We start from the raw sequence: 71667 nt of genomic DNA, 5'->3' as shown, positions 1-71667 counted from the left end.
CACATCATGGGAAAAAAGAGACTCAATTTGGAGACATAAAGGTTTGAGTTATTACATGAACAACAAGAACATGGAGATGAGAAATAAAATCTTAAAACATCTCCCTCCACCCTTCCCTCTTCCCAGGTCTCTCCCTCCCTCCTCCTCAGTGGTGTAGGGGATGGGGGATGGTGGTTACATCCACTTCATTATAGATGGACTTTGCTGCTGCTTCTTCTCAGAGGGAGGCCTCCTCACATTTCCCACTGCTACACTGTGGGGTCCCTCTGCACAGGAGACAGTCCCTCATGAACTTCTCCAGCACGGGTCCTTCCCATGGGCTACAGCTCCTTATGAACTGCTCCAGCATAGGGCCTCCCATGGGGGCAGCTCCTCACACCCTGCCTCAACATGGGTCATCCATGGGGAGAACAGTCCTTCAGGAATAGACTGCTCCAGCCTGAGTCTCTCACAGGATCACAAGTCCTGAAAGCAAACCTGCTCTGGTGTGGGCTCCTCTCTCCCCACAGGCTCCCAGGTTCCGCCAGGAACTTGCTCCAACGTGCACTTCCCACAGAATCACAGCCTCCTTCAGGCATCCACCCACTCTGGCTGCGAGTGGATCTCTGTTCCCCAGTGGCCTCCATGGACTGCAGGGGCACAGATATGTCACCATGGTGCTCACCACAGGTCACAGGGGAGTCTTTCTTTCAGGGCCTAAGTTCCCTCCTTCCCCTTCTTCTCCACTGACCTTGGTGTATCCAGAGATGTTTTCACATACTCACTCCCTGTTGCTGCTGCAGTTTAGTAACTGTGCAGCAACTTCTCCTTCTCAAATACAGTATTCACAGAGCTGTCACCTCAGTCAGCTGACTGGGTCAGCTGTGTGGTCCATCTTAGAATTGACTGGCATTAGCCCTATTAGCTACACGGGCAGCTTCTGGCAGATATCTGTTTAAGGAAGCCACCCCTGTAGCACCCACCTCTACTAAAAACCTGGGCAAAACCACTACACTCATGGAGCCCGCAATTGAGACATATTCATGTGAGGAGAACAAGAGAGGTGGATCCCTGACCTGCTATTCCTGTACACCCAGAGAGATAATGAGTTTGTCTCAATTCTGGCATTGGAGTTCCACAAATTCTTGTTTCCTCTAAGTGCTTCTTTATATACTATATTGAATATATACTGAAATATACTAAAGAACTATTAAATCTGAAATATTATTATAAGTTATGCAAAATGTATATGGTATAATTTATCCTTTTTAAGATAACAACTAACTGCCAAATAGCACCTGTTTCTAGGTAGATAGCAGGCATTAACACTAGTGACTCCATTGGTAGTATTCTTACCTCTGAGATGGTGTTAAATAAAAAGCTAGCAAAATGTCAGGATGAATTGTTGGAAGCATTGTCTTTAAGATGCAGTATTAAACCTATATCTGAAGTATTTACAGTCCTTAGAGATCTCCACTGCACTGTGAACAAGGTTATCCCCTGAGTCCTGGCTAAATCACATTTTTGTAATTGTATTCTGTCAACCTAAATTTGCACTGGATTTTTGCTTAGATACTCTGCACTCCTTTGTCTCTTGTCTTAAACTACTATACAGTATTTGTGCTTACTTCTAGAAGCCCACACTTTGATAAGCGTTTGGAGAGGAAAACACAAGGTCATGCCACAGCTTCAATGGGAAAAGTGCTTTTATTTCACTCAAATCTGAGAAGAGTGTTACAACTACATTCCTGGCTTCAAGCAGAGATTACATGCTGCTAATTTGAAGGGGAACAGGCTAAACATTGCAGTACTTACACAAAGCATTAGAAAAAAGTGCCAGTGGTAACTTTAGTATTGCCAGCTTCCAATAAAGGTAGCTCTTGACCCTGAATCTTTTAAAGAATGGCACATTTAGGGATTTATTTAAGCTGAATTTGAATTTTTAGGTACTTGAGTACTATTCTCAAGCTTCTGCTTGTTACTGGAGCAGAACCAGTAACTTGTTAGTGAAAGTTTGTGATTTCAGGTTGACACTTGTCATTCAAATAGCCAGGAGAACTAATAACAGAGACTTCTGCATTCAGGACATACTACTTTCCCATTCCCTTTATCTTTTACAAGTTCAGCACAAGTTCTAGTAAGTTCTGAAAAAATACATGCTACACTCAAATGTATACCACCATCCAGATCCCACAAATGCCTCAACAATGCAAAGCAGTAGATGGTGCACACATGAAAAGGGAATTTTTACACTCACAACCGATAGTTTTTCCCTTTTATGTGGAAAAGCTCTTTCTAGAGGTATGACTTCTTTTTTAATTATTATTTTAATACTTACATTTGTGTGGAAAACTGCAGACAGACAGTATCACCTTCTTTGTGGAAAGACTTGTCTATCCATCATTTGGAACAGCAAGACAGATGTTGATTCACTGTGCTTCACGGGGCTTTTTGTTTTGGCACTGGAATCCAGTAAATAATTCTAGAAGATTACCATGAATTTTCTTCGAAGAAGACAGACCTACTATTTCTATTTCAAATGAAATAAAAGCTCTCTTACTTAAGTATCTCTTACTTAAGAAATAAGAGATAAAAACAACCTTCAGAAATTTTTATCATATGAAATTCACATAAAAAGCTAAAACAGTAGCACACTAAAGGATTTCTCAGAGATTGTCCACAAAATATAGATATTCTGAGCAACTTCATGTTTTTACAAGCTTTTCCTGCAGAATCATCCCTTATTCTGAATCAGTCTCATTATTTGAAAGTTATTTCAGATAAGAAGAGCTCAAATAAGCACATCCACAAGTGGAGTTACTCATCAATAGCTACAGAAATTAAATTTACATCTACTTTAATCAGAATTAACTTTCAACTGTGAACAAGCTCCTTATTATATTGTTGGAAACAGAGGCTGAATTACAATGATCTAATTAGAATACAGCTGTACAGATTTACAAAGAAAGACAATTTAAAGTATGATTTTTAAAAGAATCTTATTAAAGCTTTAATTCAAAAGCCACTGATGTAAGGAAACAGAAACATAGGCCACAGAAGCAGCATTCCAAAGTAGCTACACACACATACCCCACCCATGTGAAGTATGTATTATGGAGAAAAAAGTAATTACACATGCATATCGCAAGTGGACCATAATTCCTGAAGAGGACATTTAGTAGAATAAATATGCTCACATATTAAGCCAATCAAAAACCATTTTGTAAATATTTTAAAATAAATGCATACACATATACGTAATCCCTGCTTAGACTCATCTGCCACTACCATTAGCAGCCTACTAAGCAGTAGGAGGGAAGTAGAACAGTATCTACAATGAGCCTCCAAACAAGTCTGATTAATTTTTTTTCTGTTTTGTGATTTCCATTGAAGAGAAGCAACAGTAGTTATAAACACTCAGAAAGGGACACAGAGATCAGATTAGCAAGAAGTGATTCCTGCTACCATTGCAATTCCAGACACTGCATTCAACTCACTTGGATTGTCAGCCAGGCTTCTTCACTCTTTGGGTATTTTCAAACAACAACTGTTGCTTCTTTAAAGATTTTCCTTTTGTAGAATTAATGGTAACAGTAGCTTAGAAATAAATGTATTTTACAGATTGACTGTTATTGTACCTAGCTAATTTACTTGTATGATCAAAGCCACACTGAAGTCACTAGAGTTCCGTATCAAGACCTTGGAATCCATAGCAGGGCTACAGCCTGAATCTTAAAATGCCCGATGAGATTTTTTAAATGCTGTTGATCACACTTTCTGAAGACAGCAAGTTAATTCAGTCCAAACTGATTCCTGTAGTATGCAGAAATGGCAGAAGATGATTTTAACAAATTGATACATGAAATCAGCATCAGGAAAATGAATTAAAATTGTGGCAAAAATTGTATAGAGAAACAATGAGAAAAATGGGGAGGGGGAAAGAGGATTTTTGAGGAGAATGTAATCAGTTGGTTTTCATTTATTTATCATTCTGTGTGTGTGTATGCATGTGTGTTTGCACTTTATTCTTCAGCTCCTGCATTCAAAATCTTCAGTTGCAGACAGAAGGATATTGCACATGTCAACTTACAACATGAAAGATGAAGGTGTAATAGAAAAATAGTATACAAATTTGAACTAATTGAAATGAACTTTCACCAATCTGCAAAGAAAGATAACACTGTTTTTACATTTACAGATGTTTTGGTTGGAAAAGTTGTGTTTTAGCTGATATGTCAATACATATTTACTGTAGCCTGAAACTAAAGTATATTTAACGTATTTGTAGTCCACCCATTTATTCTGTTCTTCACTTTTACTGCCAGCTTTGTGCACAAACAAATTACTCCATTAGAAATGTATGTATAAAGAGAATTGAAAACAGCAATTGAAAAATATGCAAAGAACAAATAGCTTCATTAAGAAGTGAAAAATCTTCTGAAGCACACTGGTATCTATGTTGAAGGAAATAATATAATTTTGATACAAACAGTAGGAAGAAAAATGGAGTTTTGTATAAACATAGGAAGATATAGTAGTGGTGAGATTCCTGAGCTTTAAGCCAATGACCACCTCCCAAAGCACCAAGCACAGGATTCACACTGATATTCACACCAACTCCAGACTCAAAAGGCTTTCAGGGCTGGGCCCTCTGCCTCAGCTCTGTCATGAATTTTACTGACTGTGGTGGAAGTTTTCTTTGTTAACAAACCACACTATTTCCACTGGAGAGGATCTTAAACGCACTTTTAGGAGAGCCAGCTGGAAAGCTGTGATGTCTAAATTTCCTGACAGAGGATTCACATGACAGCCATTTGACAGTAGACCTTTGGACTCCTCATTTTTATTTAAATAACTTATTCAAGAGGGCCTTACTAAATGAAACCTGTGGCTTATTTCACCTGAGTTTTGCACATACATCATCTCAGTCAGACGCACAATAACAACAGATAATTAGGCAACACATTCTAGTCATTTTGAAAGGGAGAAGGGTGGACATGGGCCATGGATTTTTAGTCCTCAGGACACGAGCAGTCAGTCAAGCTTAAATGCTTGCAAAAAAAAAATCAAATCTACCTCTATATGGGAGTTGGCCAGGGTTCCTAATTGATCCCTCTAGCAAAGAGGCACAAGAGACATGCTTGATGTTCAAGTGATGCTACTCTTAATTATGCAACAGGAAATGAATGAGACTTGTTTCAAGCGAGTGCTAAAATCAGCTCAAGTTATTAGCTTCCAGCAAATATATTAAACCATCTACTGGGCTCAAGAAGGGAATTCCTTACTGTAGATAAATGTCAATGTTGCCATTCGTAAAAGAGCCATTTGAACTGAATACATTGCTAAGCACACAGTTCTCTGTGAAACTAGAATTAGCAGCTGGGAACTACAACCTTCTTACAGTACAATTTTCTTGCACAGGTAAAACCCAGTAGAATACTGTGGAGGGGGAAAAAAAAAAAAAAAAAAAAAGGTTAGTTAGAAAAGGAAAAAGGAACAGTATTTAAAGCTTTCAATTTTTTTACTTTACCTTTTAAGACACCAGTGCAAAGGTCTTAAATAACAAGGCTTAATTTGACATGAATACTCTACAAGATCACTTCCTCTTCATCTCATTCTTCATCTCTTAATCCCATGATTTAGTTTACACTATAATTTAAACACCGAGGACAATTAGCTTACTTTCTACGAGCTTTATAGCTAACAAGATATAAGACAAGTCTGTTTGGCCTGTTTGGATTGCAGCATGTCTTTTATTTGCTTTTTTACTATGTCTCATCTGTTTAAGTAGTGAATTCTTCAGGTGAGACATGTTGCCTCTCAGTTCCTTAAAGAAAGATTCAAACCAGTGGCACTTCAGGAAACTGAACTACATAATTCACCATTCCTGACATATAAATGGTCATCTCTATTTTTCATTTGCAGCACACAAAGAAGGTAGCTGCAAAACAGACATAGATCAAATACAGAGAGTTCTTAGTAAATGCATTAACGGCTGTCTTTTTGCCTTTAGGCTACATCAACCAAACTGCAGGCATTTCACTTAATATCATTACCATTTGTTGTTGTTTTGGAAAGTTTGTAGATACTGCTTGCTCTGTAGGGTTTGCATTACAAAACTAAATGCCAAACATAACTAGAGAAAAGTTTTCTCTACATTCAAGTATTTGTCAGCATAGCCACTAAACTGATAGAGTGTATTTTTAATTACATCACTATTTTTGTTGTGACACAACAGTCAATCCACATGTAACATACACTGACACTGCACTCAGAAAACCCTTAGTCTTCTAAATAATCTTGAATTATTTTTAAAAGACTGAAAAGCAAAGTGTAAAACGTAGACAAGTTTTGAAACTGTAATACCTTCTCCTTAAAAAATAAGACTAAAGAGAAACCACATCAAGAGATGCAGAGCACACACTAGATAGAAAAAAAAATGAGATGAAGCCAGGATTTGCAACATGACTTTCAAGGCTGCAAATTACTTCCCTCGCTGATCGTAAGAATCAGCCCCATAACCCTACGCCAGGAAGTCTAGCGTATGTCCCGTATAGCATTACACCAACAAAACAATGAAAGGCAGTCAAAGAAAAGATAGACAAGGAAAAAAAGCCTCTTCTCCACAGGACAGCACAGTTTACTGCTTTTTAATTACAACAGTTTAAAACCAACTCATTCCACTTAGCATGAGGTTTCTACTCTGTAATTGAAAACATCAATTTATTTTTAGCTGGTAAGTAATAACCATGTTATCTCTAGCTAAATACTACTTAGATAAAAAAGAACAAGAAAGACACATGTGCTAAATAAACAATACATCTTGCAGTAAATTGATAATAACATGTTGCTTTAGAAACACCTCCATATACTCTAGATAGTGTTTATGCTGTTGATATAGGCCACACCTCTCTTGTCAGATATTTTGTTCACCTGTTGTAGATACAGGAATTCAGGTTGCATAATTACAGCTGGTATTTTGTTTCACTAGTCAATACAGAACAAATAAAATATTCCACATCTGTGTGCAATTATTTTTCTTACTTTTGAAATGGTAGGAATCTGAATTTCCTCTCCACAGCATAAAGTAACCCAACCCTTGGTTAATTAATTAGCTAAGTTTCTCTTTACAGTTGTAAATTGCACCACAGTGAAGTGACTTGCATCTTGAATGTGATTAACGATGTCAGTGAACTAACTGATTTTCCTTAAGACACTGAAAAAGATGTAACTCTGACAACTATGATTTTTAAGTTATCAACATTTATGTATTTCAGAGCTATAAGGAAAAGAAGGGAAAGATGAGGAAGTTTCCCTAGTCACAGTTCACATCAAAGAATTGCACAGTGGACTGCATTCTTCGACAGCCAGTACTGTCCAGAATATCAGCAGATACTGTATCTTTTCTCCCATCTAAGTCAATGGAATTTATATCTGTATTTTTGTTAAGCATACATAATTGAAAGGCAGCTTTCAAAAGTGACTGCTAATGCTGTTTCCACTCTCAGAGGATATGTCAGTGTTCAACTGCCTTTGCCTCTGTTCTTTCTCCACAAAAGTAGGGGTGACAGCAATTTATATGTATATTCTAGCAACACTTATCTCCATGAAAAACTAGAATCACGCTGTTTGAAGATGATGCTTTGCTAAATATCCTCAGAAGAAAGTTGCTATTGCTCAGTTGTATAGTGCCAAAACCAGGTATCAAGGATATGTTTCTTCAGCTAGTTTAAGGAGGCCACATAGCAAAAAAGAAGAAGGTCTGCAGACAATCTTGGCTGGCTTAGTTGGAACATTTACCAGCTCTCCCAGACAGGCTGTGTTCCTCAGAGATTTTGTTTCAGAACCAGCAAGAATGAGGTCTCTGGACCTTAGGCACAAGGCCAGTTATGCACAGGCTGAGACCACACTCATACAAGTTCGTCACATCACCTTGCCCAAATCTTTCCATCAGCAGGCTCATCCTTATCTATGCTCTCACTCAGAGACTGTGGCAGAAGATCCTCTATAGTGGCACAACAGCCTCTTGTGCAGGCTCTGATTTCTAGTTGCCATGGCAAGGGTCCTGTTTCAAGTTCTGCCAATGACCAAGTGCTAAGCTGTGCCCCAGACTCTGTCCAACGCTACTCAGAGGTTTTCTTGCAGCCGTAACACAACAAGGTTATGTGCCTGGCCTGCCCATGTCAGCCTCAAGACACAGAGCAAAGACGACAGACATGGTCAGGTCTCCCTGCTTTGCTATTTCCTGCAATAGTCAATGGTATGCAGGCCATTCCCACCAGTACTGCTGAGGGGCTTGAAGAAATCTGTCTGACAGCATAATATATAGGTAACTGTCAAGTGAACAACGAAGTCTGAGGATAACAATGAGGAATTAATACTGCCCAAATTCTTACAGAGTCATAGAATAATTTAGGTTGGAAAAGATTTAAAGATCATCACATTCAAGCGTTATCTAGCAGAGTGTCAGTTTCACAACTTTCAGAAATGCTTCACTAATTATTGTGTTTTACATTAATTGTGAGGGCTGCAGGATTAGTCCTTGAAGTACAGAGCCATAGACAAATACCACAAGAAGCACTTTGCTAACACTCAAATGCTGGTTTACTAGCTCAGCAAAGTAGTATTATGATGATCAGTCAACTTGGCAAAGCCACAAACTGGACCCACATCATGAAATTATTGATGAAATTACCATTTAATTATTGAAACAACCGGCTCATACTAGTGGCTGGCTAGTTTCACCTGTGTGTATGCTCTAGGAACTTTAAAAGAGCTATCAGCCACGGGTGATGTTATTCATAAGATCTGTTCGCTCATTTCTGTGTGCACTCAATACACTCATACTAGCATTCACGCTGCTCTGCATCCTCTGCTATTCAACCTGCCAAAGCCCCATGATGTTCGGCCTTTACTTCCATAAAGAAACGGGGCATGTTTTTTTTCTGATACTGCAGCTTGACAGTTCCTCGAGAACAGTTTTTTACCGTGCTTACTGTCCTCCAAAATACTGTGGCATCCTGCAAAGCAAACCCTGCCCCTGAGACCGTATGATACTGTCACAGCTTCTGTTTACACGCCATTTCTGGGAGGCTCAACTTTATTTTCTACATTTTCAACATAGAAACGAGTTGCATTCTGGCTGCCACCGGCGCGCAGCGACACTGGCAGCGGATTTCTCCCTCGTTCCACCCAAGGGCCCAGAGCCGCCAGCTCTCCGCCAGAGTGCGGCGCGCCTGCCGCCTCTTCCAGCAGCAAGAAGGCTCCGGTGCCCTCCTGCCCAGCCCCGCCACTTCCCCGCAGCTCCACAACCCCCGAGCTTCCCTCTCCGGCTCCGCCTTTCTCTTCTCCCGTCTTCGCCGGCCGGGCCGGACTGGGCCTGGGAGGCCGGGTCGGGCCGTGGCGCCACAGCCGGAGCCGGAGCGGGCCGTGCCCACGTCCGTGCTCACGTCCGTGTCCGTGCTCATGTCCGTGTCCGGGCGGCCGGCGCCCCCCGTCACGCGGCAGGTAGGCAGAGCACTTGGCGGCGAGCCGCGGCCGGAGCTGGAGGCGGAGGAGCTGCGAGCGGCGGCCCGCTGCCTGGTGCTGGATGCGGACGGCAGGAGCCTCTCCTTCAGGGCCCTGTACGGGGAGCGAAAAGCCATCGTGGTCTTCGTGCGGGTGAGAAGGGAGCGGCTGCCCGGGAGGGTTGGCCCGCCGGCCTGCATCCCAGACGGGCTTCTTGCGGCAACGCCGGCTTGGCCCCGGGTGGGGGGCGTTGGCCGAGGTGGTGTTACACGAGCTGTTCTGAAGCAGAGGAAAGAAAATACAAAGCAGATCAGTTTTGATTGTCAGACCCTCCGCTGTTTGGTAAAATGCCACCGAAAAGGAAATAATGCAACTGAAAGGAAATAATTCTTCACCCGTGCGCTCGTATATTTCCTAGCTGGCAAGGCAGCTCTCACACTCCTAAAATATACAGGGATAAAAATAATAGCAAGGCCCCAAGGCCAGTGTCCTTGTTCAGGCTTGGATTAGACCGGGATCCTAATCCAAATTTGGCATCTGTTGAGAACCTTAGTCTTTTGCATTCCTAGTGCCAGTTCACCTCCAAAATGGTTTGTGCTCAAAGTCAGAATCTGGTGCTTCATTATACTATGCAATTATGTCTGTTTCTGACATATCCAACTGGCTATGTTGCAGAATTTTTTATGTTACACCTGTAAGGAGTATGTAGAAGACCTGGCAAAAGTCCCCAAGGAATTTTTACAAGTGAGTACTCTGCCCTTAATATGTACATGGGGTTGTTGTGGTCAGGCAGATTTGTTGCAGGCTTGTGTGAGGCCTAACCCTTCTAGGAATCAAAAAAAGACTCAGAAGAAAGTTACCACTTTCTTTGTTTGCCACAGTAGTCATAGCATATCTGCCTAGGACAGACAAGAAAGGATTTATTGCACCACATCCTCTTTCACAGCAGCATTATTTCTCCCTGCCCTGTTAGGTTGCTGTTGTTTTGTTCTGCTGTGTTCTGAACAGTTAGACAACATCTGACAGGCATTTCTTTTGGTATTAGTAGTGCTCTGGGCAGCTGTCTTCTCCTAATCACTAACTACTGCCCTTTCCATTATGCCAGTAGGGCTGACAAATGGTTGTGCATGGAACAAGATCAGAAAATTGATCTGGATGAAAAAATAGTCTCTTTCTCTATGGTTGTTTGCAAACTGCATCAGTTGTGTGACCTGTTCTCCAGGCAGCTGCACAAATAGGAATGACGTAGTGACAGAAAGGAGAAATGGAGTGGGCAGGGGTTGCTATGGACGAGTATTTGTTAGGTGGTAGGAGATACCAGAGAAAGACAATGATCCCCTGCTAAATGTGGAAGGTCAATCTGTCTCTTCTACGCTACTGACCAAAAATTTGCCATATTTTATTCCCAACAGCAGCATAGCTGATGACAAGAGCTTCAGCTCCCTGCTGACAGTAAGCCTTACCTAGACTGCGAACTTGGGGATGAAAAACGGCAATTTCTTTGGCAGCTCCCGTTCCCAGGACAGATTTTTCTAAATTGCTCAATCACTGTTACTCAGATAACAATTTCTTAATGTGTCTGCTTAAATAAACGTACACAGAGAATCAAAGCCATCCATGCTTTTCTTAGTGTGAGTATCCTGTTTTCAGGAGGGCTTCTTTTCATGACAAACAAAATGATTCTGTATCAGAAAGGCAAGTATTACACTCACTCTCATATTAAAAGAATCTTTTATTAATTGATTTACTGGTATCTAAATGAATTTAAGTTTTGACCTCTGTTTTAGACTCAGGACTAATGTTGCACCTGCAAAAGGCAGCAGTATGTGCAGATGCAAGTTATATATCTTAGTTATCTATCAAGTTATGCTTCTGTTAATCACACATTCTTGTCTGTGCACCAATATTTGCATGCTGCTTCTTAAGATGCAGGTGCAACTGCATGGAAATTTTCGATTTCCAAAATCATAGCAGGTCATAATCAATTGAAAAGATGATGCTACTAATGCTACAGAAAAAGGTTACAAAACCGTAACTTTAAAGTCACCTTTAAAGGTAGTTTTTCACTTAATAAATTAAGGTAGCTGGGTGATGACAAAACTGCAGGCTCCAAACATGTAAGTTATGTCATTTTCAAATAATTTTAACTCCATGCACTGTGATCACTGACTCAGGACACCAGATTCTGCTAGCAGTTTGAAGCTTTGAAGAAACAGAATTCCGCTTTACCATTTCAATACCCATGTTCTGTTCTAGGAGGCAAACGTGAGGCTTATAGTTATTGGACAGTCATCTTATCATCACATCAAGGTAAATAGTCATAAAATACGTTATATCCTCTGTTGTGTTTTAATAGACTGCATTGAGGGATTTCCACACTGAGTGAAAAGATGGTCATTTACAACCACAGAACAAGAGGACAGTATTCTTTTTCATAAAGCAAGGCTAATAGTAATATATGAGTAAGGCAAACTACTAAAACTTTCAGTTTAAAAACCACTGGACGTTGTAACATCTCTTATTGACTTCACTGGAAGCTTTGTTTTAGTAAAACCTTTGAGGCTAAAAATTTTTGGCCTTTCATTTAACTTGATGAATCCCTAGGTTTCCAATCCGGGGGAGTGGCGAGTGGCTGAGTGTCAGTATTTTTTCCACTGTCGGTAGATTATAATGAATTACTGTCTTAACCACAAAAATATTTTTATGCATGTATTTTGCAGCCCTTTTGCAGTTTAACTGGGTATACACATGAAATGTATGTTGATCCACAAAGGCAAATTTATAAAGCACTTGGCATGAAAACAGGTGAAGGTAATAATGTATCAGGTAAGAATAATTTTCTCATCTTGTTTGGACTTACACAGAACTAAAGAAGAATGTACTGATAAAACAGTGTGATCACAACATAAATAGGAACGGAGTTGCCTTCCAGACTGTCTCTTGTAGGCTGTATTTTGTCAAAATAATGGTAATCAGGGAACTCTGTTCATAGTAGCTGATCAGTTTTGTTGTTCTTATATACTTTTGTATTTCCGGATAACAAGTATTTTGCCATTTTGTTTAGCACGGAGCCCTCACGTGAAATCAAATGTGCTCCTGGGAAGCATTAAGAGTATGTGGAGAGCTATGACTGGCCCAGCTTTTGATTTTCAAGGAGACCCCGCTCAGCAGGGAGGAGCTTTAATTTTAGGCCCAGGTGAGCTTCTTGCATCATGTGTGAAACTGAAGTCTTCACATTCAGGTGTGTCTTCTTTAATGCTACCATCTTGTCTATGTCCCTGTGGATCCCAAGGAAACAGCCTTGTGTTTAACTGTGTGATTTTGCTGTCTGAAGGAGCCTGCGTAGTCCCACCTCCCACATAGCTGACACAGAGCTGATCACAGCCCTGCAGAAGCCAAAAAGAGTGCTGATGGAACAACTGGCTTGAAATTTGGAGGGTTTTTTTTGACATTGAGGTGCTCACCAACTTTCTGCTTTCACATTTGATTCCAGGCATTTAATGAGGTTTTAGTAGGGGAATAAAGCATGAAGGGGAGACAACATGACGAAGTCATCTAATCAGATCCTTAGGAAAAATCATGCAACAGCAGATTTAATTCAGTTATTCCTTAATGTTCCTTGCTTCCGTAACTTAATTTAAAAAAATAATCTCTATAATTGTGTAAAGTACAGTATATTGTTCAATGTATTGAGCTAGTACACATTTGCACAAGAACTAACAGGAAATCAGAATGCTTCTTTGATTTATTCATGTTTTTGAATAAGTATTTTATTCAACTATTTATATGTAACTCTCATTCTGTTCCAGGCCATGAAGTTCATTTTTTCCACCTTGACAAAAATAGGCTGGACCATGTTCCCATTAACACAGTTTTGCAGCTGGCAGGAGTTAAAACAGTGAATTTTACAAACCAACCCCAGGTTATTGACATATGACACTGACACAATACAGAATTTTTTTGTTTGTTTGTGCTCCACAAGAAAAATTCTTCAGTGAATTCCCACCAGCATCTTTGTGGGACGTCTGAAGTCTAATACAGAAAATCAGAGCACAGAATAAACTACCTAGCACTGAAGATGGACACAGAGAAGTGCTAGAAGACAAAAAAAACTAAACCACAACTGAGGCTTATTGCAAAAAATCCTATAGCTTACTATTTCCTCATCAAACAATCTTGATAATATATTTTTAAAAATTCTGTTCAAGATGCACCAAACTAAAACATCTGGTTTTGCTGAGGTAGAACTTGGGATCCTTGCCCTCAGCACATCACACTGGCTTTTAATCCAGTACTTCTTAGCGATATTTTAAAGCTTCCCAGCACCGTATGACAATCTTGTATTAAAGTATATGTTGAAAAAATCTGCATTTTGAACACTGAGACTTAAGCTTATGCCTACTTTTTCACCTGACACAGACAAGCATTATGAAATACATTTTATAGTCTTAAATAAATATTTTAAATACATCCTCCATTGTCTGCAGTTCTTCTGTGTCATACAGAAAGATGGATCTGTAAGTCCAGGGAGAGATGTGTCTTAACCAGATTTCTGATCAGAGTGTCAGTTTTGGGGTAGGCCATATTACTCATTTTCCTGTGAAGACAGAATATTCTCTGTTGTAGGTATGTGCTTTCTGTCAGAGCAAGGTTGTCTGAAAAAACATCCTTAGTTCTGTCCCAGACAACTGAGCTAAGGACAACAGCATTTTGGAGTTCTGTCAGATTTCACATTACCTATTTTGCTGGAAATGTTTATGTTCAGAATCCGTTGCTTTTATTAAAGTAGATGTGCTCTCTTTCATCCATGAGCCACTTTTCTTAAGCAATTTGGAAATAAGGTTGTTCAAGATTTATGGAGGAACATATCCTTCTCTGTAGTTTCTGATCTTTAGCCTTCACCATAAAATGCTACTACATAGAACATATTTCACCAAATTCTCTCCCCTTTTAAGCTTGAACAGTAATGCAATTGTAAAACAGTATTCTGTGGAGAAGTTTGTCCCTGCTTTCATTAAGGTCACTGGCAGGCCCAGAGCAAGCTCCAGAGAGCTCTACACCATTAAGAGCACATGAAATTAAATGCTGTGCTCCTTGACAAAAAAAAAACCAAACAAATGGCTTGTTTAAGAAATAACAATACTGAGTTGTATAATTCCATTAAAGGTACTCTGCCTTGGCACCTTATTAATTACATAAACATTTTGATACAGTGCGTTTAGAAGAATAGTATTGTTCACGTAAAAATGCTGCTTTGACTAAACAGCACTCAGCATGTGGCTAAAAACAGTCACGTGAAGCCTCTGAACCCTCATGATTTCAGGGTTGGCCTGAGGCTTCATCAGAACTCATCGCTAACAGACTGGGGCCAGCAGCTTCAGCTCACTGGGGAGTAAAGTCTGCTTTTCGCAAACCACTGCCCCTACCTTCATAAGCAAGGAGCTGCCCTCTTCCCCCAGCACTGCCCCAGTTCTCCAGTGTTTCTAAGTATGCTGGAAACTCTGGAATGCAGCTGTCTTTATGTTACTTAAACCACAGCAGAAAGCAAGCTAGAAAACTGGCCTTGTGTTTGTAAAACTAAGGCCAAAAGGTGCATAAAACTTATTCTCAAAGAGAGAAAATGGCAAACATTGTTTACAATGTTTCCACTTGGCTTCATTCACATGATCATCACTGCCAAGAATACTGATTAGTTCCACTTTTGTTTTGCAGTCATTTCATATTCTTGGTGCTTTTGATTTTAAAGGAGATGTTTGGCTACCTGTTTTTCTGCTTGTTTTCCATAGAATTAAAACAGTATACAGCGAGAATAGTTGTATTGCTAGTTACAAGTTAAATAAAACTACCTATAGCTGTGAACTGCGGACTCTTTAAGAGGGACTAGAATGAATTAAGTTGTTGTTTGACAGCTCTGTAGGTTGAATCAGTTACTCATCCTAACCATTTCAGTACTGACATGAACCCTGTTGCAGGCTCTGTGTTATCCCAGCAAAATTACTTCTTCGGAAAGATTTGTAAAGTGGTGACAAAAAAGGGAGGAAAACAAAGATGTGTATTCAGCAAAGAGCAATTCCAATTAGGGCATCGGCCCTGCATTTTGCCACAGTTTCTCTGAGTTTGCTGGCTCCCTGCAAGATGACTATTCCCATGTGAATAGTGAAGTGGAGCAATGATGGCTACTTTGGTCCATGGGAGAAATTTTTTTTGAAGTGTCAGCAAAATTTTAGGTCTCTGGTGTTATTTAGAAAATGTACTTTTTAAAAGTTATGCACCGAAAGGTGGAAACCAGTGGGAGATACACATTGAACTCATATTCAGCAGATGGTAGAATACTTTAGCAAGCAGTTTTGCCACAGCCAATTAGACAGAGGTGGGAAGGGTGTGGGTTTCAGAAGTTGTTTTAACTGCTAGTTGGATTTATTTCAACAGCTACTTAAAATAATGGTGTATTTCAACGCATCGCTGCATCAGAGAAGCAGACTCAAACCCAGCCATTTTAACTTTGCAGACAAACTCATTTAATGTTCGGACTAGATGACAACTGCACGTACCGCACCAGTTCCAGTTGGCCATACAGCGCATCACGTCCCGTCAGGACCCTCTTTTGGTATGTGAGGCGAGAGGCACCCGGAGGCTGCAACGCCTCACGAACGGCAGCGGAGCACACTCGCTTCTCAAAGCTGGCGGCTTCAGCCGGCACAAGCGTAGCCGGCCCGTCGGTGGGAGCGGACTCACGCCGCAGTCGAGACCCTCGCACCCCCAGCAGCTACGTTTCGGTCACGCAGGCACCACCATCACGTCCGCCCCTCTCTAGAATTCCGGCGCCACGTCAGCAGCGCGCACCGCCGCGGGCGAGGCAGGGGTGAGGTGCCGAGGGCTCCGACAGCCGCCACTAGCCCCGCGATGGGCGGCCCGCGCCCGGCCTCACTCCCCCGGCCCACCTGTTACAGCGGCCGCTATGACATCACCGTGCCCACTGCCCCGCGCCGGTGACGCCACACCGCCACGCCCAATCAGAGCCGGCGGGGGGGTGCCGGGAGGTGGACAGGAGCTGCTGCCGCGAGTTCGGGGCGGGGGGGTGGTGTAGGTGCATGGGGCGGTGGGAGGGGGCGGTGTCCGGGGCGACGCGTCAGCCGCCGCCCCCGCCGCCGTCGTCGTCGTCGTCGCGGGGTCCCTCCCCTCCGGCGGCCCGAGCCCCGCGGGGAGCGGCGCGGCACGGCGGCGATGAGGCGGGCCGCCTCGCACCCACCGTAGCGGCGCGGCCGCCTCCGCCATGAAGCGGAAGAGCTGGGCCGAGGCCCGGCGCCGCACAGCACCGGCGCCACCGGCTCTGAAGAGGACGCGGGGCGCGGCGTCGCGGGCGGCTGGCGCCGAGGCGGAGCGGCGGCCGCCGCCACCCGCCAAGCCGGAGACCTGCCTGAGGATCGCCGGTGAGGGGGGCGTGCCAGGGGGGCGGGGGCGGGCGGGATGGCGGCGCGGCGGGAGAGTTGAGGCGCACCTCGGGGTCGGACTGCCAGCGGCGGGACGGTGCGGGGGTGTCCCGTCCCGCCCCATCGGCGTGGGGCGCCGCGCCGGCCCCAGGGAAGGAAAACTTCCCCATGGCAGCGCGGGTTCCCCGCCTGGGCGCCGGGTCCCTCGGCCGGCCGTGGCCGCCTCCCTGCCATCTGTGCGATGGGTCAGTGCTTGCGGCTCTCTGGCGTGTCACATGGCGAAGTATTCTTTAAAAATGCGTCCCTGAGCCAAGCATTCTTCCAGAAGATTAGAAATCGTGGGGCTTTTTTGGTAACTCAGGCCGTTCCGGGCAGTTGCTGTCTTTTTCTGCGTGTAGGAGAGCGAAAGGAAAATATATTTGAGCCAGTAAATCCCGTGTTTCTGTTGGTCGAAAAAAGTAACGTGTTTCCTTCTGTATTGGTGATATACATCTTTCTCCCAATGTTATACTTTCTGGCTAATGGGTAAAATAGTGGACAAGCGTCACACCTCTCCTTGACTCTCACGTGCAAGTGGCTTTTGCAAGTAGGTTTGCTCCGTACCCACTGTCATTTTTTTTTTGAGCTGCTGTGCTTTATTTTGGCACAGTATCCCGCCTCTGTGGGGAAGTATACCGAACCAATTGAAACAACCAGCTGAAACAATTCTAGATTTAGGTTGGAGTTTCCCAGCTAAAATATTTGCTTGAGTTTAGTTTGACTAAGAGCAAAAAGAAAAAAAAAAAAAAATTTTTTATGTCCTGTGTCAGAGTCTAAGGCTGGTAGTATATGCAGCTTCTCTTTAAAATCAAGAATTAAACCTCACCACTGCCCTGTGAAGGACATGGAAAATTGTCTGTAGATAGAGCAAGCAAAAATGCCAAGAACATACATAGACAAAAGGCATCTGTCTTTACTGTGCCAAGAATCAGGATTCCATAAATTAACTAGTGTATCTCTTAGATAACAATATGTTCAGAAAACTTTTAAGATTTTTCTTTGGAAAATTGGTTACAGGGACGTAGGAAAAATGAAAACTCCCAAAACATACCAGATTCCTCTTTGAAAAAACCTTTTATTACTGTCAGGCAATAAAATCCTAAATACTCCAGCCCAAAGTACAGCATTTTAGACCTAATCTACACAGGGAAACATAATGGTGTACTTAAAAGTGGAATGCTACAATAACTCTGTATGTGTGTTCTTCTGTAACTGCAACCATTTATATAGGAAATGATTGTACAGTTTTAAGGCTGAATGTAGAAACTCCTCATTTGGTAGGTGATGACTTTTTGATATCAAAGTAATTTCACTACCTAGAATACCGTGCAGCTGCGTGCATCTCAGATCTCCAGCAAACAGATCTGTCTAGCCATTCTCACACAGCAGTTGCTTGAATCTGATAATGCATGGCTGGCATCAACAGGCCCCTTAAATTACTGTATTTTCTTCTCCAAATAAATGTTCACCTGTTTAAATAACACAGTAGAGCACCTAGGGTTTGACTTGTGTTTTCTCAGTGGGATTTCACCATACACAGTGGTACACAGTATAACAAACTGCAATTAAATGCAGTAGATTGTGATATTTAATAATATTTCATTTTGTCTTGATCTTCTTACTGTGCATGATGGCTGCTGTTTACAAGCTTCTAATAATGGAACAATTATGGTTGCATGTTTATTACGCTGGTATGTCATATATATTTTTAAAAAAGAGAAAGCTTAAAAGAATAAGCCCAGAGGCTTACCTTTTTATTAACTGTTTTAAAAGTTATTTCAAGTTTTGAACTGTTTCCTCTGCCTTCTTATAAAACAGTTCTGAGAAATGAATTAGTAGTTCAGGAGTGGAGATAGATTAAAGTGTAAGGCCTTGTTGTTGCAAATGGACATACTGGTAAATATTTTAGCCTCGGTAAAGGCTGAGAGATCTGCCTTAGCTCATCTGCTTACAGAAACAGTGCCAAGCTTATTAAGAACATTGCAGGCCACCCTCATTTTCATCTTTACTAAAAGACAGAGACTCAAAACAAACCTGAATTGCTGTAAAGATTTACAGATCTTGTGTGATGTTACATTCATAAACAGCAAAGTTTCTAAACTGTGATTTACATAGATTTTATACTCAAAATACTTAATTATTGCATTTTCTAATGAAATGTATGCATCAGCCATATGTCAAAATAATTTTTTGTCAGAATAATCTAAATATTTTTGTTTACAATTAAGACTACTTCGGGAAAGCTGTTCTCGTTTTAAAAAAAAAAAAAGTTTTGATCTGTTAAGCTGCATGGTAAGCCTTACCATTTTCTCTTTGTCAAATAATGCGTGAGGCTTGCTGGTATGAATTCAATTTGCTGGAACGGAATGCATTTCTTCTGTTTATTGGAAGCATATCCCCATATCCTTTTGATCTCTAAAAGAAGTAATTTGTATTATCTGAAGAAAATATAGCAGTTCTGTGTGAGATGCTTGAAAGCTGTTGATTTCCATTCCTTGGCTGCCTTTCTTTGTCATTGCTCTGATTTTATAACTAATATTTTGAAGAAGATGTGCAATTATAATGCATAAACTGTAGCCAAAAGGTGTGTGCTTCTCTCCCACCTCTTTTCAGTAGTTAATTAAGAAATGAAGTTACTACTGTAAGTATGCACATGGAATTAAATTTGAAATTATATGACATTGTGAGGCATTTCTTGATATTCGTTTGTCATGTACATTCAGTTGTTTACAGTGGGAAACTAGGAGGATGTTCTAAGCTGTACTGTAAATGCTTTTTTTTTTTTTTTTTCCTTATTGTGAATCAGTTTACTTACACTGTGACTTGGGAGCTTTTTATGAAATAGCATTTGGCTTACTATGTTCATTGGTCGATGGGTTGTTTGTTAGGTTTTGTGCTGGTTGGTTTTCAAGTCATTGAGTTGTCTTTTCTTTTTCCAGTATTGCTGGCTTGTTATTATAAGCTTCGTGTATTATGTGGAAAGCTATGTTTTTTTGAATGCTAAGGACACTTCTATCAAGCATCATTCAGATTTCCAACATGTCATCTATCAACACCTTCAACTAGTTTAATTACTCAACTATCTCAGTGCAAAAGTTATATTTACTCTTTTATCAATATGATCTCACTTACTTGCTAGTCTTTCCCAAAGCTGAGATTTTAAATATGAATTTAGGTCTTTTACTATATAATCCAGCACTAAAAGTGCAGGAACAGATGCAAAGAAGTCTTGTGTATCAGACAAGAGCAGCAGAGTAAGTGCAAGGACTCTACTTAAAATAATATAGTTTTGATCAGTCATGGCATGGTCCTGAAAGCACTTCATGGTTTTCTCCTAAATAAAAAGTTCCTTTAGCTTTCTATGTGTGTGTTTTCTTTCTTTTTCAGAGACCAGACGGTTGTTTAGTTGCCAACTATTATCACTTAAATTTGAAACATCATAGGGATGAGAGGAGTAATCTTTACAAGGATAGAATAACTAAAAAGAAAATCTGATATGATTTTGCTTTTTATCCTGATATTGCATCAGAATTTGTCTTCTGTGTTTTGTCATGTATTTTCCTGGTATTTTGAAGTCTTTTAAACCAAACACAACAAAATACCATGTACCAACTCAGAATTCAGAAATACGCTCCTCTTACAATAGTAAATAACTCTCTGGTTACATTTTTGGTAATTGAAAACAGGCTAATGTTGGTTTTTGTTATACCGACACTGCCCTCTGAATTTCTTATCTAAGGCACGTCTTTACAGTATAACTGTAGAATTCCTCCTTTTATGAAATAACCTTTGCTGATCATATGCAGACAAGTCCTTCAGCAAGTGCCTGGCTTGGTATTTAGTTGTCTCTTGATTTGTTGAAATTTCTTCCTCCAAAGCCTGTGCAACAGATCCCAGGAAGCATCAAGCTTATTGACAGTATAAAGGAGATTATTTTGTCAATTCCATGTTCACATTAACATGATTTTGAAGTGGTAGCTCTCAAGTTTTCTACATGTCTATTTCCCCAGAAAGCTGTAGATCTGAAAACCACACAAAAATACTTTTCCTCCTGTATGCACATTGCAATCAAATGTGTGCGTGGTTGTTACAGCTTGTGTAGACATGCTTGTGCTAGCTTTAATCTCACTAGTTCACATACTACCAGGAGCAAAGACTGCAGTAACTTAGTCCTCAGTTAGGGTTTGTGCAGGTTCATTTTGTTATACATTGGATGCTTACTCAAAATAATTGCCTAAAGTGACATCCATGTTTCTGTATCTTTAACAGTTTTATTATATGAGGCTAACAAAATTAACAGTAATTGAAATATATCTAACATACTGCTGTCGTATCTCTTAATTGCAGTGCAGATGCAGCCTGTAAGGCAGTGAGCCCTACTTTCCTTCTTCTGAGAGACGATTAGGAAGGTCTGCGCTAGTTTGATAGGTTTAGGATGACCTTTTATCAGAAATGTGCAAGAATTTGAAAGTGCTCAGGCACACTGTATGTAAGTGACATACTGAAAAGCTAAAATGAGCAAAGGAAGTATAAAACTAATAAAATGGAAGCCTTGCTACTGCAGTCCAAACCTCTGTAAGAGTGCTAGTGAAATCAGTTCATCAGCACTACAGTGTATTTTAGATGTAAGCCCCCAACCTGCAATCAGATCCTTAATGAAGGAATTCTCCTTTCTCAGCATGCATTACTCCTGTTAAAAAATCAACACACTAATCCTTGGCTAAACAGAACCAAGAATGTGTTTGGAAAAAAAAAAGGGTAAAAACAGACTTGATGAGTAATGCAGCATTTGTCAGGTATCAGACTGTTAAGCCAGTAGAAAGGTGAAAGCACTTACAGGAAAGGATTTCTCTGAGTAGCTCATTTACAAAATCTTCCTATGGGAAGCATGTTAAAAAGATGGAGCCTGCTGTTTACATAATAGGGAGCGATTGTTAGGGGTGCACAAGAACGGACAGCTTGTCGGGACATTGGCATTCAACACACACTGCACATATTGTGAGGTAGTTCTGTAAATTCATTAAACTTGAGTTTCTTTCAGGTGTTTTTAAAATAGCAACAATTAACACAATCCAGAGACACCAGTGCAGAACTGAATGCCAACTGTAATTCAAAAGGCCATGTACATACTGTTCACTCATCATAGGAATTTATGTTGGACAGTTTTGGAAAAGCTGCAGAAGATTTTCAGTAAAAGCAGGAGCATTGAGGAAGCAAGGGATTCTGTTACTCCAAACTCCGCTTAGGAACAAAATGCTTTGACCTGTGTGAATACAATTCTTTTCATTTTGATCCCCCTTTTGTATTTGAAGATTTTGGATTACCCTTTGTTTTGCACTTTTGTATTTTCAAAAGAGATTTAAAGTTTACATGAAGAAGCTGGTCTGCAAAAAGGTCACCTATCAGTTTGAGTACTACAGCCATTCTGCCCAGGCTTTGATGCAGGTGTTGTTTGTGTGCACAGAGAACTCAGTCTAAGTCAATAACTGGACTGAATCTAAAGGACAAATGCCATTGAGGGAAAAATTCTGTCTGTGTGCTCCCACTGTTTACCTCCAGTGAGCTAACTTGGAAAAAACCTTCTCCTTGTAAGGAACCTGGTGGCAGCTAGCCATTAAATCAGTTTAGAAGTGGTGTGAAATTATAGCTTGAGGCTGTAGCGTGACATGTGTTTAATCTAGCAATGCCAGTTTAAACACAATCCCTAGATATCATATCCTCTCAGTTCTCTTTTCTGCTTCCTCCTTCAGACTCAGTCCTCCCACACACATACATGTTAGCTCTCATTCTCAGGGCAAAGGGAAGCAAACCATGAAAGCAGCTGTGGGGTTTTTTTGGTGTGGTTTTTTTTTTTTTTCGGTTGTTTGGTTAGAGTTTTTTAAGTTATATTGTGCTAGGATACCTGCTGTAGTTTCTGAGTCGAACAAATCCACCTTGATACAGCACAGGAAGTAACACGTTGGAGATGCTGGATGGTTGCAGGAAGCCGAGGCTCATTCCATCCCCAAAATACTGTTCTCAACACTTTCCTAGAACTGCCTTTCTGTGGAGCAGTTTTCCCTATAGTATGTTCTGCATCCAGTTGGGGTGATGGTGCACTTGATTCTCCTCGTGTACTTCCCTTTGTGGGCCAGTTCAGTCACTTCTTAAAAATGCATAACATTTCTTGAAATGTTATGCTTTGACTTGTTTTCAGGAGTTGCTTTGTTAAATGCTGAGAGGTACAGAAGTTCCCAAGCAGGCAATACACTTCCCAGGTAGTACTGCAGCTGCTGTGCCTACAAGATGAGACTAGTAGAAAATAAATGGGCAAGTTTGATGCCTTGCTTCTCCTGAGAGAGTAAGGAAGTAGGTACAAGGCTTGCTCAGGAGTTACTTTACATCCAACTGATTGCATCTGGCCTGTAAACGTTTAAGCCAAACCATTCACATCAGGCTGCTGTTCTACTGAAATGTACATTTAGCAAATGTGAAGTTTCCAACCTACCAAGGTACCGTTGTACATAGGTGAACACTGAGCACATAACTATGGAAATACAGACATGGGGACTCCTTTCATGGCTTAATTTACCATATATTTTCAATATACAAGTAATGATTTCTAAGTGCTAGTCATGGAAGGATTTATTTTTTGAAGCATAATGTGATTTTTTTTTTTTTCCTGCTGTCTGGAAAAGGAGGTACAATTTATCAGAAATTATGTTTTGAAATTGCATGTTTGTATACAGGTGATATTTTTTGTTGTTTAAGTAATGTGTCGGTTCAGGCAATGGGTTTGCAAGAAGTAAAATCTTTCCTTTTACATTTGAATCTTAATATGTTTATTTTGTAATGGCAATTTTTCAGCAGGAGGAAGAAAAGTATTGCTGTGATGCTGCAAGGCCTCAGTTTTTATTGACCAATTACTGCAAGCACAGCAATTTACAGCAGGAGCATCTATGGTGTTTAAAGTTTGCTGAGGCTACAGCTCCCCCACCATAAAAATAATTTATATCTCTGTGAATACCACTGGCGTGTTTTTCCTCTCAACTGAACAAAGGAAGCCAGGGCAAGCACAAGGTGCCTCCTCCTGCCTGCGTACATGCGACTGGGATGGGGATGGGAATGCATATGAAGATGCCCAGGTGATGGCTCCTCTGGTGCTCTAGTAGGCAGCTCACCTGGCCTCCTCACATCTCTCTGGCCTCTGTCTTTCACAGGCTTTAACTGAATGCCACTACTGTTGAAATCATCGTTTTATGGAAAGATGGGAAATGCCAGTGTTTCAGCATGAGCAGCAGGCTTGAATGTTTTGTTTAATACAGGTGTCATGAGGTGCTGAGGGATTTGTGGCTCAGTTTGGGGGGAGTCTGTCCGTGTTGGTATTCAGAGCACAAGTATGGTCTGTTGCCGAAAGGAGGTGGGTCTCAGTGCATGGGTCCAAAGCTGGACTCCCGCTGTGTTGCAAAGTCGTGAAATAGCCAGCTTTCCTGGGAGCAGTTTGCTTGGTAAAGAACACTAAAAAGCTGCGGATTACAGGAGCACTGCTGAGCAAAAAGCCTCATTCTTTGTCTGTCTTGTTGTGCTTAACATTAGAGAAATAGTAATACCTAGTTCAGCAATACTTAAAAGGAGACTTGGTTCATTTTAAACCATTCAAAGTCGACAGGTAATACTTAAGACTTTCAGTAGAGAAGTGATGTTTTCAAAAGCTTCGCATTTTCTTGCATTTCAGATCGCCTTTATTTCGCAATTCTCTGCCAAAAACCAAAGAGTGGAGCTCCAAATACTCATTACTTCTGCATAGATGATGAATTTGTGTATGAGAAGTAAGTACAGACTTGTTTTTTCCTTTTTCTTAACAGAAATAAATTAGTAAGAACTACAGCAATGGGGAATCATTCTAGTTGACATTCTGTTTTTAGATGTAGCTGAGGGAAACTTACCATTCCCATTATAACTAATTACACAAGTTTGGTCCTCTCAGACTTACTTGCCGTGATGATGTATGTGTCTGAAACTGGTTTCATGGCTTCCCATCAGGATTTCTTAATAATCTTTTCAAAGCAGAAACTTTCATTGTACCCATTCTTGTTGGAAGACACAGGAACATTGTGCAACAGTATATATTCAGAAGTGTGCATTGGACTGCCAAACTGAAGGAGATGTCTTTGGTTGCTCAAGTATTGAATGGAATGTGTAAACTTCCTAGAATAAGAGAAAAATTTGGCAAAGTCAGTTCAAGGCTTTATGAGCTGACAATGGATATATTATTTCCCCTGTAGTGAACAGTGTATGCCTTTGTATGTCATCTGGAATGCTGCTAATTCTTTAAATATTTTTGACCAAGGGTGTGCTTACTGTCTTTGAAAGTATGAATCAGTCTTTAGTCTCTGTTTTCTCTAGCAGTATTAGTTTCTTTCTTTTAAAGTAAAGCCTTTCGGTTGCATTTAAAGTTTCTAAGCTAGCATCACAGAGTAATACAGTAGTGAGAAGTTTTCAAACCTTGACCATTTCAGGTTTTTTTCTCAGTTATGGTGTGTGGAAAACAAAGAAAAAAGTTTTATTTCCTTTCAAAGGTAACAAAAACTTCCTCTAACAAAACAGTATAAGAAGGCATTCTTATTTTTAGAACGATGTGCATTTTATCTCATATATTACTCCTTGTTTGTAATTAAAAAAAAAAAAAGACAATTACAGAGGTCATGTACAATTTTTCCCCTTTCTCAGTTTCTATGCAGACTTTGGACCACTCAATCTGGCAATGGTGTATAGATACTGCTGCAAGCTAAATAAGAAGTTAAAGGTAACACTTGTTTTACTCAATTTTCTTGACTTTTTAAAGAACAAAAACAATTAGGACAAAAGTTCTTTTTGTTTACATTTTTTCCTAGTTTCCTAGTCCAGCTACATTTTGAACATAAATACCATGTTTTATCAAGGTCAATTTGAGGAGGAGGAGAAGCATGAGAGAAAACCCACTTACTTTTAAGATCCAGAATGTGCACCACTGTGGCAGTAATTAATGTTAAGCTCTTAAAAGATGAGTTGTTAAATGCATAGAGACTTCTTTAAATGGAAATCTGCCCTCCTGGAATTCAGTATACTTGACAATTTGACAGTATTGAGTGAGCCTGAGGGTGCCATGCAATACATTTTTATTTGAGATGGTTTTTGTTTGATTGAGGCTTCTCTTCTGATTCTGATGTCTCTGTTAAGCAACATTTCATCTGTGATAGGCATTGTCCTGAAGGAGACTGCCATGCTCCTACTGCAGATTGTGTTCTCTGACTGATTCTTAATAATTTTCTGGACGAGGCTCTTTATCCATAGAGCATTACATCTTTAAAACAGATTTATTGTATTAATTAATGTGACTTCAAGTTAGTTGACCTTTACCAGATGTTGGAGTAAAATCCTGTTAGGCAGATAAGAAAGCATATTAGCATTAATGTGAATTGCAGTTTGCCTCTTCAAAACTGCTTAGTTTTTGAAACTGCCACTGAAATATGAAAACTGTAGAACATTATAGTTTAGCAGAGGGTTGGATTGTTTTCAGGGTTTTTTTATTCCTTAACATCTGTCATTGGTGTTAGTTTGCATAATTCAGACTTTCTTTGGCCCTGTAGCACTATGAACAGGTTTTCTGGAAACAAGATTCTCTGGACTGTGTTTACAGGATGCTCTGAAGCAACACAAGCCTACATTATAATCCCTTTGAATACTCTTGAGTTTGACGTTTAAGAGGTGTCTTAGGATTGCTGAGAATGTATTACTGCTAGTGATCTGGCATTTATTTGTCTTGATAGCATTGAATAGTATCTGAGCAAGTAACACTGCTATTTAAATAGTGACATTTAATAATAATAGTGACATAGCTTAGCAGCTGATCAAACAATATAATTTCAAGCATCTCAAAATTTGTTTTGAGGGCCAGTCAGGGAACAGTTTTTTCTGCCACCACAGACGTAAATATCCTTTCTATTGGCAATGCCATGCCACACCCTTTCTGAGAAGCCGAGGTGAAATTTTAAGAAGTTACTTATGATAAAGTTTAGAAATACTTTCAAAACATTTTAAGCAGTGGTTCTGATCTTTAGAAGTAACTATTAGTTGATTTATCTAGAGTCAGATTTTCTTTAAAAATAAAAAAGTCTGAATTCTGTTTTCAAAACTGTTGTGGCTTGAACATGCCTGTAATGTTTCTGAGAATACTGCTTTTTAGTTACCCCTCAAAAGCATCTGTCTATTACTTAGGGCTTGAAGTCAGAAATAGTAAATGCATTTAAAGAGCAAAGTAAAGATTACTGTAATTTGTATAAAAAATTTTTTAGACTGGATACTGGGAAAAATGCTGGAACAATCTAGGTGGGGATGCAATAGAGTCTTCCAAAGCTTTTGAGGGACTGATCAACAGTGTGCTTGGTCCTCTGAATGCAGGTGTCTGAAAGTAGGTGAACAGACTCTTGCATTCCTCTAATTTTATAAAAGAAGGCATGAAAAGCCTAAAATACAAAATCATAATCTTATTCATTTTTCATACAGTCATTTTCACTGATAAAGAAGAAAATAATTCATTATACTGGCTTTGATCAGAAAAAACAAGCAAATGCTGCATTCCTCATAGGCTCCTATGCAGTAAGTATTCAAATTTTCACATCAGATATCCAAATGTATTCACATTTTTTTCGTGCTCAATTTTTAAAACAGCAAGATAAAAACAATTGTTTCTCCTTGAATAATCTTACTGCTAATGTATTTTATAGTCAGATACCGCATACTAAGACGATTTTTAAATCTAGCAGGTGTATTGAATGGAGTTGTATGGTTTTGATTTTTCTCCCCTCTGCTGCAATCTGTGCTTCTAAGAAATAAGAGTACCACTGAAAAAAAATCTTTGTGAATATTGTCATTTGGAAAAAAAATTAGTACCTCTTGGTGTCTTTTCCCCACTCACACATGCTCTCTTTTTTGTTTTTTAAAATAGATAAATATTATCTAACACAAAATATAGTGTATAATTTCCCATGGCATGCATGTTTAAATATATATGCCTTCAAATATGCCTTCCCCAACTGCTGCTTTCCTAATGTAAGGTGATCTTCAGTTAACCTAGGAAGAGTGAAATCATGTGGTAGGCTTAAAGCTAGGTATAAAGTCCAGGAGTGTACAAAGTGGCTGGAAATGTGCTGAAGTGGATCTTTGACTGCAGAGGAGATGACTGGCTTTACATCACAACTGCATGTGTTTGGTACGCAAAAGTGTAGTCAAGGAATAAAATTCTGAATGCATCATGATGTAAGATGTGACCATATTCATGTTTTGCTTTGACTTGTAGCACACCTTGATTGTAACCATCTCTCTTGTTTAATGAACAATAAAATGAAGTGAGAACCTCTGAGGTTTTTGATGTTGGAGATTTGTGAGGTCAAATTTCATGTAGCTGTAGGTCATTCCTGTTAGCTGTAAGACCATACAGTACTTGCTGTCGTGCTGGCAGTCTCCCTGCTGCCTGTCCATGTCATGCAGGAGGGTCTGCTTCCTGCTCCCCAGGGGTTTCTCTGTTGTCTGTTTTCTACCATACTTATTACAAATTAAGAACTAGATTTCAAAATCGTTACTCTTGGTATTTGAAGCACAGGTGCTTAGGAGTGTTTCTGTAGACCTTTGCATTCTTCAACCACACAGAAACTGGCAACATGAGTTACAAAAATTCTTTTCAGTTAAGGCATTATGTTGAAAAAAGCAGCAGCTTTTAGGAGAACTTCTTCTTCCTAGTGACTTGATCATAATGGAGAGGGAACAGGCTTCAGTTATCAGTCATTGTTTGGAAGGAAGCAGATCTTGCTTTTCCCTAAACTTTTGCTTCGAGTATGTGTAGTAGTATTGTGCAGCACCACAGCTGACATTTTGAGCAGAATCCATGGCACAGAAAGCTAACTAACAGTGAAACAGTCTGAAACAGAAATACTGTGATTGACTATGTAAAAGTACATAAAAACCACAAATCTTATTTCTGAACATGCAGTAGCGCTGCCATGTTGCAATAACAACCTGCAGTTGAAGGGTAATTCTTGGACGCATGAGTGAAGCTCTAAAATTAATATATAAGGATTATGACAGTCCAAAGCACAGTAATTAAAAGTAGACTCCTCCATTGGACATAGGAGTAGGCAGTTTTTGCTTCGGAGAATAGTGCAGTGCAGGAGGTGGGAGCTGTAAAGTACAGACAGATGCTAACACAGATCCAGTCAAAGTATGGCGTGAGATCAGGACTGACCAGCCAGTGCATGTGGGAGGGCTGGTTGCAGACAGCAGGCATGTGGCAGAAAGAGGCTAGTCTAAACCACTGGTAGTTTCCAGGGTTCAGAGACATGTGCTTAGTTGATTACTTTGCACAGACTGAGTATTTCAACAGTTTCCCTTAAAGACCCATGGCAAAGTGAAGCACTGTGTGTCAGTCCCCTTCTTGAATGGGGATGTGTCTGTCTCGCATAGTCACAAGTCCTAGATAGTGAGGTAGCTAGAGCTAGATAATGGTTTTCTTCCCAGTGCAATGGACTTTAGCACTGATTTTTTTTTTCTATGAAGTAGGGTACAATTTCTTCCTAGATTGATGGGGGAGGGATTCCAGTGAGGGGAAGATCACAGAAGAAAGACTGTGCCCCTAAGGCTTACTTTTTTTTCCCTAGTGCCCTTTGATGATCTTTGATAAAGAGGCAGACTTAATTACAGCACTCACTGCTGAAGAGTTCAAATGTACACATCCCACGTTTCTGCTTTCTGCAGGGAGAATTGAATTACTCTCTATGGAGTGAGCAATGATACAGAGCGTGTTCAGAATGCATGGTAAATAAATGTCTATAATAATATTTCCTGATTGAAAGGAAATGTATTGAGTCCTTCATTATTTAAAACATATGTACACCTAAGTGTGCACCTACTTCTTCAGTTCAGAATGCTTTGCATTTTGATGAGGAAGGATTCATTCAGCTGTTGGTCAAAACTTTAAGAAGGTTTTTTGTAATTTCATTTAATCAGACCATGTCCTGTTGGGACTGCTTTTTGCTCTTTGAACTGAGTATCACCATTTGATTTCTGATGCCTTACAGTGTAAGTGGTAGGTTACCACAGTACGTTGTTTTCTGTGGGTTGTGTTCTCCTGTTTGGGTTTTAATTTTTAGCTTCATGGTAGGTTGCCATTTCAACAGTTTACCTTGGGTGGAGGGCCTGCATGACAGTGCATGAGGTTGGTGAGTTCAGGTGAGAAGGCCAGGGAAGTAGAGAAGTGACGATGGCATGAAAACTGTGCTTGTCTTTAGGTGTTGTAAGGCTTTGAGAACTTAAGCATAGTTTTGGGTGCAAGGTGCTCTGTATATGCAGGTGACTTAAGTTACTTGTTAGGAATAACAGAATCACAAAATCTTAAGGGTTGGAAGGGATTTTGAAAGATCATCTAGTCCAACCCCCCTGCTGGAGCAGGACCAGCTAGAGTGTGTCACACAAGAACTCATCCAGGTTGGTTTTGAATGTCCCCAGAGAAGGAGATTCCACAACCCATCTGAACAGCCAGATGGCTGCTGGGTTTTCAAGAATAGCAGTGACACGGTGTGTGTACTTTCCACTTTTGCTTTTCTTTATTTTTTAAAGACAGTCACATTTTAACTATAAAACTATGATGAACTGTATGTCAGTCGTTCTTCTCTAGAACTTGAATGTGTTCATAAACATTCAATATTTTTATGCTAATAACTTCCGAGTCTCTGTTTGAGGATTTATTGACCTTAAATTTGTACTCTTAAACAGAATATTATTTAACTTCTACTGACAGGAATTGGGATGTATTAGAATGGTTTATCCTTCACCATCTTTTGTTTCAGTGTATGTGTGTGTGTGTGTGTATATATATCATGCTGATTTGTTGGACCATGCTCATTTTGACTGCTATGACAATTTTTAAGTCTTACATTAACTGTGGTAAAGTGTAAGGGCACCTGTTAGTGTTCTGGCTTACAAGAAAAGTCTGTTCCCAGTCTTATCTTCACTGTTGGTGTGTTTTAATGTTTTCCCTCACACCTTCATCTAACTTGTCTTTCTTTCCTCTTCAGTGGAGATAGTTTATGATCTCTTCAGTCTACACACTTCTTTCTCCTTCCTCCTGCATTTGCTGCTTCCTTCCAGGTCTACTTTGATGTGACAGCACAACCTAACTCAAGCTACAGGGCTCTTCAATATAACATGGCTTTTAAAGTGAAGAACAAAGTTTTCAAATGCATTGTTATATGTGTAGTTTTAGAGTAAAATTTGATGTTTTAGAATAAACCTTAACATTTTAGATCTTCATTTCTTTATTGTTCATCTTCCATCTATTTTAATTCTGTATTTTGCTTCATTTTTACAGATGATATACTGCGTAATGGGAATAATATTCTTCTGTGTAGATTAGCATGAATTTGACATATTCAGCCACAAAAAGGGTAGCCAGTATTCAAGGTGTTGGTTTTGAATGTTTACACTTTTGAGGGGGGTGAGGGGAAAAGAAGGGAAGGGCAAAAAAACCACCTTTGTTCTTCGCCTTTTAAAGAAAAAAAGCATTTCCGTGGAAGCTGTCTGCACTGTTCAGGCCTTACCACTCTACCAAAGCAACAGTGATCTTCTGAGTTGATCTCTACAATGGCTTCTCTTGATTTTCGCCAGGACTTTGCTGTGGGTGAGGAAAGTCTGCTTCTTCCATCATTGCTCCTTCTATATTAAGAAAGAAAATGTACCCTCTGTGCCCTTTCCACCTAATTCCCAAGCTCCCCCTCTCCCCTTGACTGCATTAACTTAGTAACAGTGTTTTTTTTCTCAGGCTTGGCACTAATTATGTACCTGGAGGGTGACCCTCCAAGGGTACCACCCCATGAACTGCTGTAATTCAGGTCACCTTCTTCAGGACTCATCTCTGTACTTTGTATATTTTCTCATCTTCTTTCTTCAGGGTAAGCAGCGTTTCCTTCATCCGTTCTGATCTGCAGTACTGTTTTTTTGCCTTTTCCATTTGTTAGTGTCCTTCCTAGCTATGGGCCCGATGCTGGGTAGAAGCTGGAGGTTGCAGAATCAATTAGCACCTGTCGTCATTGTGATGTTGTATTGCTCTGTTCTTACTGTGGCATTTGCAGAATTATCTCTGACTAAGCCGTGGGAAAGCAGGCAAACCTGTTTGTTTAGTGGTCCAGGCTGAGCAGTGGTAAATGGGTAACTGTGGCAGTGCTCAAGTTACAGGTGGGTAAACTGTCTTTACCGTCAGCTGCCTGTTGATGAGAGGTGCTTGTGCTTGACCAGCGAGGGAGACAAGATGGGCAAAGTACTGACCTTTCATTTAAGTAAACCTTGCCTTTAGTCTTTTTGGCTTTCTCTGTGTCCTCTAAAAGCTACTTTCTCTGGGTTGTATTTGAGAAATCATGCTTAGGCTTAATGACAGCAGCTTTTCCTGCTCTTCATACTTAGTTCTTCCTCACGGTGTTCTTACTAGACCACTTATCTCCATAGAAGGAGGGCTACTCTTTGCAGAGCCCTCACCGTAGCACCAGCTTGGTTTCATAGCTGTTAAGAAGTACTGATGTGCCCAGCACAGTCAGTTCCTAGATAACAGGGTTTATTGTACCTCCCTTCTGCTGTTTAAAAGGTGATTGGCAGTTTCTTGTGTTTGTTTATTATGAGCAAAGAGTGTTGCCAGAGACAAGCAGTTATTCCCTCTCTGCCACTTTCATCCACTAAACTATGATGTTTCTGCTAATTAAGGGATTGTTGGCCACGTGTGCATTTCTTCAGTATGCCACAAATCTGTACAGGAAGCTTTTTATTCTAATGTATTTCTGTATTAATTGTGACCTATTTAACTTTTTCTTCTATGGAACATTGCTAGAAAATCCGATGCGGTAGCTGACACCAATGGAGGTTTTAAGGAAATAATACATTTAACACTTTTAAGTTACATGAAGGTTATACATGTATGTAAGCTTGTGTTTGAGTCTGGTCACACACAATAGTTTTTTGTATTTGTTCAGGATAAATGAGTTGTGATTATTTGCAGTTTACAGCAGTTTAGGCTATTTTAGATGAGTGACATTTTTGGAACATAGCTATACGACATGAAATTTGTTTGTAAGCATTTTAAAATTAATCATCTCATTATTTCCTTGCCTTTATGTCAGTGTTATTGGTAAAAATGTGTTAGGTAGCAGCCTTAAGTTGATCTTGCAGATAACGGCTAGCAGGTGTATAAACTTGATTACACTGAGCATATCACAGACATGAATTTAAAGTGCTATTTACAGACTTGAGTTGTTTTAAACAGTACAGCATATTTAAATATCCTGTTTATTTTTCCTGAGAGAGCAGCAAGTTATGTCATAGATAATTATTAGCAGACGTGTTTTGTCTTACATACAGCATTACTATTTCATTTGTCACTCTTGTGTATTGAAGATTTAGATGCTTTTTTCAACCAGAGCCTCCTTTGATTTTCTAACAGGAATACTTTCATCCTCTTATGAATACCAATATCATAATCATCCTGCTCATCTAGGAAACCTTTGTTTAAAAAATAGATCTGGTTCATCACTAAGATGAATCCGTCAATAATATGGCTTGTTGAAATAAGTGGCAGTCTGTGGTTGATTTTAAGTGATCGTAAACAAAGGCTAGTCCTACAAGCCCTTCTGTTTCATTCAGTGAACATTACAGTGGCTGTTTGACCATACAATGGCATTGGCAGGAGCAGTGCTTGTGTACACCTTTGCCCAGTACTCATTCCTTGGATGGTTCCAGACCATTCACAGAGGTGTCTGCAGACCCTTAATTATAAACAGATGACCTAAAAGAAAAGGTTGATTAGACCAATGTTAATGATTCAACTGCTAATCACAAAATTCTAGCTACTGAAATTTTGAAATTCAGTAGGGTATTTTTTTGTATGCCTAAAGAAAGCAAATTTCTAAATTGCTGGGGCACAAGTGATTACACAGTATGATAAAACAGTATGTTATTTTGGATTAAAAGATGTTAGTTCCTTGTAGTAACAATTTTCCTGGAAGATACTGAAGTAAAAGGCTTTGTAAAGGCTTTGAGGAGTTTCTCTGTATTTCTTTGTGTGTATGTGTGTGTATGTAGAGGTGTATTGTACACTCATCTGCACTTGCATATGATTGTCACAAAATTCGAAAACTGATGGAACTGTACTTGCAGATAATTTATTTCAGGTCTGCTGAAGTGTCTAAGTTTTTTTTTAAAGACTGGGTTTTTTTAAAACAATACTTGCCTGACCTACAGTAAAGGGGCCCCACGGGACATCAGTGTAAAATTCTAATAGACTTTTCTCCATTTTAAATATACAAGAAGGGCCAAAACTTATCCTAGGAAAATCCTGCTTCTGCAAAGTAACAGTTAATGTCTTTACTTTCATATTTTTAATCTTTTTAATAGTACTTCTTGCTGATCGCTTTATTTGCATCAACCTAAGAAAACAACTTTATTTGTAGAAGTTTCTGTCATCTTAGAAAGCACAGCAGAAACACAATCAGCATCTGGACAAACTGGCTTCAGCTGTTGTATATTTTGATTTCTGGAGCTTACATCTTTTCCCATTTCCCTTCCTTCCCCCAGTAAATACCTCACGGATTTACAAATATATCTTTGCTTTTCTGTTCATCAGATCAACATTTCCATTCTCTTTGTTTCTGAAATTTCAGTTCTGCTTACTGCCTTAGAAAGTACTCTCTTTCAATATTTTTGTTTAGCACAGGTCTCTGATCACTTTTACTTTCTGTCTCACATTTACTGGCTTTCTTCAATCCTTTGTTCATCCACATCACTCTAATGAAATTGTTCATGTTTAAGGCTTCAGTGGTCTCTTCCTGGTCAGAAACAATGTTCTAGGCAGTTATATGTGTATATTTTTAGATACATGTATGTATAAAATATATACTACCATTTCAGTTTGTGTCAGGAATATGTTTTTGAAGTGAATCTTTCCTTAAACCATGCTTACTGCATTTTGGTTCACTTCATGGAGCAATCTAGGAGCAATCTCAACAGGTAATGAGTGTTCAGTCTACAGGAGCCAACTAGGACAAAGCTACTGAAGTGTATAGTGGTGATGGCGGATCTTCAGTGCTGACTCTCAGTGTACAGATGCATTTCTGATGGTGCACACTACTTGTTAATGCAGATGTAGCCTCTGCTGCCTTGACATCTGTTGCCTTCCTGGGCTTTGCTGCGCCTTCCCTCCTTCAGTCTTACCTGTTTCCATAACTGAAATTTTATTAATCCACAACCTAAACCCTAGTGCACTCACGTTTAACCTCCATCCAGCCTTGCTGGAAGTCTTTCCAGATGGGTGCTCTCTTACAGTCTTAGACTGTGATAGAAACTGATCTTATCTCTGCCTTGACTGTCACAGCTTCTTGTGTTGTGTTACTGCCAGGATGCTTTCCTTGTGAAGTAAGTATCGATTTATGGTCTTTCCCGTTCTGTGTTGAGACTGAATGCCATTCTTCCCTTCCCTTTCGAAGCACTCCACACCATTGCACCTGTCCAGATATCCTCATACTAACCTAATTTTTTTTATAAGCCACTTTCCACTGCGAACACCGTCTGACTGTTTCATCAGCTGCTGCCTCTGCAACTGTTCACATGTCATGTCTTGTGTATGTAGTACTGTTACAGCTGAAGTGTAGCAGGATCTCTCTTTGTTTCAGAAAATTCTCAGAAATCCCAAACAACTTAGTGAATATACTGTATATTACTTCAGTTGTACAGGAAGCACTGTGTATTTTTGTTTAGTAGCCTGTGCACTTTGAAAAACGCCACCCATGTTTTTGCAGTGTGCATTGTGTATGTACTAAGCACTGGTAGACTTTGGATTTTATGTCAAAATCAGATTGGATTTTTAAGTGTCCTTGTATGTAGCAAGTCTTCATATAACTGTTAAGAAAAGTCTATACACGTGTGCATGTATGTTAAAATGATGTTTCTAGCAGCTTCACCAATAATGTAATTTCAGAAATTGGATCTGTGCTTAAGGACTAACATGTTTCAGTATACTGAAATGTATTTAGACTTATTTAGACTAATACAACACTGTTACAGAAAAAAGCTTGCCTCTTGCAGCTGTTCCACTTGTAAACAAATGCTTCTACCTTGAAGCTTGTTTTCTTTAAGAAGCTGATAAAAGGTCACTGAATCCTTGGCCTTTATGGGCTGCATGCATTTGCAGGACTAGCCATTGTTATGTGTATTTCTATTTGCCTGTTCTAGAAGTAATACTGCCTGGTGCATTACCCAGCCTTACACCACTTCCCAAGGTTTTTCAAGTGACTTCTTTCTGTCTACAAGTTCTATTTCTGGTGCTTAATTACCTCCTGTGGCAAGTGCTTTTCCTGTCTCTGGCTTGTAGGTTTCTCTGAGGCCGGGCCCTTTTTCTTTTAGGCAAGCAGTGCTATATTTGTATGGTTGCTAGCAATATGTATTCACCATGGTGCAAGATGCAAAGTATGACTGTATCAAAGCACACAGTCTGAAAATTCTTGGACCTTTGTATCTGATTCAGGCAATGAGTGTGCAGAATAGAAAGTGGACTCTAGCACCAGAGAAGCACGTATTTAATGATATTTTGAGGGGGTTTTAACTCTCTTTTCTATTCAGGGTGCATGCCTGCAAATGTAAACACAAAAGTCACTTACCCCTCCCTAGAGAAAGCACACATACACAAAACATACAGTTTTAATTTCTTAACTAAACTACTTAAACAAAGCAGAGATTCCTTTCTTTGTCTTTGCTAATTGCACAGCAAGACTGCTCAGAAAATACTTAACAGGGTAATCAAATCAGAGGGAAAATGAATGCAGTCAGTTGTCGCCATGGATGGTTTTGATGTCTGTTTAGGATATATTTCAGGCTGGGTTTGTTTTATCCATCTGTCCCACCTTCCATTCTCACTTCATAAGAATGCTTTTTTTTTTTGTGTGTGATTCTCACTTCATAAGAATGCTTTGTGTGTGTGTGTATGTGTGTCTGTATGTGTGTAGATATTAGTGAAAAAACCTTCAACTTTCTGTAGTGTGTTAAAGCTTAGTTAATACAGTTTAAAAGAAAAAGAATTAACTTTAAATTACTGAACGTTTACCTATTAATGACAGCTTGTTATTAATTGTTGTTCTCTCCTGCCATCATGGATATGGTGTTTTATGGTATTGGAGGACATGATTTGCATAAAAGAGGCATTTTACATTATTCTTTAAGGAGAGCTTAGTGTTAGAAGCTATCCAAGAGGGATTAGGCATGTCATGATGGAAAACCATTTGGATATTTGTCGTGAGTTGGCCCTTTGTGTATTCTTTCCTGAGTGTTTTTTATTGTGAAAAGTTTGATACATAGTGCTTCAGTTATGTTACTAGGATTCTCTTCTGTTCCTAGGATTTTGCTTCTGAAGCTACAGAATTTTTTTTCCCTTATAGCATCTGGATTTAGTTACAAGATACTAAATTACCAGTGCAAAGGAGGAAGTACAGGATTTGGAATAATGCAAATTTACCGCTGTAGGAAAATCAAAACATTCATGAAATACTGTTTTAATCTTGCCTGCTCAGTGTACACTGTTTTGTGGACCAGATGATTCATAGCTTTGCTGATATCTCTGTGGGGTTTTGTGTTTTGATTTATGTCTTAAAAGCTTAATTGAAAAAAAAAAATCTACAAACTTATCTAGCAGAGTTGCAGTAGAAACAGGGAAAAACCCAGACAGTTTGAAGCTTTTTCACTCTACCCTATTATTGAACAACTTCTGAACAAAGCTGTAAGTTTTGTTTAAAAATACAGATTCCTCTAGACTGACCAGTATTTTATTTTGTTCTAGTTTTGTTGTTGCATGCTTGTATGCATTTGTTCTTGATGCCATTCTTAGCACTTTCAAGCTCCGTGATAATTAATTATGCCTTCAGTAGTAATCAAGTGACTTGAAGTTATTAATAGCAATTTTAAAGTAATATTTTTATTTTCTTTTCTGTCATTTTCCACAAATATCTAGGTAATATACCTGAGAGAATCCCCAGAAGACATGTACAGGCTTATGTTGTCTGGAAGCATTTCCTATCTTCCTTTCAGGTAAGTAACAAGGTGTTAGAACTTTCCGAACTTTGATATTTTGAAGAAGAACGTAGCATTTGTCAGTATGGATTTGAGGGGTTTTTTTGGTTGGTTTTAGCATGTGACACATTCACTGCCTGAGCTCTAACTGCAGACTGCTGAACAGGGGTGTTAGCAGCTCGTAATAAAATGTACTGACAGAAGGTGAAGGAGCCACGCTGCTTTGTGTGTACACTTATTGAGGTTTTTGATCTACATTGCTTCCCACTTGGCAGTCTGGTTTTATGCCAGTAGCCGATAGTCAAATATATCAAAATATCTGTCATTCATCACAAATTACTTGTAATACTACTGCTACTCCATTTTTCCTGCTTGTTGAAGGTATGTGGCAACTGATAAATACTGTTTTGTGCTTAAGGAATGTTAGCTAACTTCATATGATTTAGTGTAACTTTAAAGTATTTTTTTTACCAGCAAGGAAATGTGTGAAACTATTGTTTCATGGTTGCTTGACCCTGAGAAAATGTAATCCTTGTTATTTCAGACCACAGATTTCTTTTTGTGGTATACGCTGTGCTGGTTAGTGCAGCAAATAAAGTTGATCGGTTTTCTAGAGAAACAACCTTCTGAATTTCTACCAACAAAAGTTTCTAAAAGTTGGAGTAGAGTAATGTTCCATCAGCTGCCACATTATAAAGAAAAGAATGGCCAAAAAGCTTTTTAGGAGGCCAGTTTACTATCTAGAGGTATTGTTATGGAGTGATTAATTCAGACCTTGCTTGTGTCTGTTTTCTAGTTGTCTTACCAAGGGAGGGGATTTTGATTATTTCAATTTCTGATAACTTCTCCCTGGACATCATCACAATATAATGGTGTAGTAGCACCTGTTTATTTGCGTACTTCCATCATCCTCTTTCTTACTTTTAAATTATTGTATTCCCAGAAGAAGAAAAGTCTTCCTTAGGAAGACCATCAGGTTTGTTTCTAAATATCGTAAAGGTATATGTGGGTGACAAGACAGTAGCTTTTCACTCAGGTAGTGTACCCTGCCCAAATTCATAGACTGTGACCTCAACAACACTCCTGAAAGAAATGCACAGAGGTGTTACATGGAGACATGTCCAGCCTCAGGGATAAAGAATACAATCTACTCAAGTGTCTAGTGCAGCTAAACCTGGTGCAAATATGAGGGTTCAGGTTATGTTAATGGTTACCTGAGATGTTGGTCTGGCCTCTCTTCCTTCAAGATTTTCTTCATCTCTGAAAAAAAAAACAGTACCTTCCATGGAATAATAAAAAAACAGTCAGTCTGGTAGTTGCTGCTTGGGGTTATAACCTACATGAAAACTTCTCATAGTATGATGCAAAAAATTTTGTTTTACACTTACAGAATCACAGTGAGGTTGGAAGGGAACTCTGGAGGTCATGTGGTCCAACCTCTCTGCTCAAACAGGGTCTCCTAGAGCCAGTTGCCCAGGACCATGTCCAGATGGCTTTTGAATATCTCCAAGGATCAAGACACCACAGTCTCTTGAGGCAACCTATTCCAGTGCTGAGTTATGCTCAGAGTGAAAAAATGGTTCCTGATGTTCAGAGGAAGCCTCCTATGTTTCAGTTTGTGCCCATTGTCTCTGGTCTTGGCAGTGGGCAGCACTGAAAAAAGCCTGTATCTGTCTTCTTGCATCTTCCCTTTGGGTATTTATATACATTGATAAGGTCTCCTCTGAGCCTTCTCTTCTCCAAGCACTCTCAACCTTCCCTTCTATATGAGATGTTCCAGTCTTTTAATCATCTTTGCAGACCTTTACAGATTCTCTTTGGTATGTTCATGTTTCTGTTGCACTGAGGAGCCCAAAACTGGGCACAGTTCTTTAGGTGTGGCCTCACTAGTGCTGAGAAGAAGGGAAGGATCACTTGCCTTGACCTGCTGGCAGTAGTTTATCTAATGCATTCCAGGATACCATTAGCCTGATAACACGTGTTCAGCTCGGTGACCACCAGGACTGCCTGGTTCTTTTCTGCAAAGCTGAGCAGCCTTCAGCCTTTACTGGTGCGGGACTTATCTCTTCTCCTTACTGAATTTTGTGAGGCTTCTGTCAGCCTGTTTCTCCAGCCTGTCAAGGTCTGTCTGGATGGCTGCATGACCCTTTGGTATGTCAGCCACTCCTCCCAGTTTTGTGTCATCAGCAAACTTGCTGAGGGAACTCTGTGCCCCTTCATCCAGACCATTAATTAAGATGTTGAACAGGACCAAACACAATATAGACTCCTAGAGTATGCCACTAGTTCTTGACTGCAACTAGATTTTGCACCACTGACCGTTACCCTGTGGTCCATTCAGCCCGATTTCAATCCACCTCTCTGCTCAACCAGCCCACATATCAGTAGCTTATCTGTGAGGATCTTAGAGAGACGAGTGTCAACAGCCTTATGGAAGTTCAAGTAGGCAATAACCATTGCTCTCCCTCCCCTCATCTACCTAGCCAGTCATTTTGTTGTAGAAGTTCATCAAACTGGTTGAGCATGACTTTGCCTTGGTGAATCTGTGCTGACTACTCCTGATGGTTTTTGTATTCTTAACATGCCTGGAAGTGATTTCCAGGATTAGCTGCTCCATCACCCCTCTGGGGACTGAGATCACACAACTGACCTGTAGTTCTGTGGGGATTCCTTCTTGCCTTTCTTGAAGTTGAGGGTGACATTTGCTTTCCTCCAGTCTTCGGGCATTTCTCTCAGTTGCCATGATCAATCAGAGATTACTAAGAGTGGTTTTGCAATGATATCAGCCAGCTCTCTCAGCACCCTCAAGTGCGTCCCATATGGATGCACATCAGCAACTGCAAGTGCATGGACCTAAGTATGTCCCATTTGCAGAAGTGTTCCCTGATCTGATCCTCTTCCACTAAGAGTACATCTTCCTTGCTCCAGCCTTCACCCTGATCTCTGGGACCTGGGATATCTGAAGGCTGGTCTTGCTAGTAAGACTGAGGCAGGTAAGGTATCCAGTACCTCAGCTTTTTCCATGTCTTGTGTAACCAGGCACTCTGTCATATTGAGCAATGGGCCTACATCTTTCCTAGTCTCCCTTTTGTCACCTGTGTACTTACAAAAGCCCTTTGTGTATTGTTTGACATCCCTGGCTGGATTCAACTCCATTTGGGCTTTAACTTTCCTAACTTGATCCCTAGATGCTGAAACAATGTCTCTGTATTCCTCACATTACCTGTCCTTGCTTCCACCCTCTATATGTTTCCTTTTTGTGTTTGAGTTTGGCCAAGAGTTTCTTATTAGTCCATGCAGGCCTTCTGGAATTTTTGCCTACATCATAGTCATTGACATAAACTGCTCTTAAGGTTGAAGGGAGTGATGCTTGACCTGGGTCTCTCTTCCCTCCAGGGCCTTATCAACTGAAACTCTTCCAAGCAGATCTTTGAAAAGACCAACTTCTGCTATTCTGAAGTGCAGGGTTGTCAGCTTGCTTTTCACCCACCTCCCATGCCCTCAGGATCCTGAACTCCACCTATTCATAATCATTGCTTCCAAGGCTGCCTTTGGCTTTCACATCCTCAGTGAGCACCTCCTTGTTGGTGGGCATGAGATCCAGCTGAACTCTGCTTCTTATTGGCTTCTGTATCACTTGGAGGCAGAAGTTGTCAGCAGATCATTGTAGGGACCTCCTGGATTGCTTATGTCCTGCTGTTCTCCCTTTTGGAGATGGATGAAGTTCTCAAAGAGGAGCAGGGCCTACAGATGTGAAGCTGCTCCTATATGTCTGCAGAGAGCCTGATGCATTTGTTCTTCCTGGTTAGGTGGCCTAACAGACACTCACTACAATGTCACCTTTACCTGTCCTCTCTTTTACCTGAGTAAGCTTCTATTATTTCCTTCCTCTGCTGAATTTCTTTTCCCTTACCTTTCACACTAATTCATTAGGGAGGAAAAGGATGCAAGAAATTGTAGAAGCTGCTATCCAGGTTCTTCAGAAGTTCCTCCTCTCAGATGAAATTTTAACTTTATATATTTTTACCTTTTTGAAAAGTTGATTCTTTGCTGATGAGGGCTGCATGGTTTCAGAAGGTGGTGTTCTGCCAAGACATAATATTCCTTAATATGGATTCATTTTTTAGTTGAATAGAGAATACAGTGCTTACAGCATCTAATAATGATAACATACTTTGAGCATGTGCCATGGTTTAACCCCAATCAGCAGGTAGCACTATGCAGCCACTTGCTCACTCATCCTCAGGCCCGGTGGGATGGGGAGGAGAATTTGGAAAGGAAAATAAAACTCATGGTTTGAGATAAGAGCAGTTTAATAACTAAAATGAAATAAAATGTAATTATAACATTACTAATAGTTAAATATGCAATTCTAGTAATAGTAATGAAAAAGAATAGAACAAAAAAGGGAAATAAAATCCAAGAAAAGACAAATGTCTGATGCCTGAGCAGTGATCTGCACCTACCCACTGGGCATGATGTCTTATGGTATGGAATACCCTTTTGGCTAGTTCAGGTCAGCTGTCCTGCCCATGCTGTCTCCTAGCTTCTTGCGCATCTGCTTCCCAGCAGAGTCTGGATGAGCACTACTCAGCAACTCCTAAATCTCAGTGTGTTATCAACATTATTCCCACTCTAAATCCAAAAGACAGCCTTGTAGCAGCAACAAGGGAGAAAATTAATTCTACCCCAGCTGAAACAATACACCATTCTTGAATCGACAGAATTTAAAAATTTGTCATTGAAAAAGGAGTTTCAATAAAAAACAGTTTCTCCTCGTGTTTTAGCATAAACTAATTCATGCATCTTAAGGAAAGGCTTTTAATCTGTCTACACAACTGTACACCTTGGCAGTTATAGTAAGACAGTGTTGTTCCATAAACCTGGAATGCATGTGTGCAAAACCTTTTTATTCTTTTAAATGGAGTTTGAAGAAAAATTTGCAATGGACTACAGTCTTACTTTTTTGAAAGTGTAGTTCAGAGTAAAATGTTCTGAGAGTGTATGTTAGAATGTGACACTAGTTTAGCCATTGGTTTTTCCCACAAGGAGTTTGTGTTGCTAGGTTTTGTTGATGTGAACAGTGAAACATGCTAGTTTCAATGTTTATGTCAGAAATTGAACACATCAGCTTTACCAAAACTATAACTGGAGTAATCTTACTCTTGGTTCAGCTGTTAACATAATTTATTTTATGTTTTGTTATTATTGTATGAGGCATGGAGGAGGGAGTGAAATAATTTGACAAAATTATTTCATTATGGTAGTAGTTATTTTTAAGCTATTTTTAAAAGATGTTTTAGAGAATTATCGTCAGTTGCTTTCACTTTTATTAAAAAGTCATTTTTAATCCTTGGTCATTGTGTCTTAAAGGGATGCTTCCTTTGGTACTTGCAGTTTTCATCTGACGTTGCTGGATTGTTTTCACGCAATAAACAAGGTCAGTTAAACAATGTTTTTCATATTGGTAAAGATTGCCTAAGTATTGCCCACCAAAAGACGGTGGCTTAGGAAACTGGGATCTAGTTAGAGCTCTGCTATGGCAGATTTTCTGACTGTTATCTGGCTTGTTACGTATTACATATTGTAACAAAATCTCTACACACCACATCCATAGAAGAAGGTTTTAAAGAGGGAATTTTATTTGCGTAATCTTTTCATGTACTAATGACTTCAAATTTTGCTTTAGTAATAGAAGAAATGCTAGGAGTTAAGTGCCTTTTTTTTTTTTTTTAGTCTGTATGGGTAGTAAAACAGGGAATTCTGCAGCTCTCCACCCTGCTACTGTCTTTTATATTATGGTTGTCTCTGCCGAATACTCTTGTTTTTACTGACTAAGCCAGCTTCTGTGATTTTGGATGTATTGACTTTTGGATGATTTGACATTGGCTGCTTGTATGCCAAGAGTGGTAAATTGCTGTTTTACTTAGTAGCAATAAAAAGCCAGAAAAACTGCAGAAGATTATGCAGTAAAAGAGGACAATAGAAGGTAGTATTGTAAATATCTAGATATACAAAATTATGTGTGTGTTTCCTGACTTAACAAGTAGGTAAACTGACAGTTATCCAAATGTTTATTTTTTTATGCAGCATTCAATACACTAATTGTGAGTAATTACAGGACATTAAGGACCAAACTAGAGTTTGCTTAGGACTATGTGTCTGTAAACAATGTCAAATTAGTGAAGATTTTAGCATCATAATGACAGCAAATAGCATTCACGCACAGAAATATTTGCAGTCCTTGAATGCAGAATTTAGAATGTACTCTTTATTCCAACAGATAGTTTTTGCCAGTTGCTTTTCTTTTTTTTATTTTTTTTAATTTTGTACACATGGCAGTAAGGAAAAGACTGAACGCTTCTGTTGTCAGGAATTTTGTAGTGATTAAGTGTACACAGGGAAGAGTAGATTTGCTTGTCCAACTTCACTTACATTTACATTTACAATTTTCTTTTGTGCCACGACTGAATTGATCTGTTTTTTAAATATATGAAGAAGTCTCCTGCAAAGAGTAAAACTGGCATTAAAGGGCTATTGGTAACCTCAAAGAGTGATATACTGTCCTAATTTGTTAAAGGCTGTATTCTGAATTTTAGGCTTTGCAATATGGTTTCCTGGATTTCAATACGTTTGATGTAAATGAATATGAGCATTATGAAGTAAGTGTTCGGTATCAATCTTCTGATTTGTTTGCTGTTACTAATGCTGAGATAATTGTTTATGATAAGTGCTTTTGTCATTGTTGTTGTAGTATTTGGTTTCATTTCTGTTTTGTCTCTTCAAACTTTTGAAAATAAAGATGTGTGATCAGAGAGAATATTAAAATTCATATTCCCCTCAGACATGGGGGAGGGGAAGCAGAAACCAAAGTGGAAATGAACATTTTTTTCCCATTATTATTAAAGCCCTGCAAGATGATGAGGGAGTGGGAATTTAGCCATCTTTTAGAGATCATGCATATTCTTGAGCAGTCTTGATGAGAAACTGAGGGGTATACACTTCCAAGTGTAACTGACTTTTGGAGACCAATTAAAGTATGTACCTGTGAACACATGGCAAAGGTATAATAACACTCTCTGAGGTAAAGAAGGAAACAGGGCTGGGAAACCTCAAGTTTATAAAATTCACATTGGGACATGGAAAACAAATGTGACAGTGGAGGACTGCAGTTCTGGTTTGTGTGCAATCGCAGAAATGCAAAGCTGCCAGTTATCTATAAAGAGAAAATTAAGTGTTCTTAGAACCTAGAAAATCATTATTTTAGTTGTGAACAGACATAAGGCCAAGGTCATCATTTAAAAGCTATGAAAATTGGAAGTTGCCCTTTATCTGAGGGGCATCAGTTTTGTTGTTCTAAAACTGTTTATTTAGAAAGAGGAGAACACAGACAAGAAAAGTAAGGCTGGGAGCATCTGGCATTCTCCCGATGGAACAGAAAGCAAATGACTAACATAACTTCCTTTGGCAAAAAATGTACATCATTTCTATCTAGCATGTATTTTTGAAGAAATAAGGAAAAGCCTGAAAATACAGGGGTAATGATAAATCAAGCATTTTCTCTTGACAGAGAGCAGAAAATGGAGATTTTAACTGGATAATACCAAACAAATTCATTGCCTTCAGTGGACCTCATTCAAGAAGTAAAATTGAAAATGGTATGCTTAAAAAAGGAGGTGGGGAACACAAGCCCACTGCTTTCTTAGATGGTTGTTATGAGTAAGAACAAGCTTTAAAAATTGTTCCTCAAACTGTTTTTTCCGTGGCTCTTTTTCTTTCATAAGAACCCTGGCCATAAAATTTTAATGCTTGGCTTAATCGTATCTGACCTAGGTTATTATGTTAAAATTCCATTTTCAGTTAGTCTATTTCTTTATGTTGAACATGAGTTCTGTTTTGAACGTGTTTTCATCTCTTGTTTTTTGAGTCTTAGTTTATTTCTGCAGTTTAAGCCTTTTCCTTTTTCTCTTCCAAATAGGCTATCCTCACCATGCTCCAGAGGCTTATTTCCCATACTTCAGGAAACATAAAGTCACCACTATAATACGCCTCAACAAAAGACTGTATGATGCCAAACGATTTACAGATGCTGGATTTGAACATTTTGACCTCTTCTTTGCTGATGGAAGCACACCTAGTGATACTATAGTTAAAACATTTCTAAATATTTGTGAAAATGCTGAAGGTGTTATAGCCGTTCATTGCAAAGGTACAGTGTAAAAACAATTTTTATTCAAAGTGGTGCTTATAGTTGCAGTTCCTGAGGCATTTTGCACTGTAACTCTGTTACATGTAGTCATTAAGATCTCTGCCAAACTGCAGCTTTCACATACATTCTCTCTGTGCTTCTGTTCTCTACTTCATCTTCTGATGTTTTTTAAATTCCAGAAAAGTCCTCCCAACTGTTTCCAAGGAGGAGGCTGGAGAAATTGAGCTTACTAATATTAACAGTTCTTTCTGCTAGAGAGTGTTAATGTTTTCAAAGGATGCTTTTGAGTAGGAATTTGAAGTCTTGGCAAAGTTTATAGGTCGTTCTGAAAATACGCTATTAAATATGCCAAGTCATAAACTTTTGAAAATAGCAGTGCAGCTTTTTGAGGAAATTCCTCATAAAGTGTGAGACTTTTTCCAGAACCACAGAAATCTTTATCCCTCAGAAACACTTTGCACTAACTGCATTGGGCATGCTCTGAATGTCTGTTACTCTAGAGTTAGACTGCCAAGGAAAAGATACTCAGAGCATACCCCATGCAGCCAGGTATAAAGTTGTTTGTAGTTTCCCTTCTCACACATCTTTGTCTAACAGACATTTGTTCTCTGCAAACTTTGCCGCTCTAGTGTACTTGGTAATGCTGTGGTTGAAGGAGAAAGGCTGTTTCTTAACTCACTTGCCTGAGACCTGCAAAGACTGCATTTTTGTTACTGGAGCTACCCTACCATTCATTTGCTGGATGTTTAACGGGAGTATATTGTGAAGTGGAAGAACTGGTGAAAAAGAGCATCTTGACTGTTGGGAAGCAACTGCATACTCTTACTCTCCACAGAGATGATAAATTTGGGCATTTTGCTTAATTTGCAACACCTGAATATTGCGTGTTAGTGGTACACGTGCTTTGTTTTCATTAAAATTAAGAGATTCTTTGGTATTTCTCATATTGATGGTTCCTATCTTATGTTCCTCAACCTGCTTTTATTCTTGAGAAAGAGTAGAATGCTGTAGCTTCCTCATAAAGCTGGGCAAGGCAGTGAAAGTACTGTGTGGTTGTCTTGACTGTTGGGCTATACTGAAGATTTTACATTGATGTTGATCAATTGTTAAATGTTAACAGTTGATTGTTAAACGTTAACAGTCAATTGTTAAATGAGAGAAGGTATCTGTGGTTTGACATTTACAGCAAGTGACAGAAGAGCCACTAGCTGGAGCTGTATTCCTTTCCTTCTCATGTTTCCCAAGGTAAATAGATGTGTTCTGAGGGCCATTGCAAAGAAGGTTCCTCATTCCAGAGTATTTTTTAGCTGTGTTGAGCATTACTTATTGCAAAATTTGTCTTTTGCTTGGGAACTAAAATAAGAGCTTAGTTAGAGGAGGGATTGGAAGAGTGATGTATGATCCATTTGTAATAAGGTGCTTTGAGGATTTTGGATAAAAGCCAGCATCTCACCCCATGCATATAAGCATTCTCATACCACTGTGTATCATTATAGATAAGAAAATAAGGAAAGACAGACTTACAGATATTTGTTAAGTCAGCAGCTTTGGAAGGTTACCTCACTCAAAAAACATGTGAACAACATGTTAGTAGCCCTGTACCTGGAAGAAAAAAAAATCCAAAAGGTAAGTTGCACTTACCAAGTTTCATCAGTAACAAGTTTGTTTAATAAACTAGGAAATTAACTCTTTGTCCAAGTAACAGCATCTGTAGCTACGACAGATTCCAGATGAAGATGGGTATGTAAGCACAGCCATTCTTTTATCTTGAACAGCTGGTCTTGGACGAACTGGCACACTTATTGCCTGTTATATTATGAAGCATTATCGGATGACAGCTGCTGAAGCTATTGCCTGGATTAGAATCAATAGACCTGGTTCAGTTATTGGACCACAGCAACATTTCCTGATGGAGTAAGTAGATTGACTATAAATTCTTTCAAAAGTAGATCTAGATATCTTTTTCTTCTTCTTTTATTTCACACTTAATAATCTTTGGTGTTAATTTGTTGTGTTTTGGGCTTTTTTTTTTTTTCCGTGTTATGATAGCAAACAGGCAGAACTTTGGACAGAAGGAGATATTTTCCGTGCAAAATTGAAAGGAAACCATAAAATTGCTGTAAAAAGAATTCTGTCAGGAGTAGATGATATTTCAATTAATGACATAAGAAACAGGAGAACCATCCAAAAGGACATTGAACTGGTAACCACCTGAATATTGTGCTCTTGTAGAAGTTGTAATTGCTGTTGAGAATCTCTCAGGTTCTGAACAAACCTGTGAGTACACAAAAACTATGTTAATCAGATGCTTTTTCTGTTTGCCCTTTTTGTATCAAGGGCTATGAGGGCAGAGGGAAAGGTATAGACAGCAAGTATGAAAAACTAAGGGCAGTACACAGGTGAAGTAGGAGCATCCTTATAATTGAGTCTTTAGCAATCAGGCAAATATGAGAACAAAAAGAACAGTGATATTCTGGTTTGGATTGTCTGTTACTTCATTGTGTGTGTTTAAAGAGAAGGGATGGCAGGTGTTTTTGCTCTTTTTAGTTTCTAATCACAGCCTCTAGGATACATACTCATGCTGCCTTTCAAAAAAAACCAAAAAGGTACTGCTGTTTTAAAAAGGCAGGTTGAGGAGGGAAATGCTGTATTTGAGTGAAGATTGCACTGTACCTAAGCAAACATTTGATAACACATTTCCACTTTTTTTCTGGTGTATGTAGTTCATGACTCCGCTTGATAGTTCACAGCTCTAAAAGCAGCAAACAGGAAACAGGAAGGGAGTTGTGTTTATGCAGCTGAATTTGCTTTGGTTTTATACTGGCAAACTTTCTTGTTGGGATAATTGGAAACTGTAAGATTTAAGATAAGGTTAATTCTTAAATGCTTAAGTGTCTATATGTTAATCTTAGTTTATCCCATCTTCTCTTCTGCTTATCCAGTACAGTGATGAAGATGAAACAAACTGTGTAACTCAAGGTGATAAGCTTCGTGCCCTGAAAAGCAGAAGGCAGGCAAAATCTCCAACTGCAGCTCCACTAACGTAAGTCAGTTTGTAAGTGTATGAATGTCAGAAATACATTTATCCTCTTCTTTAACCATATTTCACTTTGTCCCTGAGAGTTTGTTACCAAGGCTGCTTTTACTCATTTTAAACAAGCATGAAATTCACTGTTTATCTGAAGGCATGGTGAGCACTGAGGAGGCAAGAGAACATTGTTAAAGAACTGTATTACTCAGCTTCTAGTTTTCTGCATTGTTTTTGAGTCCAATAGCCTGCGCTTTACAAGTTCCCATAGTATTTCTGAATTCTTTACTTCTAGTTTAATGACAGACATCCTCTTGTCTTTGCTGTGGTAGTACAAAAATGGAAGAATATTGAGTCTGTGTGATTAGCTGAAGTGTAAGGTACGTGCTGTTTTTTGAAGTAAGTCAGCTACGTAAGAAAAAGAATGGAAAGAAGAATCCTTAGCTTCCTTTCATTTCCTCTTCTCGGGAGATGGAAGGCAGTAGCACTACTTAAGTAAAAAAAATTCAAAAGATGTGTATTTCTGTCAAGGAACCTGGTATGCTAGTCTCTTTGCTTTAGAGAAGTACTGAAACACCACCTGTAAAAGAAAGTTTCTAGTCACACTTGCATCTGTTATGGCAACTGTAGGTAGAAAACCTTTCCATCTGTCCTGAAATGTCTCTACAAGAGAATGCAAGACTTGCAAGGCATATCTGGATCTCATTTGATTGCTAGGAAAGGAATGGTGAGCCCTGGCATTCAGATTTTTGCAAGTGACACACCACCGAAGTCATAGATCAAAGACAACTTTGCTTTTGTGGTGCTGCCTTTCTGTAGGGAATGATACTACAGGCTGATGGCCTTTGTTTTTTTTTGTTTTTTAAAGACCAAACAGTGTCATCAGTCTTTATGTGAGAGATACGTAGTAAGAACATGCTAAAGGTAAAGGAATATGTCTTTGGAAACCCTCATCCATTGCTTTGTATTAATTCCACTTTCGCTTTAAAGGATTCTCTTTTGTTCATACTCATTCTTTACACAAGCAATCACATAAGAAACATCAGATTCACAACAAAGCCTGTACTCAACTGACATTAAAAAAAAAAACAAAACATCACTTAGTTACTGCAAGTAGCACAGTAAAAACCAGCTACCTTGCACGTTAGTTTCTAAGGCATTTATTGTATGTTCCATAGAATGAATATAGGCTCTATAATATTTTGTTCAGAGTTACCGTCTTAATATGTAGCAAGCCTATCAACAATTCAAATATTACTGTATTCATGAAGTGTTCTGCAATGTGACTGCTCTAATTAAAACTCCTTAGCTTGTACTTCTGTAGGAATGAAATAATTCATCTTTATGGTTGTTTTTAATAGTGTGCATCGTGACACAGGGAGTTGGAATTTCCCTCATCTTCTTCCCCTGAGTTATTTGTATGTTTTGCAGCTTGTACTGAAATACTTTGGTGAAAAGTGAATGCATAACTTCTTATATTCTTTGCTGTACTGTTATTAAATCAAAATATCACTAGCAGTAGTTAGCTGCCCTACATTAGTCAGAAGTCTTCCCTACTAGTAGAGGTGGCAGTCTTTTCCCTTTTCAGTTCAGACTGCTAAGAGGAATTAATCTTTCAGTGAAATTGATTCATTTTATCTAAGCAAAGAAAAAGAAGCTTCTAAATACCCTGTGTAGTTTTATTTGATGGAAAGGAAGGAGGGGAAAAAAAGCAAAAGAAGAGCACCAGAAGCTGGGATGATCCAGACTTTGAGAGCTAGAGACATTGCTTACATGTAAGCTGCAAGGGATATGTGTATAACATTTGTTAATGCTCAAAGTTGGTTGTATGAACTGTCTATGCTTTGGTGACTGGATACCTTGTACATGTCATAATTAGCAATACTCTGCACCTTTGGCAAAGGATTGTGCTTTTGCTACTTTGAACACCAGCGGTAATACACTGTATCATCCGAGTGATTAGGGAAATTCTTCCTACAAACTGACCTGGCTCTGATCTAACTATTAAAACATATGATTGTGAGGTAGGGTGTATGACTACAGGCTGATCAAACTGCATAATCGGGGGCAGCAAGTGGTCAGAGATCTATTTCTCCAGCATGCACTTACCTTCAAAAGAGTTCTATGGAATGCACAGCTTCAGTGAGGATTTCAGAAAACTTGCTTAGATTCCAGCAACATGTGGATGCTACATTTGGCAATTTATGCTTCATGGAGTGTTACAGTGATAGAAAGTAAGAGAGTGCTTGGCAAAGGTTATAGAGCAATATGCTTTTGAAGATCTTGAAACCAGCTAAAAGCTTTTGCTTTTGAATTTTTGTTCATCTTTTCCTCCCCCTCCAACCCCTTTTTTAGATGGCTCCTAGCTATGCTGGTATCTACACTGTGTAGCATTGTCATCTGGTGGATTGTATGTGGCTCCCTTCTGCCCAGCCTGCTATTCTGTCTAGATGGTTTAAGAACATAGTAACCATCAGGACCCCCTGAGAGAGAGCCACTGTGTAAGTGTCCCATTCCATTTCTCTACAATAGCTCACGCTTTCTGTCTAGTATGTCTCATAAATGCATGTTTTCATATCATATTTCTTACTGGCTTTGTTGTGAGAGTAAACTTCACTGCTCTGGCTTTGTTGTGTTTTCATATATATCATTTAGAATAACGGAGTGATTTTATGGCTGGCTTGCAATACAAAAGGATGCAGAGCTTTTATAATTAGGACCATTTATAATTTTGAAGCCTTTCTTCTCTGCATGCTCCTGCTTATAAGCAAAACTGTGTAAGGAAAACTGTATTTGTAAAAAAACGAAAAAATACTGCTTTAACATATGATCCTGCCCTTTGAATATTGCAAATGAAGATGTCAGCTCCAGTTTTACTTTGAAATGCATGAATTTGCAAAGGAGCTTAGTTTCCCAAAGGATGGTTTTGCACATGTGAAATGCCAGGAATTCAAATTTGTTAGAAATGTCAGTAGGTCTTTGCTTTTACTAAGAGATTATAGTATTATATACCATAAGAGACAGTAAAACGGGACTTCTTTTTTTCCTTTCTAACATAAGAGAAGATGAGGCAGTTTGCAAGTATGAGGTCAAGGCTCACTTGTTTACCCACCCAGTCTGGTTTTGTTTCTTCTCGTTTATTTTTGGTTTTTTGGTTTTTTTTATAGAGCTTTATGACACAAGCTAAATCCCTTCTTTATGTTACTTGGATTCAGGAGTTAAGTAAAGCATTAAGGATATGAGTTCCTTGAGTACAGCTTTCACTCTTTGTCCACTTGGCTTTTGTCAGAGTGGCTGCAGTGATTGCTGTAAGAGGTGCAATGCTTTCATCAAATGACAGCTTTCATCTTTTGCTCAAACTTCAGCAGCATGCAGAACTGACAGGAAACACAAAAAAGGAACTTTTTCCTTGCCACTATGTCTCCCTGGAGTTGCTCCACCACCACCACCCTCAAAGTGAAATGATTAATTTGAGTGAATGCTTGAAACTTTGGGGTTCTCAGAGGAAAAAAATAGGTCAGAAGAGGTGTTTTACAACTGAGTACTAAGTAAGAAGCATTCTTTCCTGGCAGAATGTACCTATCCTTCTTACCTTCGGCCTTGCAACTTTTTGTTGGCACTTTTAAAAAACATGGGATTGTTTCTGCTAAAGTAAATGACCTCATAACTAAAAAATGAGAACTGAGAGCCTTGTGGACAAATTAGTTATTCTATTAGCCTTGGCTGAGATATTCTTAATCTATTGTTTTGGAGAAGAAAAAAGAGCTAAAGATCTAGTGCCATGAAGAAGTCAGTCAGGATTCAATAGCCAATGGGACTATTAGGCAGGTATTTTTTATTGCAGCGCTGGGGAACACGGGGGATTTCTCCACCATACGTGCCCCCCTCAGCCTTTGGATTTTCAGTTTATATTTACAGCAAACATGAATATTCATCATATTTCCAGGAAAGGGCCCACCCATAGTCCTGACTTGGCCCACCCAAGTTACACCTCCATCATGCTAATTTTGGTGTTCTCTTGCTTCCTTCAGTGGTCATTAGGGATCGCTGTTGAATTAAGATCTATACTTTCCTTGCAGTGTATCTTTACTCCTGGGTCCTTGGACAGGATGAAAACTGGCCTAAAACCTCTGCCGTCCCAGATAACAGTTTTGTTAAGGGCTAGGCAGGCCTTGTAATTACCAGTGGTGTACAATGTCCAAATGTCCAAGCGTAGAACTAACATAATAGCTTTTCCACAATAATTTTGTTTAGGTACATACCAGTCTTGAAACTATCAGTGCTGTGCAATAGTTATGTTACAAGAAATAGCTGTGTCTTTCTAATAGCTCAGTTTATGGACTTACAAGACTAGTAATGTCATAAAACTGTATGTGCAATTTTCTAACTAATGTTGTAAGTTTTAATAATCAAGCTTCCATAACCTAAACTTACCTATCTACCTACGAGTCAATTTCCCCTTTCCCTTGATACTTGCAAATTCTTTTGTAAAGCATGCTAATTAAATTATATCACAAATATGTCAACATGCAAGCAGTCAGGTTACTGGTGCTGCTGCCTTGTATCCAGGATGGACAGTCCTGGACACAATGTTGGTTTATGTCGGGGAAGAGCGAACACTTTTTTTGAGTGTTCAGATTACTGGTCGGGATTGTGATTCTCTCTGGGCCAGTGTTGTGGTTTGGCCCAGCTAACACAGCAGCACCACAACAGTCTCTCGCTCGGTGCCCCCATTCACCCCCACCCTCGTTAGGATGGCAGAGGCCCCAGCGAAATGGGAGGAAAAAGTTAAGGTTGTTGTGGATTAAGACAAGGGCAGGGAGGGCTCACTGCCAATTACAGTTCTGGGCAAAACAGACTCCAGTACTCGACTTAGAGAGGAAAGTAGGAAAGTTTATTCTACAAGAAACAGAACAGAATAAAAGCAAAAAGGGAGTAGGATGATGAGAAAATTACAACCAGCACTTTAAGATCTCCCTCCCCCATCCCTCCTTTCTTCCCAGGCCCAGCTCACTGCTCCCGATATCTCTACCTCCTCCCTCCTTCAGTGGCTCAGGGGGGCAGGGAGTGGGGTATGTGGTCAGTCTCTCACAGATGGGTTCTGCCGCTTCTCTCTTCTCAGATGAGGATGATTCCTGGCATTCTTCCCCTGCTCCCGGGTTCCTCCCCTGGGACACAGCCCTTAACGAACTTCTCTGGTGTGGGTTACTCCCAACAGCTGTGGCTTCTGCCGATACAGGGTCCCTCACACGGGACGCAGTCCTTGGTGAATATCTCTGGTGTGGATTCTTTACCATGGTTGCAGTTTCTGCAGTTGCAGGGTCCCTCTCTCAGGACAAGGCCTCTTCTGGGCATAAGTTTAATGAGCTGCTTTGTCGTGGGTTCCTCCCCAGAGTTACAGCTGTGGATATTGGTCCCTTCCTCAGGACACAGCCTGCTCCGGCCATAGTGATAAAGGGTTCGTCTTCCAGCCATAGTTTTAAAGAAGAAAATCACTGCCCCTGTCTCAGGGTCTGCAGTGAAGTGGTTGGGTCCCTCCCACGGGACACAGCCTCCTCCTGCCATAGTCACTGCCCCTGGCTTGGGGTTTGCAGTGAAGTGAATTGCTGCCCCTGGTCTGGGGCCAGCTTTAGTAAAATGAGTCTCTACTGCTGATGGGGGGTCTTTAAAGAAATGAAAATAAATCTCAGCTTCCCCAGTTCTCTCCATAGAATGCAGAGGAGTCTCTGCTCCAGCACACCTCCTCCTCTCTTTCATCACTGACCTTGGAGTCCGCATGGTTGTTTCACTGTTCCTGCTCCTTGCACCACCACCAGCCAGAAGAAAAAGAAGGGGCAGAAGAAGGAAAAAGATGGAGGAAGATGGAGGGAGAACCCTCCTCTTCCAGCATCTTCTTAAAAAGTGATTGTGGAGGCGTCTAATTGTCTCAGCCGCAGAAGTGGCTCTGGCTCTGAGATGGGGAGAGTTGCAAGCAACTTCTTACAGGACCCATCTTTACAGTCCCTTCCCCCTTACCAGAAAAGGCTATCATGTCAAACCATGACAGCCAGCCTTACAGTCCTGTTGGCTGGAGCCCTGCAGGTTGTTGAAGGCTTAGAGCAATGGTAGTAGTTTCAGTATAAAAGATCATGAGGTGATGGAGGAGAAGCAATATTGTGTGTGACAGACCTTGTAAAACAGGTAGCCTTGACAAGAACAAAATGCCTATCATGGGTCACAGAAGGCATTGTGTAACCCTCTCCTTCCCTCATCCCTCCCTAGGACACTGTAGTAATTTTGCTTTTTAAAAAGTTTTGTTATGTATATTGATTTCTCTTCAAGATGTGTTTACCTTGCTGACATTTCAAGTTTTGTGGATTTTGCCTTGTGTTATGAGGTTCAGGCTTTTGTGTCCTGATGGTGTATCTGCCCCCCTACTCCACTCTGAGTTAAATAGTAAAAGAAACAGTTGTGAGTTACTTAAAAGGTGGTGCTACTGGCCCAAACACAATTCCATTTAAGCATTTGCCTTTAAGCAAATAAAAACCTTGAATAAGAACATAGTATATGAACTAGTCTGGTGTTTGGGGAGTATATTAGATTCAGAACTACCAATTGATGCTTCTATTACCGATTAACTGGAAATGAAAAATATGAAAATATGAATTACCTGTTTTAGTAGTGTGGCTACATCTTGTAGCCTGTGTTCAGGAAATGTTGTCTTTTTAATTTGTAGACACACTCATGTTTCATGGAGTTAGAAAACTTTTGTGTGCATCAGATATACTTTCTGCTGGTATTTCTGGAAGTTGGTAGTTGTCATGTATAGCATGACGTGCAATTTTACATGAACAAACCAGTAAGGCAGGTGTCCAGAGGATCTTATCCTTCTCCAACATAGTTTGGAAATTTTTTTGGTGCTGAGATTTTGGGAGGATTTCCTCTACTGTGGCATAATCTCATGTCTATCAAACCTGCCATCAAATGAGGCTGCTAGTCTAATTGTGTTAAATCAAAATTCCATACATTGTAGATAGTTTCTTCTCTTACCTTAAACATGTATGCTATAGCATTCTAATAAAAACTGATAGCTGACAGTTGTTGGGGCTGAAGATAGCCCTAGGTGTTTAGTTGGAGCACCATGCCAGACAATGGTGTAAATGGCAACTCGTCTGTTTTCCTTGACGTGCTTGCTATCAGCCTTGAATGTGTAGAATTTTAGCTTGAATTAAACATGTCTATTTGATCATTCGGCAAATGTTTTGTTCACAGGAATTTAAGTTACTCTTTACTCTTGGGTAGCTGTGTGAAGTTGTATATCACTGAGGTGTAAAAATGACATCAACTGAAGAGCAGACAATGTTAAGGGTTCTGCCGTGCTCACAGATGGCTCTGAGCTGATCCTTCTATATGGCTCTAAGCCAGCTCCTTCTATACCTGCCCTTTGGAAACTACAGTAGTCCTAAGAGAATGGTTTTAAGGTACAGTTATAGATGGTGGCTATTTTTATAAATCCCATTCTCCTTTAGAACCTCTTTTGAACAGATACAGTTCTGTGGGAAGGAAGGATGTTTGCCTTATGATAGGTTGAAAAGATGAATATTAAAGTGTCTGTGCAAGATAGTATCTTAACTCTTCAAAGTGTTTTGTTTCATATTAGATAAGTATATGGGTTTAAGCCATGTATACTGACCTGTTTTCTGAACTTGAGGTGTCTGGAAAGAAAGAACATCTATAGGAGAAAGACTATCACCATTAGATAGTGTCCCAATAACTTTGGCTTTCTTTTATGTGTACATTACATGTGCTTTCTACAGAGACACTGTATTCAAATATCTAAGAGGAAAACATGATTTTCCCATATTTCTGTCTGCACGAGCACTAATAAACCAGCACATGCTGTGATCTGGTCAAGCTTACACTTCAGTGACTAAATGTTGGGGGGTTAAGCCAGCCGTCCTGGAAGTTGCTAGTGGCATAGATAGAAGATAAAATGCCAAATGTTTTTTCACTGCTGATGTCCTTTTTAAAGCCCAGTTGAAAGTGCAGTGGCCTAAATTTGTTCCTATTGTGTGACAGCAGTGACACTCAAAAGAAAATGTTTAGTTTTCATATTAGAACTTGTTACACTGCTGTGCAAGGGCTATAGAAATTACAAAGTGAGCTTCCAGGTTTTGAACCTTTTCCCCTTCGGCACACAAGGAAAGCAGATTCTTAGAAGAATCTGTGCTGTCTACAGAAGCACAATATGATGCTGAAGGTATCTGGTTGTTTTCAGACCTTCAGGTAACTGATTCCTCTAGCCTTGAAAGTGGTATCTTTCCAGTGAAATTTGCTTTGCATTTTGAAAGTATTTGCCTGTATCTTATCTCACTTTCGTGGTTTAGGCCCATCAGGGAACAAAAGACCACGATTAACCTCAAGTACTGAAGAGGCTGAGAATTGCCCAAGGGCAGGGAGAGCTTAATTGCCTCTTAAGGTTCAGGACAAAACAGACCAAGCCACTCGGTTTGGGGAAGAAAACAGAAAATAATGTAATGCAACATCAACTAACACAAAATCTTAAAACCCCAAAACATAACCAAAACAAAACAACACAGAGTAGTACATCAATGAAGAGTCCAACCAGCCCTGTAAGAACACCTTCTTGCCACACCTCCCCTCTTCCCGGGCTCAGAGCCCTGATCCCAGTGTTTTTACCTCCTCCGCCCGTGAATGGCCCAGGGGTGCAGTGAGTGGGGGTTTCAGTCAGTCTGTTCCCGATAGCTTCTGCCGTTTGTCCCTCCTCAGGACGGGTGAACTCCACACCAGTCCTCCCTGCGAGTCCGTGGGGTAACTCACACACACGGCAGCCCTGCACGGGCTGCTCCGACGCGCACTTATTCCAAAGGCTGCAGCTCCTCTCTGCCTCTCGTGTGGGGCTGCTCTGTGGCACACAGGCTCTCCAGCACGGCCTGGGCCATGGCCGTCTCCCCACACAGTCCCTCGCCCGTCCGGGCTCACTCACATGGAGCTGCTGGTGGCTCTCGGTCCTGCCATGGATCTCCATAGGTTGCAGGGGCACAGTTTGCATTCTCACCACGGCTTGTAGTGGGGTCTCTGGTCTGGTGCTGCTCCTTACTGCCTCCTTCTCTGGCTGAAGGGTCCGCGTGGTCGCCTCCATCTTGTATCACTCTTACACCTCCTGCCTCGCATTTCAAATTCCGGTCCCCTAAATAGCGATGGCAGAGGCGCCAGATTGGCCCAGCCGGGCCAGAGGTGGGTCTGAACCCAGGAGCCGGGGGAGGCGGGGGACACAGTCCAAAAACTCTTCACTGCAACCTGCTCCCCCTGTTACTAAGCAAAAGCAGCTCCTTGCTAAACCATGACACTCAGAGGAAGAGACTGTTTGGTTTAGACTTTTGCAAATCAAGTGCAGTATTTTGCAAGTCTGCAATATCAAGAGAGACATAAGTATTAACTCAAAATATTTGAACTTCGCAGTTCTTTAGCCATCTGTTTGCTAAACCATCCAGAAGTATGTGGTAAACAAGGCTGATGATCAGTTTTACTGCCATGAAGAATTTATTTTAGATGAAATTGTGTCTCTGATGCTATTCTAATGCTGGTATCAGGCCCATATTAAACAATTAAAGCATATCTGTTTTTTGTGAATATACTGAGTATGAAAGTACCCATATTTTCTCCCAGGTGTGCCTGTCCACTTTTTCTCCAAAAGTTACATTTTTTTATGTTCATCTATAGAATTCTTTGAAAATAGTTTCTTCAGAATATTCAGCAGCCAGACTGCAGTTTGCACAACACAATAAAAGTTTTGATTTCCAGTCTGATATAATCTGCTGCCACAGGTAGACTCATTGAAGCCACTGAAAATCAGACTCTAGTAACTGCAGGGAAAAAAAAAAAACAAACCAGCGAGCAAAGTTACTCTAAAATGATGCTTAGTTTTATAGTTGGGACCTTGTACAGATGAGATGACTGGGGAATAGACGTATGAAATTACATACAAAATAGGTATCTATGTACTCCATTGACCAGTTGTCACTTTTGGTCTCCATAGTATCATAATTTTGCTACAAATATTTAGGAATACAGAAGACATGGTTTCCCTGTGAACCGGTTGGCTGGTGGATAAATATAGTTGGTTTTGCATTTCACAATCTGGAATTCTTTTCTTTTTGATGTAAGCAGCACTAGGATTTATCTGCCTGTTTAAGAAATAGTCTGTATATTGCTCTGCAGTCTTCCAGGAAAGCAGTTGAGCACAACCAGTGTGGAAGGCTGAATTTTGAGTTTAGTGTAGTGTTGCCCTGAAGAGCAAAATGCCAGTATGTGCAAAGAATTTTCCTAGACTGCTGTGTTCAAAGAGAATGTCTCATGGTTAATTGCAGGAGATTTAGACTTTATTGAATTGCTTGGGGTTTTGTTTTTTTCTAAACTCCTTTCTGTATCAGTCTGGAAAATACTGTTTGGTTTTGTTACATACTTCAGATCGGATCTATGTATTGTTTTGTTGCAATAATATAAAACACAATTTCTTAGCCTTTTCTCTTCCAAAGACCTAATGGGAAATTCAAACCCATTAATTTCAATCCGTTCTTTGCATCGTTCTTTGCAAGCAAAAAAACCAAAACCAACCAACACAGCAAATTGCAATGCTTCTAGTAAAACACCTATGCATTACCATAATGCTAACAAGGATATTTGTTACTTGTTAGCTCTGCTTCAACTGTAATATCCTCACTCCAATGTTTTCCTAGGAACTATCAGGTTATATAATCTTTCTTTTTTCCTACTCTTTCCAGAGTAATTCTGCAGTCTACTGTTCAGAAAAATAAAACCTCTGAACCTAGCATTTCTGACAGTACAGACATTACTAAAAGAACTACCAGGTCTGCTGCAAGAAAAAACAGTTTAAAAAGGTGAGAGTTACCCTCTTTACAAATCCAGTAACTGTTCTCCAGGCAAACACTTTGAGCTGGCGTATGGGTTGCTGACAGGAGCTTTTGCCACAGTACAACTCCTTCTTTTAGCAATGGGAAATGAGAAGCAATGTTGTGGTTTCTGTCATGTACTGAGAATATATGGAACCTTAAATCTAATGTCATTTGTTTACAAAGTTTTTCAACTTTGAGAATTTTATGCTGTAATTCCTACTGTGAGTCAGAATTACTGAAGGTGAGGGATCTTGGTTAGAAAAAAAAAAGCCTTTCTTTACCAAACCTGTGCCTGGAGTAAGAGGTGGAAAAGTTGTTCACAGCACGTAGTCAATTATTAACCAGTACCTGAAGTTAAAGAGGAGTTTGATGGACAAGCGGAACACAGGAGAGCTGCAGTGTCTGTGTACTGGTGTGGTACTTCACACTGAGAAGAACCTGGATCTGAACTGAACCTATTTAGTGAAGCTTTGTGACATTTTAGATGTGGATAGATTTATGCAAAGCTGAAAGTGCCTTTTGTCCCAGAAGCATATGGTCACACTGCTACTATGTTTCTCAGTTTATCTGTCTGTGTGTGTGTGTTCATGTCCCTCCCTCCACAGCAGTTCTGAGGGTCATTATCAAAGGCGAGCCTGAGAGTGTAGCTTGAAACTGTTTCCAAGCGATTTCCAGCAGTTACCTTTGACCAGTGTTTGTCTTGTGCTTACAGTGGAAAACTTTTGAATGAGTCTGTCAGGTGCTGAAGAGACTTTTGTTGGCAAGGGTAAAACGTGGCAAATCACTTGACATAGTTATGTAGCTCCATTTATAAGTATTGCTAAGCATCCCAAGTTCTAGTGCATCTTATCTTTCCCCTGCAGAGCATTTCTTTCCCCTTCCTCATCCTGTTGCCTTGAAGGCAACAGAACTTATGAAAAATTCAGTCTGTCAGGCAACAGTTAGTCATTAATAGGAGACTGCAGTAAATTCCAGTCAGAGAATTTTTTAACAGTAGCTGTATGAATTACATTTTGATTTGTATAACAATATGTTCAAAATAATCTCTTTTTCCTGAAATGCATGCTTTAGTAAAAATCTGAATTACTTCTTAGGGCTTTCCTGTTTGATTGGTTGCTTTTTTTCCTTCTACTGTGCATCATTTTCACTGTGGCAGTTGTGGCCCAAACAAAATTGATGGGATTCTGCCTGCTTGTGTTTCCTAGTTCAAAACTCCCTCACAGCACTGGGTAACTGCATACAGGCTCATGTGTAATTGAACAGAGATGTTCCATTCCTGGAAAACAGGCCTTCAAGCTGACCTTCGTCTTGTCTTGGATGAGAATCCCTATCCTTAGGAGGAAGCAGCATCCCTGAAATAGTGTTCATAGAAGATTTCTGTTGTTTTGAAAGAAATCCTTTAGGCGGGTTGCTAGGTGGATGACTTTGAGAGCAACGGATCTGGCTGATCTCAAAGTTCATAAACTACTTCATATTTTAATGGAATTGCTAAAACTTGTATCCCAAATATGTAATTCCTTATTTCCGCTGTTGCTTTTCTTCTGACTTTTGAAGTCAAAGAGTTTGGTCACTTTGTGCTTGGATCCAATAATCAAGTTTGTCTTACATGGTTAACACTACAATTCTGGAGTTCTTAAATCACAGTCTCATCTTCTGAGAGGGGTAAGCAGGTGCTGATCCCTCTGAAGATACTGAAGAGTATGACCTGTCTGATTTCATGGACTCAGAATGCAGTACCTTGCTGTTAATCTTGTAGGTGTCCTTTTTTTTTTTTCTGTAGCGTTTAACAAAACCTCACTCTTTTTTTTTAAGCATCCCTTTATTTTTTTCATCTCTCTTAATTTGAAGACTGTGCAGGTTGCATTACCTTGTAGCGCTCCATTGGTTGACCCATTCTATGTCAAGTGGATTGCAGAGTAGAGGAGGATAATTATTCCTACAAAACTGAGAGCACGCCCTATCCAGTGTCTGTCGAATACCTTTTTGCCTTTTCTGAGCTTATGACATTACTGTGTACCCTTCATCTTCTCATCTGACAGATTCCAGTGGAAACATCAGGCAGTATTTTTACATGAATTTTCATTCATTGATGCTTTAGGCCATTGTGGTTAGTTCTTGCTATAGATGAAACTCAATGAAACTCTTGAGTTTGTGACCCATCCTAACACAGGGTGATCTGCAGAGCTGGGGAGTTCGTTTGTCATTCCATCCTTCAAATTGCCGTAGACACCATCACAGAATGCCTCCAGACTTGATTTTTCATCCAAAACAGCCATTTACAGCTACACCTCTCTTTTTCTGGCTTCCCAAAGAGAATTTGTGGTGTTTCAGTGCTATTAATAACATTGGCTGCATTTCCTTTGCGGAAGATCCCTTAATGTCAGCTGCCACTTACAACAGACTGGTTACTGGTGAACACAGGATGTTCTGTCTTGTGATGCAAGTAGCGCTGCTGTTGAGGCACAAGAAGTCACGTCATGAGAGCTTTGTCCACGGCCTTGTTTTGTGGATGCCCTTGTTTCTCCAGTTACAGTGACTTCCCTGTGAATTTGCCAGTTGCTGAGAAGTCTGTGTTTGTGTTTCAGTGAGTTGCATGCACCAGATCCAAACCACCCACATCACAGTAACACGCCAGCGAAACAGCCTCTTCCCTGTCACCACCCATGGCAGAATTAGGATTGTGTAGATATAAGTAGCTGGTTAGAAATGAAGTGAAGGAATTTCAGTAGGTAGGCAGAGATGCTCAAGGGAATGCAAAATAATTGACACAGTAGGGGAAAATGTGTGAAAACTATGTTGTATAGATTTCTGTACTTCTTTTAAATAGAGAGATGTATCACAAAAATTAACACAGAAGAATAAGCCTTCAAAATCTCATGTGCTTGTGCTTTGCTGGGAATTGTGAAACAGCCTGCTGCACTCTTGTTTGGAACACTGGAAACTGCCTGCAGCACTTCAGAGCCCATCTCTAAGTAATCTAAAGCTAGCTTTAAAAAACCCTAATGTTTCCTTACTGTTCTTTCTACTTTTCCTACAGTCTTGGGTACCTTTGCTTTACAAAAGCACATGCACTTAATGAAATTTTGATACTGTGAATCCTGTCGCTTTTCTGTATGGAACAGAACCTTTCTTCTTCATGTTGTCTGTGGCCAGACCAGTCCATGCTTTCCCTACAACCAATACTTCCATGTTCTTAAGTGCAGTGACTTTAATCTTCTTCTTTCTTTGAAGTATCATTTGCTCATTTTGTCTTGCCAGAAGCACATACTTGAAATATATATTGAGTACCTATTTAACTTTTTGTTTTCCCTGAAATGTGTTTTATTTCAGCAGCCAAAACGTTCCAAGGACTAGAACAGTGTTGCGTTAGACTGCGGATAAGTAGCCAGTTCAGGAATGACGGGGATGCACTAGAGGGGATTTTATGCAGCTGAAGGAGGATGACTTCAGCTCCATTTCTCAGCAAAAGCGAAACAGAAGAGTCTCTTCCGTATTCGCAGAACAACATGAACTGTCAACGTGTTTGGTAGACACTTGCCTAATACGCTAACACTTCCTCAAATAAACCCAACAAAATCCGTGTACATTCAGACTCAGGTGTAAATACTTAAGCTCTCTATTATAAAGAGGGCTTGCCAGTATGTATGATGCATGTGTATAAATTGTGATGGCAATCACTTAGCTGCTGACCACCAGAAATGAAAACATGGTGGGAGCTCTTAAATATATAAATCTGTGTTGTCCATTCAGACTGGGCTCAAGTCTCCACTTGAGACCGAAAAATCAACCACAAAAAGCTTTTTTCTTATAGTCTTGGTACTCACTTGTGTTAATTGGCTTTTCTTCCTTATTTTATATGAAGTTTTTTATGAAGCTGCAGTATCAAGTACACAAAGTAACTATTCTCCACCAAAGAGTGCTTTATTTTCAAAGGTTGTGTGGTTTGTTTATTTTGGGGAGAAAAAAAACCAAACAACTATCTAGAAGCAATTAACCTGTTTTTAATAGTAATAGATTTTTAGTTGTTCGCAACAAATGGCTCTTTTAACTACTTGTAATTGCTTTAAATCTGGTATGATTTTAAGGGGGAGGAAAAACAGGTTACCCTGTAAAGCAGTGCTGTCATATTGAAACATCATGGCCGTTTATTTTCCTATCTTCCAGTCCCTTAAGTGAAACCTTAGATTTCCATATCAAAAAGGTAAGAATGTTCTCTGGGTTTTATGATAATAATGTAGATGTCACTGTTTAGGTTTTTTTTTTAGCTTTGAGACACTTTAAGGAGTGCAGCAGCACACAAAAACCAAGAAGGGAAAGAAGCTTGCTGTACAACTGAGATGTGTAGTGGAACTTGGGGGCAGGTATAGTTTTTAACATCTAATTTAAAACTACAGCTTACGTCTGTTAAAAAGCAGAGTGATTTTTAGAGGAATCTGTCAGGGACTGGATTTTTCATCCACTACAAGACTGTCTGGAACGCACTGGCAGCGTGTTTGTGTCCCCAGCACTTTTCACATCAGGGACTCTCAAAGCTGGCTGTGCAGTGATGTACTCTGTCTGCCAACTCAAGTCGACAGCTGCGTATCACTCAGACGAGGACTGTTACCACATAGCCTTAAATATGATAGGAGTTACCTGTTGATTTTTTAGTGAGTCCTATGGTAGAGAGTATAGGAAATGGAGAGATCTGAGATGTTAGCAACGGAGCAGGGGCATTGGACTAGATGGTCTCTAGAGTTCCCTTTGAGCCCCTACCATTCAGTGATTCTGTGAATAACTGAAGCTTTTTTAAATACACAGATTACCTCTGCAAGGGAGAGTATTTTCTTTATGTGAATGTAAATGGGCAGGTACAGCATCTAGTCTCCATCTACACCCTCTAACATTAAAATTCAGGTTTCTGTCAGGCTGATGGGCTTTGAACACCGACGGGAATAACCACACAGTGGCTTGATAACACGTGGCAAGAGCAACGTGAGTTGGAGGGAAAGCAGGATGCAAAGTGTAAGGAAGCTTACAGGCAGCATCCTTGAGTTTGGATTGGCAAAATTTGCAAATACAAATACAAATAAAACAGGCTTTTATGATGTAAAACAAAGGACCATTGAGGCCCAGACCCCAGACATTTCTTGTTTTCCCCTTAACCATCACCTGCACCACCATTTTCTTCTACACAAAAAGCACCGAAAAGAGGGACTGAATTCACCCTGATAGAGAGATTACAATTTCTTGTTCTTTTTGTTTGGAGTTTTTGGGTATTTTTGGTAAGCCACTTGCCCAAAAGCTGACATACAGGTAACCAAAACAGTAGGTATATTGTGCAGATCTGAATGTGTTCCATTTCTGAAGAAAATTCTTATATCTTGGAATGCAGAAGGCATTAAACTAATGAGGTGAGAGGGCTGAGAGTCAAAACAAGACAGATTTAGCGGTACTTGTTCTCTTTGGCTTTGCCTTTCTCTCAGCTGAGCTTCCTCTTTTAGTGTCTTTGATTTTTAACCTAAAACTAATCAGCCTATTTCACACCCTTTCCAAATTCTAGATGGGGATTGCCTTTCTTCTAAAGTAACCACAGAGCCATTACCACTTTCAGGTTCATCAGAAGCAAATTTGCATAAAACAAGTGCACAAACACACAAGGTGGCAACTCTAGTAGCTAAACTAAAACTGCTCTTTTGGCATGAATGTGTTTCGAGGCACTCCTTCCACCACCTGGGATCCAGAGAAATGCATACAAGTCAAAGGTGTCTTACATTTGAACTCTCCTAACAGCCTTAGGTGGAAAATTAACTCTTTACCTCATGGTGTCCCATCCAGTCATGTTGCTTAGTTCGTTCTTCTGAATTTTTAGTACTTTGCTTAGCATTTTTATTCTACCATACCAAAGCTGTCTTAAGCACAAGAAAGAGGTGCGGGCAGGGGTGAGGGAGTCCTTGCTTTCTACGTCTCTTCTTTTGAATCGTGAAGCATTATGTGCCAAAATGAACGCGTGGCAGCAGCTGCATCACCACAGAGCAGCTGGAGGAAGGTGTTTCTGCTGTCATCAGTTACAAGGTTCTCCTTTCCCTGTTTCCAAATACATGACACATGGAATCTCCCTCAGTCTCATTCAAAAGTATGCAGCGTACTCAAAAGTTGTAGGATTTTGGGTCTAATTCCTAGCTTCCATTCCAGCATCAATAACTTCACTCAGATGCTCACCCAGACCTTGTCTTTCTGCCCCAGAGTGACAACAGAGGAAGTGCTGCTGATTTCAAACAAACAAACAAACAATAATATTTGTATGCTCATGTGCTAAAGGGGGGGGAGGAAAAATGTGGTGTTCACTAGTTTGTTGCACTGCAGTTTTTATACTAATGGTTTGCAGACTGTCTCATGTAAACTCATGTACAGACTATCAAGATCCAAAATGTCTTATCAGTACTGTTCATCCTGATTATTTTTAAATTGTATATTTCTAATCATATTTTTTTAACTTGTATTGACAGAATGGGATTTTATTTTGCTGAAGGTGTTTTTAAGATAAAGCTTCATATTATCTTGTAATATTAAGTAGATCAAGATGCATTTGTGTCTCATTTGAAATCAACATATTATATTTGATTTTATACAGAATACTGAATAGTGAGAACTGTAAACATGAATTGTGTAAAATTAAAAATAGTAATCAGAAATGTGTTTTGTCACTTTTATTTCCAGCATTCTAAAAGAATTGGGCAGAAAACCCTCACGTCTGTACCATGCCAACTCACACATGCTCTGAAAAATCACACAAGAATCTCAGTTGCGTGAAAATTTTTACTTAAAGCAGAGATCCTTAAAGAGTACACTTTTCTCATTTCAAAACCAGAGAAGTAGTTCTGGCTCTTCATGTCAGGGGACTCGCTTAGGAAAACAATAGCAATTTTGTCCTTTTTGCCTGTACGAGTTGACGGTGGTCTAGTTCAGTCTTTAAAAAAATTCTCCAAAGACAACAGCAGAATATACTGAGAATAATTATCTGCTTACAGTGTTCCTGTGTAACTGGGATTTGTCGCTCTTTAGCCTCCTTCACACTGCAGTCTCAACAAGGCCTGTGCAGGGGTACAGACAAACACGCCGTAGCAAAATGGTCGTGCTGTTCAGAAGTAGCCAAGGCTGACACTGAAGAGAAGCTGCGTGCTTTAAGCCTTAACTGGCCAAGAGTCTGTTCAGGAAGAAATGGCTCGCTCTTGCATTTATGCTTTTTGGGGTTGGTTTTGCATGGGTGTGTGTCTGGCCAGAGAGCCCCTAACATGGAGAAGAGCTGCCAGGAGCTGGGGTTAGGAGGAAGTCAGGGGCTTGTGAAGCTCAGGGTGTGACAGACCACAGCTGCAGCAAAGAAAGTGACTTTATCTAAACACAAAGGTGACTGAAGCGTGGCCTTTGTTTTTTATAAACAGCTCTTAGCAGTTGAGTGTATCAACTGGTGGTGTCAGTGTTTCTCCAGATCTCTGGAGAGCAAATATCCTAGTTCTCCAGAGTTCTTCAGAGAATGTCTCCCTGAGCTGGCCAAACCAGCACAGGGAGAGTGGATACAGGGAGTCTTAAGCCCAAGACAGCTGTCAAAAAGGATTTCAAGGAGAGGAAGGGGTTGAACAAGCATCAACCCTCCTGTTCCTTCCCAGTGACTGGGGCCATTCCGTGCAGTGAGGGTGAGGATACCCTGGAGACCAGTAATGAGAATCACACTGGTGGTATATTTGGTCTGTGTTGTGCAGTTGCTCTGTTCTGCAAATTGTAACTTATTTTGCGTTATTTTCAGTATACTTTGAATCAGAAATGCAGTGTGGCATGAACCATCTACAGGTAAATTTGGTATTGACCATGACACCCTCCATCCATGAGGCATCTCCCAGAACTTGCTCTGAGTGTGGGGCTGTAACAAGGGGAATAGGGGATGGTATCTAGAAATTCTGTCCTTTAAACAGGTCCACGCCTGGCCCACATCCTCCCCATCAGACTCTGTCCTGGCCCACAAGGCTGCTGGAGAACCAGGGTCAGAGGCAGGCAGCCCCCAACTGGCACTGGGCCTGCTAAGCCACAGCATGCACAGGGATCTTCTCACTGAGCCACCCTTGCTCAGCTTGCACCACCAGCAGCTGCAGGCTGCTGCACCACAAACAAGGCAGTGTCACACCCCAAACTCCCTGGGCCCTGGCAGGACAGAGGCAGCAGCTCTTATTAATACAAGGAAATCCAAAGTGATTGCTGCCGCTGGCAGGAAGGTAAGACACCATGCAAATGCTGAAGCAGACCAATTCCCACTCTCAAGAGGTGGCTTTTCCCTCCCATCAGTGCTTCAATGCCATTCTCTTAAGATGGCAAGGCTGTTCCACAGTTCTCTGCTCAGAAAGGCTCAGCCTCCTCATTACCCCTCCTTCACAGTTTCTCTCTAGACTCACTACTGTTTCTTCACAGTTTTGAGTTTTGCCATTCATCTTTAACTGTTCTTCCCACACTGCCAATCATCAGGGACTGAATCTCTGTCCCATATTCACAACAGGTGACGTTTGTCCCAGTGTAGTGGGTCTGGGATGGTAGTGATTTTCCACAGCAGCTCCTGCAGTGCTGTGCTTACTGTTGATATCAATATTATGACTACCGCTTGCACAACATCAGGGCTGTCCCTCCAGCACTCCTTCCCCCACCTTCACCAATAGCTGTGGGTGGGCATGATCTTGGGAGGGACTATGGCCAGGACAGCTGACCCAGGCTGACCAAGGAGATATTCCATACCATATGACGTCAGCTCAGTAATATAAACTGGGGGAGAGGAGCAGGAAGGGGAGGCGAGATTCATTTCTGGCCTTCCCAAAGCAACCGCTACGCGTACTGAAGCCCTGCTTCTCGGGAGGTGGCCGGACATCGCTGCTGATGGGAAGTAGAGAGTAACAGCTTATCTGCTTCTGCTTTGCTTCCCGCACGTGCGGCTTTGCTGCTTCTTTATTAAACTGCTTTTATCTCAACCCACGAGACTCCCATCTTATTTTCTCCCCTTCCCTGGCTTGCTGAGGACGTGGGGGATAAAGCGGTGTGGTGGGCACCTGGCATCCAGCCAGGCTCAAACTACCACACCCAGTCTCATGCCTTGAGGTGCTTTTCGTTCCTCCCTGCCCCACCAGCGTAAATTCCTGTTGATTTGTTGGAGGTTCCTCCTTTCCACCCTTTTATCACACCTTTTCCAGCTGTGGTCACCTTTCCTTTCAGTGAAGTTTCATCAAAAAGGTTACTAGGTTTTGCTTTTCCCACAATAGCTTCCAAGGTCCAGCGCCTTTGCTAGAGCCAGGAAAACCTCTGAAAGCAGCATTCAATCCATAAGTAACAGAAATATAACCAAACCATAACAGACACAGAATTCCTGGACTATAGTATGTCTGCCTATTTTTTTCTCTTGCCAGAAGAGAACAAATCCGTACCTCGCTGCTGCTAAATTTACCTTTTGGCAAAGTTGTCCTGCGAGTTAAACTGCATTATGCAAAGCTCGTTATCTTTCACTTTAAGAGGAGCCACTACTGCAAAACACAGCAGCTCACTGGGTCCTGTTAACTTGCTGTAAAACACTGCAGAGACAAGAGGACACAGTGCAGAATGCACACTGGCTACCCAAACAGAGCAAAAACTATTTGAGTCATACAGTGCTAGTTTGTCTCAAACATAACCTGAACATTAAATATGATGCTGGCCTAAAGTTGCTCTGAAGATGCAGCTGCCTGCAACACTTGTTGCAACACACCTTCAAAAAGTGGGACCTGTTCATTACTTGCTCAGCTTATGTTACTGAAACGCTCTGGTTCCATGCCCGTTATTCAAAGACTGTAATGCACTTTTTTCTGCAAAGATAGCTAATGTTTCACATTCAATTTTTGAGCTGGTGACTGAGCCAGTGTCACATTACTTTCAACGCTGCATAGATTGTGTGTCAATATATGGAAATACATGGAAACTACAGGCCTGTCAGCCTCACCTCCATCCCTGGGCGGTGACTGAACAACTCATCCTGAATAGGATGAGGAAGGATAAGATGGTTATCAGGGGGAGTCAACATGGATTCACTAAGGGGAAATCCTGTTTCACTAAACTGAGAGCCTTCTATGAGCGCAGAACCAGCTGTCTAGATGAGGGGAGAGCAGCAGATGTCATCTACCTTGACTTCAGCAAGGCTTTTGACACTGTCTCCCACAACATCCTCATCAGAAAGCTCAGGCAGTGTGACTTGGATGAGTGGACAGTGAGGTGGATCAAGAGCTGCCTGAATGACAGAGCCCAGAGGGTGGTGATCAATGGCACAGAGTCGAGTTGGAGGCCTGTGGCCAGTGGGCTTCCACAGGGATGGGTTCTGGGGCCAGTCTTGTTCAACATCTTCACCAACGACCTGGATGAGGGGACAGAGTGTACCCTCAGCAAGTTGGCTGATGACACCAAACTGGGAGGACTGGCTGATTCCCCAGAAGGCTGTGCTGCCATTCAGTGGGATCTCGACTGGCTTGAGAGTTGGGCAGAGAGGAACCTTCTAAGGTTCAACAAGGACAAGTGCAGAGTCCTGCATCTGGGGAGGAACAACCCCATGCACCAGTACGGGCTGGGGATTGACCTGCTGGAGAGCAGCTCTGCAGAGAGAGACCTGGGAGTGCTGTTTGATAATAAACTAAATATGAGCCAGCAATGTGCCTCTTGGCCAAGAAGGCCAATGGCGTCCTGGGATGCATCAAGAAGAGTGTGGCCAGCAGGTCAAGGGAGGTTCTTCTCCCTCGTGAGGCCTCATCTGGAGTCCTGTGTCCAGTTCTGGGCTCCTCAGCTCAAGAGGGACAGGGAAGTGCTGGAGAGAGTCCAGCGCAGGGCCATCAAGATTATCAGGGGTACGGAACATCTTTCATACGAGGAAAGACTGTGGGAACTGGGGCTGTTCAGTCTGGATAAGAGGAGATTTAGATGTTTACAAATATCTAAAGGGTGGGTGTCAGGAGGTTGTGACATCACTTTTTTCTATGGTATCTAGCAACAGGACAAGGGGTAATGGGATGAAGCTGGAACACAAAAAGTTCCATTTAAATATAAGAAAAAACTATTTCACTGTGAGGGTGAGGGAGCAGTGGAACAGGCTGCCCAGAAGAGTTATGGAGTCTCCTCTGGAGGTTTTCAAAACCCACCTGGATGCATTCCCGTGTGATCTGATCTAAGTGGACCTGCTTTAGCAGGGTGTTGAACTAGATGATCTCTAAAGGTCCCTCCCAACCCCTACCTTCTACGATACATAGATATGGGTGTATGTTCACAGATGCCTGTTTTTCTAGAGGGAAAAAAAATATGGCTTGAACATCATGCAAGAATAACCTTAGTGATGTAGGTGTACTAGGGCTACAGATTTTCATTTAAGGCCCAGAGGCTGCACAGACCCCCATCCCCATTTTCACATAAGCAAGTGTAACATGAGCC

At 40.3% G+C, this 71667-nt stretch overlaps 2 protein-coding genes across 9 annotated transcripts; both read left to right on the top strand.

Moving 5' to 3' along the window:
* The first annotated feature begins 9209 nt into the window (after positions 1-9209).
* Positions 9210-13956, top strand: PRXL2C (peroxiredoxin like 2C). Its single transcript, XM_062019576.1, has 6 exons — positions 9210-9639; positions 10162-10230; positions 11743-11796; positions 12207-12312; positions 12551-12682; positions 13296-13956. The coding sequence occupies exons 1-6, from the start codon at positions 9445-9447 to the stop codon at positions 13421-13423; spliced, it is 684 nt and encodes a 227-aa protein (XP_061875560.1). The 5' UTR covers positions 9210-9444; the 3' UTR covers positions 13424-13956.
* A 2647-nt stretch (positions 13957-16603) lies between these two features.
* CDC14B (cell division cycle 14B) lies at positions 16604-66838 on the top strand. Of its 8 annotated transcripts, none has more exons than XM_062019568.1 (14): positions 16606-16916; positions 24670-24763; positions 25665-25740; positions 27480-27572; positions 38002-38078; positions 43434-43500; positions 44660-44722; positions 45631-45718; positions 46039-46269; positions 48045-48183; positions 48319-48472; positions 49212-49312; positions 60082-60198; positions 63547-66837. In XM_062019568.1, exons 1-14 carry the CDS (start codon positions 16760-16762, stop codon positions 63581-63583), a joined length of 1494 nt encoding a protein of 497 aa, XP_061875552.1. In that variant the 5' UTR covers positions 16606-16759; the 3' UTR covers positions 63584-66837. The 8 variants fall into 8 exon arrangements, with proteins under 8 accessions (XP_061875556.1, XP_061875552.1, XP_061875551.1 ...); XM_062019567.1 differs by having other exon boundaries at positions 63544-66837; XM_062019570.1 differs by lacking the exon at positions 60082-60198 and adding an exon at positions 51653-51798 and having other exon boundaries at positions 16607-16916; positions 63547-66838.
* Positions 66839-71667: the final 4829 nt, after the last annotated feature.

Source organism: Colius striatus, chromosome Z, assembly GCF_028858725.1.
Source record: "Colius striatus isolate bColStr4 chromosome Z, bColStr4.1.hap1, whole genome shotgun sequence".
NCBI classification, from domain to species: Eukaryota; Metazoa; Chordata; class Aves; order Coliiformes; family Coliidae; genus Colius; species Colius striatus.
Note: the sequence above shows the minus strand (reverse complement) of the source record. Positions and strands in the feature narration are given on the sequence as shown.

Coding starts and splice junctions, on each gene's coding strand:
- PRXL2C (XM_062019576.1), top strand. CDS start 9,445: ATGTCCGTGTCCGGGCGGCCGGCGCCCCCCGTCACGCGGCAGGTAGGC. Junction 9,640..10,161: donor CCATCGTGGTCTTCGTGCGG/GTGAGAAGGGAG, acceptor GCTATGTTGCAG/AATTTTTTATGTTACACCTG. Junction 12,683..13,295: donor AGCTTTAATTTTAGGCCCAG/GTGAGCTTCTTG, acceptor ATTCTGTTCCAG/GCCATGAAGTTCATTTTTTC.
- CDC14B (XM_062019567.1), top strand. CDS start 16,760: ATGAAGCGGAAGAGCTGGGCCGAGGCCCGGCGCCGCACAGCACCGGCG. Junction 16,917..24,669: donor GACCTGCCTGAGGATCGCCG/GTGAGGGGGGCG, acceptor CTTGCATTTCAG/ATCGCCTTTATTTCGCAATT. Junction 49,313..60,081: donor CCAACTGCAGCTCCACTAAC/GTAAGTCAGTTT, acceptor TACTCTTTCCAG/AGTAATTCTGCAGTCTACTG.